Genomic DNA, 72,089 nt, shown 5'->3' on the forward strand with positions numbered 1-72,089 from the left:
ACAATATTTCATAGGATTAAATGTTATCATACACCATCATTTATTAGTTTATTACAACCGTTTCTTTAATGCTCTAAATATTATTTAAACCAGTCCCTAATACTAGGTGAACAGTATAGGGCAGAACAGGTTTCACGGCCGGCCGGCTATGCGCGCGGAGTTGGGGGGACTCAAGGCCGCGCGAGGCAGTGAACCTGTTCTGCTCTATACTGTTCACCCAGTAGTTATTATCAGTTCTGTGGCACATAGCGACAAGCGATAAAAGTATCCACTGGATGACTGCAAGAGTCCAGACAGAAAAGCTCTTCATTTGTTTGGTATGGGCCACACTGTAGGAGTTTGCAGTGAAAGGGTGATATGTAATTTTTATATTAGAGAAAGGAAAACATATGTAACTGTTTTCCAGTGAGTATCGTTATTACCAGTCAGTTCTGAGATAGTTAAATTTCGCAAAATGAGTTATGTAGGTTTAATTTAACAGTGAGATATTTGGGTGTGCATATTCAACGTAATCTTAAACCAAGTAATCAACATAAGATTTAAGGAATAAGAAATTAAAAATTGGTTTTTGTCAGTTCTGAGACGTCTCTGAACTGACATTTTTGTGGACATTATTATATAAATTCTAGAATAAAATAAATTTTTTTTTTAAATAATCGTGGCCAGTTATGTAACATTGATCTAAAGCCTGTGTGATGAATCTTGTCTCACTGTGAAAAGAGAGAGAAAGGAGATATGTCTTACCTCGTCTGTGTTGTTATTGCAATGGGGAGAGTGAAGCGATGCCAGTGACGGAAGGGACTAGTTGATACATTCTTTAGCGCAAAATAAAGTAACAAAATATCTCTCTTCGTACTGTGTAATTCCGTCACTGCGATCGTCTTTCAAGAAACTGAGTTCCGGCAGCCTGTACAATGCCAAGGTTTTGAAAGGAATCCTGAAAATTTACAACGCTCCTATAATCTCCACCCTCATTTGAAGGGACCTGGTTTTATTGCTACTGAGACAAGATAAACCTTACCAGTCAGGCGCGGCTCGTCCAAAGAGCTGAGGAGCTGCAGCACTCCCTGCTTTGACAGGAAAATAAAAATAATATTTATTTTAATTTTTAGAAGAATAGTTACAGCTTTTATTGGTAAATTGCTTTACATTTCATCTGGCCGGGAATATGTACTATTATCTTATGCATTATCTTTTTGCGCGTCGACTGTATTGGAATTGACACTGCATTCAAAGTCGTCCTGGGATCTGCAGGGTGGTCAGCTCATAGAGAGTGTCTCTTGCATGGTCAGGGGGTAGAGAGGGAAACTGCCGCTGTTTAAAACCCATATCTCGCTGCAGTGGCTTGCAGAGCCAGGCCACAAGGGATCTTTCCTCTCCTCCCACACCGCTGCTGTAATGCTGCGTCAAATGGATTGTCTATTCCCTTGAAACTTAATGACAAAATTGTTATTTTCTTTTGCATACTTATTGTTGTAGAATCTTATCGAGTTAATATAACGAAATTAATATTCTATTTTGCCTTATTATTACGTATATATCCAGCCTCCAGCAGAACCTAATATTTGCTTTAACTCAAAATGATTGCACGAGTAGAATCCTTTTGATATAGCACGTAAAATACGAAAGAGACTTCTTTTCCAGTTTTAGAAAATTGTTGACCATCAGTATATCTGAGTGTTGATTTGGTGTGACGTCTTATTACCGTAACTTAACCAGTGAAAATTTGCAAGCATGAGTGTGTGTGAATTACAGAATATTAATTTTATTTTTCTCAACTTTCCCTTGCGGAGAATATTGATGTAATGAAGTGAAATTAAAGGGTCGTCCGTTACCCGATTTAAATCTTACTTAAGCTTCATCCAGCCGAAATAGTGCATATAATATGTAAGGAAGTATAACAATGAAATTTACGCTAAGCATTTGTGGTTACGTGGATGTGAACAAAAAATCTGTATTTTGTTTTCCTTGCCTCCTCTTCGGTGGTGATGCTGCATGGACTAGGAGTAGTGAGACACATTTAGGACATTTGCCCCTAAAAAGCAAAATGCACGAATCTTCGCAGTCTCACCTGAAAAATGTTGTTTCATTGGCTATGTTACGCAAAACTAACACTGCTGTGCAATTAAGTGAAACGAACAGAACAAACATTCTCAAACATAATCAAGAAGTGAGAAAAAATCGTGAAATTATTTTAAAAATATATTGATTGTATTAAATTTTGTGGCCAATTTGAACTTCCCCTTAGGGGACATGATGATAAAACGATTCGAAGAACCCTGGTGTGTTTCGTGGGTTGCTACAGTTCGTGAGTAATCTAAACGAGCCTTCAAAAATCATTTGGAACTTGCCACTGTTTAAGGTTATTTTAAGACAATTCAGGATGAACTGGTAGATTGTAAGTTGAGTGTCTGCCGATCTGAAATTCAGACTGAAATCGATGGTATTAGTTTTTCTTAGGAATTAGCAAATGACCCCACAGACATCTCCCAACTAAGTCAGGAAGTTTTGGTTTTTCTATATGTAGTGCATTTATTTTTGTCCTATACTTATTAGTAATGGTATCAAGAAATGAAATTTGTATGTACCGAAATCTACTGCAGCTCTCCCAATCCACAAGTTCACGAGCCGCCGCTGTTACCAGGTATACACATTAACAATAATGTACAGAAATAAATGAACTAAATAAATACATCATTTAAAATATCGAAAAATATCTCATTTTGTCCCATTTTGTGAATTTTAGCCATATAATCACTGATGTAGTATTAAGTTATTTCAGTAGATAAATAAATAACGACTTCACTGTGTTTAGATAATAAATTTTTCGTGTTATGTTGCCTGATTGTGTAGTTTCGATGTTGCTTGTAGGATTCAGAGGGTGATGCAAACAACATCGAAACTAATCAGCCAAGTAACATAACACCAACATTTATAATGTTAATACAGTGAAGTCGTTTATTTATTTTATTTATTTATTTATTTATTTATTTATTTATTTATTTATTTATTTATTTATTTATTTATTTATTTATTTATTTATTTATTTATTTATTTACCTATCTATTTATTTATTTACGTATTTATTTATTTATTTATTTATTTATTTATTTATTTATTTATTTATTTATTTATTTATTCACTTGTTTACTTAATTATTTATTGAATAGTACATCAGTGAAAAATCAGTTGTACTCTATATCCAACATTTCGTGATTATCGCGATCTCCACAAATACTTGGACCTGCCTATATAATTTGTTTCCCATCATTGATATAAATTTGTTATGATGTCGGTCTATGTTTATCCTCATTCTCCAAGTTCATCCGCGATTTACTGAATTCGTACTAATTGAAGTCATTTCCATAGGTCGTGTATAAATATCTAGTACAATAAAAGCGTTCTTCTGAGGAACGTTGGCGTGTGCGTTCGATAAATGAAATTAGATTACTGGTAGATATAGAACTTTAATTTCAAAGTTGCAGTAATTATAACTGTTCATTAAACTTACTTCAGCGATTATAAAACACTTCCCCGAGACCTTCATATCGTCCACGGAATCGCCTATTAATCTCGTCAAGTGCATTAAAGGCGAACGGCAGCGTCTCAAATTCCTTATTTAATACCCACTCTGGCTGTTACAGATAAAGACTGCATGCCTCAGACATTTTAATTGACCTGCAAAAAAGGTTTCTTTGAAATAACGTAATGAAGTTAATTCGTGTGTACAACATATTGCAGATAAAATGTGAACGCATCCTTCATAATTTATCTGTCATCCAAGTTTATGCGAAAAAAAAAAATACACAGACAAGTTCAAGAACGTTCCTGCGGTCATACGTTTAATGTACTCTGTGCATGCTTAGACCGAGGATTTATATGCAGTAAAAACAGCCAAAATATGTATGCAACTATGTACCAAGAACCTTGGAAATACGCATTAAAGTAAGTACTAAAATTAGCTGACCGTGAAATGCTTTAGTGCGCTTTTAATGAGAGATTGAGGTAACTTCTAATTATAATTACTTTCAAAAAAAATTTGAGGACAAATTTCAAATAATTTCACTTGTGTTAATGCAACTGCTTTTGTCGTAGTTTAAATGAAAATAAACTATAAGTCTAGGCAAAGATTAATTTTTGGTCCTATAGAATATATCTGTTATGGTAACAGCCCGACCACCAAGTCACTCAATTGAGTGCGCAGTTGACTTAATAAGCTCAGGCCTATATGTCAACATATGTGCCGAACTTGGAGTTAGGCCACAAAGGAAAAAACACTAGAGGAGAGGGATTCGATCCGGTGCTGTGGATTGAACTTCGGCGTAGCTCAATGGTTAGAGCACTTCGTACGTAGAACCAAGGACCCGGGATCGATACCCGGTGCCGGAGTGAAGTTTTCTTCTCTGATAAACTATGTGTTTTTTTAGGTTTTCTTTCGTAAAGGAACTCTTTCTTTTAGGTAATACATGTCTCTATGCTGAAAACTAATGTTCAGTATTACAGGGTGTAACTGAGTGAAACTTAAGGAGTGAGGATGACATAATTTGAATTTTTTTTTCCCTAATTGATGCACATTTTTCATATTTCTATATATAGAAATTTCATTGCTTCAACAGCTTAAATTCGAGATTAGTTTTAAAAATATTTGGGATCCAAATTTAAAAAGTGACTATATCTCAGTCATTTTTAAAGATAAATTCAAAACCTCTTGGACATTCTACTCCTAAAAGCACATTCTTTAAAATGTCTGGGGCATAATTTTGATATTGGCTTTCAAAATGTTAAGATGAAATATACAGAGTGAGTAGTTATTGTGTACTGTAAAGTATTGTAGAGTATTGTATATTCCAATATAAACAGACTTAGTCACATAAACAAATAGTCATGACGGCTTTGTTATCGAGATATGGCAATACTGTGGGGCGCACGAGAAGCTATTCATGCACCAGTCACTCACAAGCAAACATTCTCATGGCGGCAGATAAAAAAAAAGTTATTTTTTTCTTCCCCATGTTAATAATGTTAAAACAAGTGCTTAAACAAATTTGGCCACTCGAGCGCATTTACGAGGGGCGTCCAGAAAGTAAGTTAACCTGGGGTCGTTTACAAAAAGAAAACAAAATTTCATGGAGAGTTTTATTGAAACAGGTACAGCAATAAAACTGTTGAACTATTTCTGAACATATTCCTCACCGGAATCGTGACATTTGTCATACCGTGGGATCAACAGAGAGGTGCAGATAGCTGTCATATGGTTCCGATCCCAGGCGGCAGACTTATACGGCAAGGAATACGAAAGTTGATCCTGCGGCTAACAAATGTCTCTGTTCCGATGGGGAATATGTTGGAAAATAGCTCAATAACTGCTGTATCTGTTCATTTAATCTTTCCATGGAATTTTGTTTTGTTTCTGTAAACGGCCCCAGGTAAACTTACTTTTTGGAAGGCCGTTGTAATTGCGCTCAAGTGGCCAAAATTTGTATAAGCACTTGTTTTGATATTATTAACATGGTGGAAGAAAAAAATTAACCCCATGAGAATGTTTGCTTGTGAGTGACTGAAGCATGAATAGCTCCGACCCTAGATCATATATACCCAGATAACTCGGCATAAGGCCGAGGTTTTGACGGTAACATCTTTTGTCAGGGTTACTAGTAGTATGCTGCCATCTAGTTGTTACATAAGGAGTCACGTCATAATTCCCATTTGAATTGCATTAGCGACTGTACTGCCATCTCGTGTTCGTTTACGGTGGACGGGTGGCGATCCTGGCGGTTGTTCTCTTCAAAGTGCTGCCGATTTTAACATAGAGATGAGCTGTTACATATATGATCTGGGCTCCGACGTAACACCACAGTCTACTATATACAGTCACGAAGTTTGGGATGTTTTTTTTTGCCAATGAGTTGCATTTCTCGCGATAGTTGCTAGCCGCTTGGAGCGCTGTGAGTACTAGGAACAACAGACTGTGTCACTGCCATCGTGATCTAATACAGGCCGTAAGGCAGACCATGTGACTCGCTTAACCCGATCACGAAGGGCGGCGTTTCAGCCATATAAATTAATTGGAATGCATAAAGAGTAACATATATTTCTCTAAAATGTAGTGTAATTGCATTAATAAAATTTAAAACAATGATTAGGAGATACTTCAGACATAATTCCTTGCGAGTTAAGGTGTAATATTATTTTTTGTGTGAAAATGACGTTGTTCGTATGTGTAATACCTGCCTTTATTTCGATTAAATATTGCGAAATTCTTGTACATTCATTTATGCACGATTCAATAATTTTCAGTTGCACCGCACGAATATTTAGATATGTTGAAATTATAGGTTATGTTTACTGTACTGTCCATTTCTGTCTAATTTTAGTGGTCTCCAATGCCCTGCCACTACATATGTATGTTATGTCATATTTAAAGTATAGGTTATGTTTACTATATTTAACTTATATTCCTATATTCGCATTATAATTACACATAATGTTATGTATGACACCCGTCACATTCTATTTGTCTGTATTTTAATACAATTGAGTACTGAATTATTGTATTTCTCTACTACCTAAGAGACGAAGTAACACAATCGTACGTACACTAATTTCATACGAGTTGTATGGTAAATTTTCTGTCTACATACAATTAAGGAAGCTAGATGTGCTAAATTAAAATCATAATATAAATTCGTTTTTATTGAACCTCAAAATAGCTTCCATTCTAAACTTAAAATGTTGATGCGAACAGATTATGTTAACGAGTAAAATTCTCTTCACATTAAAATAACACAGTTTTGTAATTATTTCTGCAACATATTATGCAAGAAGTAAACGGAACTTATGGACACATTGCACTAAATAAAACTTAGCAATGATACGCAATAAAGTTATAAAATAATATTTCACTGAGCTCCATACACTGAAATAGAAAGCCCGAACATACTTTACGGGCTGGTGTAGATCGAAAAGGCATTGACTGTGCCGTATTTCGCTTTGTTGTGAAAAGTTGTGTAAACTGTGAAATGTTCGTTGTTGGTTGTAATAACTGTAAATGGCTAAAATACAATAATTTGAATAATAATATGGGACAAGAAGACGTTTGTGGTAGTATAAATATTGTAAGAAAAAGAGGTCAGATTTATCCTTCTTCCGAAAGATCCAGGAATGTGAGTTTATAAAATATAATATAAATTCTAAATTATAGACATCAGCTCAAAGAATTTTGAGTGACTACAAGGGTCCTGAATACAATAAACATGTACAATATAATGTGATGTGATATATTAAAGAAAAAAGAAAGTTAAGTGTTGAAGACAAATAGAAGTTGATTAATTGAAATAGAGATGATGATGTAATATTTGAAGAGAATCCATGATAATATTTATAAGAATAGACATTACATAATCAAAAGGAATGTGAAGTTCCTTAAGATAATTCCATGTGAATTTTGTGATTGAACCTCTACTGCCAAACAGCAAACCAATGACGGACCATTGTTTAAGAGGGACGTTGTACTTTTGAGAAAGATACGGCAGACAAGGTTCATATATAGACTTCTTCTCAATATCAACCTCGGTGGCCTGATTTAGGTTTCTTTCGAAACGGATAGTAGGGTCAAGAACAAGAGCCCGTTTTAAGCGTCCGTTGATAGCAATACTTTATGAAAATAATACATAAATCTTATGTATTTCACACTTCAATAGTGAAAGGAAGGTGTTAATTTTTTCAAAAGAATACGATATCGAAAGTACAATACATTTTATCGGCTGCTAGGGAAAGAGTCTGTGATGAGGCGATAGTAGCGATCCTGGTGGTTAGCAACTATCTAGGGATGCGTATTTCAACTGTCTATGTTTGCATATTTAGTAAGTATTGAGCTTCGTGACTGTATATATACTAGACTGTGGTAACACCACCTCGCGCGTCCCATAGTGTTGCCATATCTCAATAACAAAGCCGTCACGGCTACTTGTTTATATGACAAAATCTGTTTATATTGGAATGTAGAATATTCTACAACACTTTAAACACAATTACGACTTAGTCTATATTTAACACTAAACGTGTACATATCTCTAACCACAACTAAAAATCATTTTGTGCGAGATCGTGCGTATTTGCTTGTTTTCCGCACAAAACCAATACGCGGTAAGTGTGAAATACCACATTCAGTATTCCCAACGTAACACACATAACAATTTCCCTCTTCTTACCGCTTAAGCGCGACATTCATTTTACTGCTTTAGGCTTTTAACGTATTATTTTTAGAGACGTTTAACATAGTAATAATTGTAAATTGGAAACTTACCACTGCAATTTCACCTAAATTGCAATGTTAATTATTGTTTTTAAATATTTTCAAAAATTAAGTAAAGTCTACTACTCCACGAAACTTATTGCATTCCTGATACAAGTAACATTAAGGAAGCCGTGAAAAAATCAACAAGATTCCAGATGCCGATGTTATTACTGCAATATGTTATATAAATAATATTGTTAAAATATTAAAATGAAAAATAAATCATTACATAACCTTACCGTTTGTTTTAAGTTCGCATTTATAGACTGGGGGAAAAAAAAGACAGACGTATATCACGGCCTGCTGGAGTATAGTAAACACAGAAAACATTTTAAAGCAACAATGTTGAAGATAGATATTTTTGTTTCGCAAATTTGCCGTCATTGAACAGAAACCAAGATGGAGATTTCATTGCAACTAATTAGAAATTCGTCTTTCAGGTATGTAATAAACGATCTTCGCACAAAATAATGTACGATACACGAGCGGTATATTTGTTTTCATGTTCTCGGAAATTAAAAAAGCTCAACTACGTTTCACTTTTTCAATCTTTTCCTCGATCATGAAAACGTCAACATACCGCTCTTGTAACGTATATTACTATTTTGCGTTTATCGCTAAAAAGAAAAAAGCGGTTCTGCTGCGTCTACACTGTATGACATTATAAGATGACTTGACAAGGTATTACTGAGAGAAGAATAAGGATTTACATGCGTTATTTTTCATATAAATCTTCAGCCATAGATTTGTAATGTACATAAACGTGTGCATATCCCTTTATGAGTTACAGGCGAGGCGTATTATTATATGGACGCTTTCTTGCAGATTATCCTCACGTGATGGATGCGCCTCAGACCGCGGGACAGGTGGAATCCCGTTGCCGCCACATTTGCATACGGTAGTCAATGACTAGGTGTGGCGACACTTGGATTTGTTTTCTCAGCTTTATGATCTGCAGCGAGATATCCGGGTTCGAACACTGAGGTCACTCACGTAGATTGAGCAGATGCTCATCCTCTCTGTGAAGTGCTGACCTCTCCCTCTTTCTACAAACTGCTAGCAACACCCTCTCCACCCTTTCAGGTCGCTTGAAAACCCTACCAAACGTCTTTATTTGTGGGGTGAACATTAATGGATCTTACTACCTAATTTTGTATAACCTTTAATGGTATGTAGGAGACATAGAAGTTGGTCATAGGAGCCTAACAGTTGCAATGAATTTGCTAGACAATTCACTGATTATTTTAATCAGTCTAAGATGTTAATACTGTACGATTCTTTAAGATTTAGTTAAGATTCTAGTTTGTACTTAATAAATTGTGCTCTTTCATAACAGAAGTGTCAACATTTTTGCATGGGATTGTAAATAATTATTTTTGACCTGATAGTTTTAATCATACCGGTATTATTTTGCATTAACGATGGTTAATCGTAACAACAGAAACATTTAAATGGTACCTTTATTTCAGAGTTTGAATTTTTTTAATACTGTACGCGGTACTGAGTGTTTATCCCGACAGTATTCCGAGAACGAAGTATGGTGGTTATGATGATGATGATGATGATGATGATAATAACAATAATAACACGACATATTATAAAAATATTATTCGCGTTCAATAAAATGTGTTTATATATTCCTTGTCATGGGGAGGTTTTTGAAGTTCTTCTCTCTGACATTCCATAGAAATTTTCGGGTTTCCACTTCTTAAATGAGAACTTCTTTCTCATTTCTTGGCAGTTCATAACTTGCATTTGTGAGCGGAGTCGCTGAAACCTCAAACAAGAGTTAGCGGCCAGCGGCATGTAGCGTTATCCTCGAACCAACTTCTCCTCCAAAATGCCGCTCCGCTCATACTATGGCCACCTTCATTTGCTAACATGCGTTTGTGATTCATCCACGCCGCAACTCAACGCGCCGCTTGCCGCTTGCACTGTGGCCGAAGCCTTAGTTTGAGTAGGGAGAAAATAAAAGGAGGGAGGGAACTTGTAGTCCTATCACCTTAAGGTCTCTCTGCATTTGTTGGGAGAACAGTAGAAATTCTTACTATATATTCAAGTTGACGTTACATGTAAATTTTGCAGAATTAATTAGATATCTATGACGGTGCTTCAAAAAGTAGGGTAACAACAGCTCTCATGGGCAAACTTCATTTCACAGGCAGATATACTGATACACAGTAGAAGGACACTGATAATATTACTTTTCAAAATAGTCACCACGCTTGTCCAAACACTTGTTCCAACCGTAGACCAAGGAATTGATGCCTGCATAGAAGAAATCTGCGTCTAGACTCTGAAGGAACGTCATGACGGCTTACTGAACGGCCGTATCGGTGTCGAATCGCTTACCACTCAGGTGCTTCTTCAACGATCTGAAGAAATGGAAAAAAACTGGCTATCAGGTCGGGACTGTAGGGAAGTTGGTCCAATACTTCTCACAGGAAGCGCCGTTTCGTACCGTATATCTCAACAAGTCAACGATGAATTTCTGCTGGTGAGATGCCCTTCAGACGCAAAAACCGGATCACACTAGGCATTTCCACGTGTCACCTTAGTTCCGTGTGCGCAGCCATCTTAAAAGTGATATTGCGAGGATCTGACGCAACATATGCGCCATCTAATGGCTGCGTGATAAAACTGTGATCTACTGCTGCGGTCCTGGCGGAAAATTCGAACAAGAAAGGGAATATGTCATCTGTGTTACCTTACTTTTTTAATCACCCTCGTAATTAAAATATAAAACTTATTAATGAAATAAGGTATCTTACTTCTGAGATTAAAATATCCATTTTTTTATTTTTATTCAGTTTATTGAATATAAAATTGTTGCAGGCTTGACAGCAGTTGCCAGTGTAATACAATAATTAATCTTACAGCAACAAATTTTATATTATATATATATGTATATATATATATCATAAGTTCACAGACACAACTATAGATACAGTATAGGCCTACATTTATAACATATATATAGGCCTATCAAGAGTTTTATATTTGTTAAAGAAATTAACGACTTGCGTTTCTCAAAATTATTTAAGATATGCCTACTTTTCTTTCTTTCAGTCGATAATCCGATATGCCCTTATTTTCTGGAGAAATGGAACCAAAATTGGAAGCGTCTTGATTTTACAAAAGAAAGCCATTAGAATTTTATGTAAATCAAACTATCTTTAACATTGTCGGCCACTTTTCAGACAATCACGGATTTTAACAATCATAAATTTTTTTATATATATGATCTAGTACTTTACACTCGACAAAATATCGACAGTTACTCATTAGTGGCCAATACACATGATCATGAAATTAGAAATAGTGAACAAATTAATATTCCTTATTGTAGATTACACAAGAGCAACACAAACTTTTTAATTAGTGGATGAAATTATATAATAAGGTCCCAAGTCAATGTTATAAATTCCCAATCAAAAACTTCAAAACTAGATTTTACAATTGGTTATTAAATAATCCTTTTTATTCTGTTGCTGAGTTTTTCAACACAAATTTGTATGAAATTGTATTTTAATAAATAAGTTTAATTGCAATTTATTTAGTTTTCTTTAATTTAAAAGTTTCAAATTATTTCATGTTTTCATTGTATTATTTAAATTTTACTGATTCTTTTATTAGTGTTTTTAAAAATGTATTTATATGTTTTTCAATGTATTCTGACGAAACCTAAAACTGTATATCTAATGGCCAAATAAATTGAATTGAATATGCATATACGTGTACATAAGAATGAACCGTAAGTAATATCATTCATTTCAAGGGTTATTCTTTGAGATATTTCAAACAAAAACGTTTAATACAATTTTGCTCGTTTTTGTTTCCTTCTCGAGATAAAATTGTTTTATATGGAACACTTCATAGCGTGTTTTCGATTGGAAAAGCCATTAATTTAATTCCCAATATGCTCAGTCAATTTAAAAGAGCAGTGCATTATGATAAGAATGATTGAAATAATTTTATTTTTGTCCTTTTAATGTGCATAAATGTAATCCGAACAAATGTGACATTTCATTCTTAAAAGCAATTTTAAAATGGTACATTTGTTCGGATCAAATTTCTGAACATTTAAAGGAACTAAAATTCTTTCAATCATTTATTATCAAAATGCACTGCTCTCTTAAATTGACTGAGTATATTGCGAAATAAATCAGTGGCTTTCCCAAAAACACTCTGTGAAATGTGTCATATGAAACTTTTTTTTTTGTGGAAAACAATGTGAAACGAGCAAAATTGTATTATTTTTTTTTATTTGAAATATCTGAAATAGTAATTCCTTGAAATTAATGACAGATATAAAATTATGCTGTACAGATAGTATCTTTAATTTAATTATGATATGATGTAATTATTTATCTATAAATATTCTGTTTAACCAAGATACAAGATTTTTCTTTAATAAATTCATATTCTTGAAATTTCTGAAATTTGGAATTTGATTAAAAATACAATCAAATCGTAATTTAGATATTTTTTTATAATTACACTAGTCTACAAAGAAAATTCATCAAGAAAAGTAATATGCGGATTTGGCTAAGTTTGGACTGCTGATTTCAAACCTGTAATTAGTTTTTTCTAGCACGTACAGATTTTAGATAATTAGGGGAGATGATAGACTGTCATCCATATGAAAATGATATAAATAACTTGAGAAAATTCTCTCTTTTTAAGCACTTAGAACGCTTTATGTGCACAATTGTTAAACATTTTTAATACTATTTAATTCTCATAACATCCGCAGCTACTGTGCCGTGTTACTTGATTATATTAAATTGATAGAACACTAAATTAATTAATAATTACATCCATCGCAAATTTATAAGTCAATGGTTTATGTGCACAATTGTTAAACATTTTTAATATTATTTAATTCTCATAACATCCGCAACTAGTTTGCCGTGTTACTTGATTATATTAAATTGATAGAACACTCTACATTAATTAATAATTACATCCATCATAAATTCATAAATCAATCGATCTCCTACCTAAAAGCCAAATTGGCTAGTCACTTATAATATTGAGACAAGTCATCCTGCCTAAGGTATTTCCGTGGTTTTCCTAAGGCGTTAAGACAAATGTCGGGATGAGTCCTAAGAGAAATGGGCCACGGACCTATATGCCCTTCTCCATAAATTCCCCTTTTTTCTAACAAACAACTTAATGCCCTAGTTCAGAGTCTATAAAATTACGAAATACATGTGCAAGGTCACTCATGTAGTCGCAATGCGAAAGGACAGGGAACCTTTCAATTTGCAGATTCAGAATTCACGGCGTCTCCTGGCGGTCTTCACCTGCCTTGTCATCGAACAACAGACGACAGAGCCTTCTCGACTCCTGCACTGCGAAATGACACAGTTCATTTCAATGTGCAGGTATACACCAGCCATTTCCTCCTCGTCCTATCCTGTGATCACTTTGATCACATTTCCGTCCCCTCGCGTATGTGGTACCTAAGAGGTTACGTCCATTTTCGGTTTCCCCCTTCAAAATTTTCTAGAGCTCCTTCAGTGGAGCAGCGTAACCCGGAGTGAGACTAGTGGCCAACAGGTTTGGAGCTCACTTATTTAGTTTCTTGCAGCCCCGAACCCCTTGCAAGGACGCGTTTTGCGTACTTTTAAATTTTTCCTCCCAATTCTCCTCTTTCAATTCAATTCAATTCAATTGAGAAAAGACAAAGGCAATGATAACATGGGTGGTTCACATAGGTTTTCGTACTCGAAGAGCTAGAATGTGATGACGGTTCTATACTTTATCAAAATTTAGAATTTAGATGATGATCATGATGGTGAATATCTCCCTTGGAAAAATTCACAGTCGAAACCTTTTTTAATCAGCTGGAACTGAATGATTTTATTGGAGATCTTTCTTTACCAAAATAAAAAGCACAACTTCTTGCTTCTAGACTGAAGGAAAGGAACATATTACAGGATGATGTCAGGGTTTGCCATTTCCGTATAAGGAATCAGAATTTAAAGCATTTTTTGTGGTTAATGGTCCAATGATCCAATGGTTTATTGTCATAACCTTAATACCCTATTCACAGAACTGCATCAAGAGCATATACCATCAGATTGGAGAATATTCATTGACTCCTCACAGCAAAGTTTGAAGGCTGTATTTTTCATAATGGTAATTTGAAACCTTCCATTCCAATTGCCCATCCTGTGCATCTCAAGAAAATTTATGACAACATGGAACTGCTACTAGAGACACTTTGTTACGGTCGTTACCAGTGGAATATCTGTGGAGATCTCAAAGTTTTTGGCATATTGATGGGCATGCAAGCTGACTTCATAAAGTTTAGCTGTTTCTTATGCCTTTGGGATAACCCAATACAGATAAACATTACATTAAACATGACTGGGAATTAAGGAAGATATATGAACCAGGAGATCATTCTGTTAAATACCAACCCCTTGTGACTCTCAAGAAGGTATTTCTTCCTCCTCTACATATAAAATTGGGATTAATAAAGTGCATTGTAAAGACAATGGCAAAGACAGTCACAAAGATTTCAATATCTGAAAGTCAAATTTCCTCGACTTAGCGAAGCAAAATTATAGGAAGGTATCTTTGTTTGACCTCAAATCCGAAAAATCCTTAAAGATGAAGCTTTCTTTACTATTCCGACAGACAAAGAACAAGCAGCTTGGGAAATTTCAAATGGGTTTGCAGCAATTTCTTAGGCATGAAGAAAGCTCCTGATTTCAAGAATGATATCCGCAAACTTCTACACTCATACATGGAACCTGGGTATCGTATGTCATTAAAAGTTCATTTCCTGCATTTCCTCTAGAATTCTTCCCAGAAAACCTTGGCGAAGTAAGCGATGAGCAAGGGGAACGTTTCCACCGAGATGTAAAGTCAATGGAGCAACGTTACCAAAGTTTCTGGAATCATTCCATAATGGCGGATTACTGCTGGATGTTGTACCAGGATGCTCCAGAAATCGTAAAAAGAGGAAGTCAACTACCTTTTAATCGCAGAAGGTATGCTTGTTATTATCATTTCGTCATATTTTAGGTCTTAGATTTACGGGTATCAATATATACGGCCGCAATAATATATCGTATACTGTACTGTAAAAACTGTACATGTTAGAAAAAATTAAAAAGTACTTTCGTAATCGGTAAGAAAAACTGTTCTAGAGACGCATATTTTCATTTCTGATGATTAAAAATGTTTGATTTTGTAGACCAGTGTTGTTTATTACTGTTGAGGGTAAAATGCAACTGTTCTGATTGCGAGTGTTGTTTTCTTGACTAGATCTACTTTCATCGTCGTCATCATCATCATCATCATCATCATCACCAACAACAACGATATAGGCAATTGGTGATAATGTGTTGCAGTAGTTATACAGATCATGTTCAGTTCTTATATTTGTCTTGATTAAATTTGGAGTAATAATTTTAGAATATTTCATTATATGCTAAATAGACGATTTATACAGTATAAGCCTAATTTTTCTATCTATCTATCTATCTATCTATCTATCTATCTATCTATCTATCTATCTATCTATCTATCTATCTATCTATCTATCTATCTATCTATCTATCTATCTATCTATCTATCTATCTATCTATCTATCTGTCTGTCTGTCTGTCTGTCTGTCTGTCTGTCTGTCTGTCTGTCTGTCTGTCTGTCTGTCTGTCTGTCTTCTGTCCGTCCGTCCATCCATCCATCCATCCATCCATCTATCTATCTATCTATCTATCTATCTATCTATCTATCTATCTATCTATCTATCTATCTATCTATCTATCTATCTATCTATCTATCTATCTATCTATCTATCTATCTATCTATCTATCTATCTATCTATCTATCTATCTATCTATCTATCTATCTATCTATCTATCTATCTATCTATCTATCTATCTATCTATCTATCTATCTATCTATCTATCTATCTATCTATCTATCTATCTATCTATCTATCTATCTATCTATCTATCTATCTATCTATCTATCTATCTATCTATCTATCTATCTATCTATCTATCTATCTATCTATCTATCTATCTATCTATCTATCTATCTATCTATCTATCTATCTATCTATCTATCTATCTATCTATCTATCTATCTATCTATCTATCTATCTATCTATCTATCTATCTATCTATCTATCTATCTATCTATCTATCTATCTATCTATCTATCTATCTATCTATCTATCTATCTATCTATCTATCTATCTATCTATCTATCTATCTATCTATCTATCTATCTATCTATCTATCTATCTATCTATCTATCTATCTATCTATCTATCTATCTATCTATCTATCTATCTATCTATCTATCTATCTATCTATCTATCTATCTATCTATCTATCTATCTATCTATCTATCTATCTATCTATCTATCTATCTATCTATCTATCGATCCATCCATCCATCCATCCACCCACCCACCCACCCACCCATCCATCCATCCATCCATCCGCCTGCCTGCCTGCCTGCCTGCCCATGTCTGTCCGTCCGCCATTTGTGAGCTTTTTATTGCCTATAGTTAAAATTATTTCATACAGGTGGCACCTACACGATTTTTACTTTACCGCTTTTCTACAAAACACTGAAGACCATTGGTTTAAACATAAACATTTTCTCGTGAAGTTCTATTTACCCTGGAAAGTCATCTAAACAGTTTAAATGCTTCTGTTTAAATTATTTACATATTTATTCCAGGTAGTACAAGTACCTTCTCTCATAAGAAAGACATCTTACGCAGTCTTTACGCTGTTTCTTTCGCTTCCATAAAGAAGTATTAAGATTGTCATCATGCAACATAAAACACTCCGGTCGTTGGTCTTTGCAACAAGATTCCTCAAGTCAGCTTTAAGGTTTAGCTTATTATATGTAGGTAATTGATTGCTAGAATGCCCCATAAAGATGGGAAATACCCAGTCTCGCCTAGAGTAGCTTCCAACTGATAAACAACTTACAAGAAAACAGGCTTCGAACTCGGTTCTCTCTGTGGGAGGTCTTGGCGGTGGCAGCATCATCAACTTCGCTATTGATTTGCAATCAGTCTTTGTCAATTCTGGTTGCACGTACTCAGTTCTCTCGCCTGACCCCCCGTTAACCGAAGCCGAATGTCCGTTCATATGAAAATTCTGATATTTATTCCAAACTCCTTTCAGAACCAACCAAGCGTTACGATACGGATTTTACACAAATCGTTTTCTTCTATTTATAAACAAAACACAAACACGTCGAACTAGTTCTTGCAGCTATTCCTTTTTATTTCCCTTCTACGATCTTGGGCAGCCGAACTGTTTTCATTCGATACACACTTGGCACCTAAGGGTCTTTTCTTTTAATTTCTAACGAGGATTCCAGAAGGCTTTGCATCTCAGTCCCGCGTATTATTCCAATCCCTATCACGTTCATTTACTAATTTCTAATTTAAACACATGGAGCGCGTAACTCATGTTTTTACGTCTGGGCCGCGCCCTCTATCTCCCATATCAGAAATGCCTCATAAATTGTGTACTTTAACTTGTCTAATGCAACGCTCTTCGTGTGAAAACATATGTATCTGCGGGCTACTCAGCTGGCAACTTCACCGTTCACCGTCGTCATCTGCTTTTGACCTAACCTGTCTTCGGGGGATTTTGAACCAAATAGTGGAATTCGCAAATCATGTGACCAGAGTGACACAAGGTCGTCATTTTCTTGTTAGGAATCGATCACAGGGCTGTTAAATTTGTAACTGAATTTGCTACAAATTAAATTCCATAAAAATATACGAGTAATTAAAACTCCGCTTATTATGTTACTGTAAGTATTACGATGTGGTCACAAAATCTGGACATAGGCTACTGTATACTGTAGACAAAGCATACATTATTTTCTCTTGCTTTCTTGCTCTTCTTCTGTTACTCCTCTCCTTCTGTTTCCTAATATTTTATTTCCCTTCCCTATTCTTTCTTTCCTCATTTTCTTCTCCAATTTTCCCTCTTTTCCTCAACTATTTTTTCTTTTTTCCCCGCTATTTTCCTTCTCAGATTTTTGTTTTCCCTTATTTTCTTTATCGTTTTCGAGTCCTTTTCTCTTTCTAATCTTTTTCTTTAATTTTGCTTACCTTCTTCTATTTCTTTTTTCCCCTTTTCTTCCTTAACTTGTTTTTTTCTACTTCTTCCGTTTTTCCACATCGTCTATTCATCTTCTTCCTTTTCTTCCTCGTCTTATAATTTTTCTTCTTCCGTTTTTTCCTCATCTTTAACTCATTTTCCCCTTTTCTTTCTCATCTTATTCTTTTCCTCATTCTTCCGTTTTTTCTTCATCTTCACTTAATTTTCCCCTTCTGTTCCTCATCTTATTCTTTTCCTCCTCCTTCCGTTTTTTCCTCATCTTCACTTCATTTTTATTTCTCTTCCTCATCTTATTTTTTCCTTCCGTTTTTCCCTCATTTTCACCTCATTTTTCCCTTTTCTTCCTCATCTTATTCTTTCCCTTCTTCTTCCGTTTTTTTCTCATCTTCACTTCATTTTTCCCCTTCTCTTCCCGGGGGTAAAAGGCGGTCAGAGCGTGGTGCCGACCACACCACCTCATTCTAGTGCCGAGGTCATGGAAAGCATGAGGCTCTACCTCCATGCCCCCCAAGTGTCTTCATGGGATGTTACGGGGATACCTTTACCTTTACCTTTTTCCTCATCTTATTTTTTCCTTCCTTTTTTTTCCTCATTTTCGCCGCATTTTTCCCTTTTCTTCCTCATCTTATTCTTTTCCTTCTTCTTCCGTTTTTTCCTGATTTTCACTTCATTTTTTTCCTGATCTTCACTTCATTTCTTCCCTTCTGTTCCTCATCTTATTCTTTTCCTCCTGCTTTCATTTTTTCTCATCTTCACTTTATTTTTCCTTCTCTTCCTCATCTTATTTTTTCCTTCCATTTTGTCCTCATTTTTCCCTTTTCTTCCTCCTTCTTCCGTTTTTTCCTCATCTTCACTTCATTTTTCCCTTTTCTTCTTCATCTTATTTCTTTCCTCCTTCTGTTTTCCCTCATCTTCACTTAAATTTTCTCCTTTATTCCTCATCTTTTTCTTTTCCTCTTTCTTTCGTTTTTTCCTTCATCTTTACTTCATTTTTCCTTTTCTTTCTCATCTTATTCTTTCCCTCCTTCCGCTTTTTCATTTTCTATCCTTTTTCCTCTTTTCTTCCTCATCTTATTCTTTTCCTAGATTCCTTTGTCATTCTCATCTTCTTTCCTTTTTTTCCTCATATTATTTTTTTCATCTTCTCTTTCTCCTAATCTTCTTCACTTCATTTTCTTCGTGACTTTGTTTTTTTTTTCGTCTTCCCTTCTTTTCCTTATCGTCTTCAATTCATTTGTTCCCTTTCATTCTTCATCGCCTCTCATATTTTATTGCCTTTTCCTCATTTTATTCACTTTCTGTTTTTCTTCTCTTCCTCATTTTCTTCTTTTACTTTTCCCTTCTTTTCCTCATCTTAGTCACTTCATTTTCTTACTCATTTCTTCTTCCCTTCTTTTTCTTACCTTCTTTCATTTCGTTTTTTTCATTTATTCCTCAACTTCTCTTCCCTCTTCCCAACGTTTCCTCAAATTTTAACTTCATTTTCTTCCTCACATTCTTCTCATGTTTGATTTCTTTCTCTTAATTTTCTTCACTTTATGTTTTCCCCTTTCCCTCATCTCCTTCTTTTCCTTTTCCCTTTCATTTCTTTCTTATGTTTTTGTTTTCCATTTTCTTCTTCATCATTTTCTCTTCTTTAGTTCATTTTACTTCCTTAACTTCCTTTCCTCTTTTTTCCTTCTGTTCATACTTTTCTCCTCATCTTCAATTTCATTTGTTCCCTTTTCTTCCTCAACTTCTTCTCTCCCTTTTCCTTCTCAACCTTATCTCTTTTCAGTTCTCCTTCCTCACCTTTTCTACCTTTTCTTCTTTCTCTCATCTTCCTTTCCTTTTCCTGTCTCTTCTTATCTGATTCTCTTCCTTTTCCTAATCATCTCTTTCTTTTCCCGTTCTCTTCCTTATAGTCCTAATCTTTCTTTTTCCCATTCTTTCTATTTATTTCTGTCTTTTCCTCTTCATAATTTTTCTTTTTTCCTTTTTACCTGCATTTTTCTTCCATTTTTCCTCTTCATGACTTTATTTATTCCTTCTTTCCAACTTTTCTATTCCTCTTCTCCCTCTGTTCGTCTTCCTCAACTTCTCTACCTTCTACTCATTTTCTCAGTTTCTCTTCGTCTCCCTTTTGCGCCTAGATTTTACAGCTATCTTGTCTATACTTACGGAAACTTACTACATCTACAATAAATCATTTACAAAAATACTAGCCTATAAAAGAATCAAGATAAAAGCAAATATTTATTTATTTATTTATTTATTTATTTATTTATTTATTTATTTATTTATTTATCTATATATCTATTAATTAATTAATTAAGTTATTTATTTATTCTCTTGTACTTATGATAGCCTTCTCTTCAACACCATCATAAGTACAAATACAATAATAGAAAAAATCATACTTAATATGCCTAAACAAAGTAAAGCCACACAAAAATATACACAGATTACAGTGTCACAAACTTTAAAATATAACTATGACTTGAGACTTAAACGCTTTAACAGTGTTCAAAACAGTGTGATATCTTTTTGTTTGTGTACCGTTTCATAGATGCAGTAACACCCATGTTGGACCTATGTAGGTACCGACTCCGTCAGTCAAGACAGGGGACCTTTCTGTTAGATCCATTATTAAAAGCTATTCTCCGTGGTCCAATAGATATTATTCCCTTTTCCTTACGTTCCCTGGTTATTATACTCGTAGAACCGGTACATAAGTGAAAGTCCAAAATCTTGATGTTGAGCCACGAAACTGCAAAAAACACAAACATTTTGTAAGAAATTTTGATCGCTGCAATAATTCATTATAAAAGTAAAATTAATTAGTTCACGTCTGCAGTGAATTCTTTGTGGCTTAGTGGTTTTGTAGTTAATGTAAGTGCAAACAACGCTTGCAAAGAAATTTTCCAGCTCTCAAAGTTGTTAGTTCTCCTACAGTGCACAATTTTGTTAAAAAATTTAATGACGCTTCAAATGGTATTGATTAGAGACTGCCCAACAGATTCTTTGTGACTTTGAGGCCCGCATGACGGTAGCAGGTAGCGCAGCTGCGTACAAGGTAAGTGCCACTTTGCGATAAAACGAGCGTACTGTTTAAGTACACACGCCATACGAATTACTTCATATTCCATGTTTATCGAATTTAGATAGTCACAAGATATTTTTGATCATAGTAGTCCTATACAGAAAAGAATATCCTTTAAATTAATAAACATATGCTAGTCCTACTGCTTGGACAGAACAGCAGGTATATTAACTGCGAGGTCATATTAAGACTATCGGAAATGTTACATTGTTGAATAATTTGTTTTCCAGGTACCTTGCTGCCACCGTCCAGTACACAAGCAAGTCTACTTACATCGTGTTGCCATTTACCGGTATGTACCCCGAGTTACAGCTCATGAATCCGTTTTTATATATTAAGATTGCCATCTAATGGCCATATCTGAGTAGTTTGCAAGCATGTTCACTGTGTACAGTGCAACTGGATTCAGGACTTTCTAACTCTAGTGAAAGTGCCAACCAATCCGGAATTTGCCTTTTTTTTGGGGGGGGGGGGTAACTAAATTCGTAGTTCTTATGATCATTGAAATGACGAAAACCCACAATCAGATTGACAAACAACGAGATTTGAACTCGTAACCTACAACTGTGAGTCTAGTTGCTGCCATCTGCCGTCCAGTACACAAACAAGTCTACTTACATCGTGTTGCCGTTTACCGGTATGTACCCCGAGTTACAGCTCATGAATCCGTTTTTATATATTAAGATTGCCATCTAGTGGCCATATCTGTGTAGTTTACATGCATGTTCACTGTGTACAGTGCAACTGGATTCAGACTTTCTATCTCTAGTGAAAGTGCCAACCAGTCCGGAATTTGCCTTTTTTGGGTAACTAAATTCGTAGTTCTTTTGATCGTTGAAATGACGAAAGCCCACAATGAGATTGACAAACAACGAGATTTGAACTCGGAACCTACCAACTGTAAGTCTAGTATTTTACCATTCAGCCACTTCTTTAGGCGTTTGAATCTTGCTTTGATTACTTTTCATAGATTTTTTTATTTTTATTTTATAGGAAATAGAATTTCTGTGTTTATTTCAAATAGTGCGATCATAAGGGAAGAAAAGTGTGACAGCATATGTAGCGATGTGTTACTTGACATTCCGTTATATTTACATAGTAAGTTTTATTAACCTACTTTCAGATAAGAGGGGCCTACTGATCTGTGACACCAGTCCGGATTTTAGCTCATGATGCTCTGGTCACGTCCCGTTTCGAGCTTAAAACCTCTTGGTCACCCTAACAAGTGCACAGGCTTTAATAGAACTCGGCATAAACACACTGCAGTTGACAGTTTACGCATATCAGCTGTTACCATCATTAGAATTACTACTAGACCTCGTTGCCTCGCTAAACATCTGTACAGGATCAACATTCTTGTATCACATACCTACAGTATGTACAGTGTGAACGAGATAAAGTAATGGACGAAAACATCCACAAGCATATAAATACCAAACATTTGGAAACCACGAAAAATATAGGAAAGTAAGATCGTCCTTACGTTACACTGGAAAGTCGGAAGATGGCGGGTTCGATTCGCGATAGGCTCATACAATAAGAGGGGGCCTACTGATCTGTGACACCATATAAATAAAGTTATATGTTTTGTAATTTATAGGTTCATCGAACAACTTACCGATTCAAGTAAAAGTTAATGACTAATTATAATTATAATAATCAATAATTATTGATCTGCTTTATTTATGCTTACATATCTAAACGAAATACTTTCGTTGTCTCATTATTGGGATTATTAATTTGTTGAGCAAAAGGTAACTCATTGATTTATTAACTCCATTAATTTGTGAGTCAGTTCTTTTGTTTATTGATTGATACTTGACTGATTTGTTAGTTGTTTTCAGATTATTTATTAACTTATTGGTTTACTGGTTGATAAGTGTGTAAATTGTCACTGAACAACAAGAATTTTGCTTCGACTTAAAACAATGTGTCCCTTGTGGTTTGATGTGCGCTGAATCCGAAAATGCATCTCTTTTCTTCGCATCACGTAAGGTTTTAAGATATACTACGATTTCACTTTTCGATAAGTGCTCCCCCAGGAAACATCTGGCGCGGCTTGGGGATATAAACCAAAACAAAAACTAATGCATTTTATGAGTTTATGATTTATTTCCGATTTCTTATGGTTGTTGGCATGTTCTTTTGTACTTCTAATAAATAAACAGATATTGGTCCCTTCTATTAAGTAAATTTCATAACAGTTCAAAGTGAGGTCTATGCAATGAACAAACAAGGGTGTGGTTTTCAGTATTTAAAGGAAACGTTTACCAGTTTGAGTGAAAGCAAATTAAAAGAGGGCATTTTCATCGGTCCACAAATTCACAGAGTTATGGCTAAACCTTTGTTTGAGGAAAACATTTTTGTTACAGAAAGAATGGCATGACTCGCTTTCAAAGACGTTTACTCAAATTTTCTTGGAAATTCTAGGGCAGAGAACTACATAGAACTTGTGGAAACCATGTTAAGTGCATCTGACAAAATGGAGTGTAATATGTCTCTCAAAATATACATTTTACATTCTCTTTTGGATTTCTTTCCTCCTAACTTTGGAGCGGTAAACGACGAGCATGGGGAAAAATTTCAACAAGAAATATCTGAAATGGAAAGGCGATATAAAGGAAGATCATAATCCGGCATGCTTGCAGACTGTTATTGGTTCCTTCTAAAATACAGTCCCAGGTCTAGTTATAAACAGAAGTTATCCAGAAAATTATTTTAAATGTAAGTTAAAATTTCGGGATTTTTCTCATTATACTTATTAAATATTTTATTATTGTTCTGTTTTAAACTATGTAACATCATTTTTGTATGCAGTACACATTTTTCAAGTATTATGAGGAATTTTGAATTCCTAATGTGTTGTAATTTTGTCAGTATCAGTGAAAAATTAAAAACAAATAAGTTTTGTCATAAAAATTCAATTCATTTTCCCCGGAAAATAGTACGTGATGGGGCAATTTGGATTTTAAATTCAGATTTAGGGCACACATATTAATAATATTCACCTATTTTTATTTCGGAGCAAGATAAAAAGTAACAATTTGTTTTTCAGTGTTATTTGTGCGTAAATGCATAAGTGAGTGAGCAAGTCATAAAGACACCCAGGCAGTCAGTGCATTTGTCTCGTATAGGCCTATATTTTGTGTTGGTTTAGTCTAGGATGTTTTTTACTATGTACCAACTAAGTGCAGCATTACTATCGCACTGCCTCCTGGTACGCCGTTCTCGCAACGTTGAGTACCCCGTCGTATTATATTAATTTAGTAAGGAGATCAAAGGAGGGGCTGGATTCAGTTCTTCAAGTCTCCGGCTAACATTGCAGCTCCTGGCGATTTCAGTTAAGATTACGTGGAGCACATTAAATGGGAAATTTTCTCATTTGTACGACTAGATTCATTTCGTTGTAGACTCTACTCAGAGCAAATACAACTGAGCGAAACAAATCTGAAGGCACGACCTCATCTGTAATTGAACCGATGTCGATAGGAAAGATAACGCGTGGGGATCTGATGGAGTTGGCCCATTTACCAGACCTACGTTTTTAATTCGTCTTATCTTCAGATACAACCCTTTTTCATACACGAGGTGCGTTATCCTTTAATTTTCATCGATCCTGAGATCACGCAGTTCAATATATTACAAAGTGAACTGGATGCTGTCTGTGCAACCAGTTCCAACAAAAACGAATTGAACATATTTGAAACATATACCGAAAAACAACTCCATTGTTCCTCCATTAAATACATATAAATTTCAAAATCACGGCTCTGGAAAACATCAAAGTGTTATTTTCCAAATTATACCTAATAATTTAAAAAAATATGAATTTACATAGTTTCTAATTCTGGAGACGTAAGTGAACTGTTCGATTTCTATTAGGCTAATTATACCTGAGGAGCATCGCTTCAAAAGGTGTTATGTTCCCGAATTCTAATTTTACAGGAAGCAATAAAACGTTTCTCTCCTAAAGTGTTTTGAATATGTTGAAAAATGAACTGCCACCGTGTTAATATAGACATTTATAACTAATATTGATAAAACGTGAATTATGTTTCTTATCACAATGCGGAGCAATTTGATTTTTAATTTGTTACTTAATACGTTTTGAAACAACACAAAGAATTTGATACGTTTTGATCCAACATCTTTTGTTTCTTACACAATGCTGTTTCATTTATTTATCTTTTTCACAGAGATGTAATTTATTACTTATTATAAAGTAACACGAACGGTTATCTGAGATTAAATATTCTTCGTTACCGTATTTCATATCAAAGAAATACCATAAGTTGTACTATTAACAAAATTGAGGTTACATTGTTTTTTTGAGTACCCTTTAGTCTAAAATGAATACACATAGTAATATAATTTGATCAAACGCATGAGAAAGTAGGCTACATAAAAAAAACACATAATAGAATATGAAATGATCCAATTTTGTTACTAATTATGATAGAAGACATGCTTATAAGCGCGAAATCGCATCAAACTAAATTTCGATGGAGGGGGGGACTTAACACGTTTTGAAACGACACTCCTCACATGTACGTACACATTCCACAGACTTATTATATGAAATTTTTAGTCCGGTAAACGTCTTGAATGTCTGGTAAAATGTTCATAGGTTTACTATAACCTGTTTCATAAAACTACTGCAGAAACTAAAACCTTACCAAGTCTTTCACGTTAATTCCAAGTACAAAATAAAAACCAGTGTCATAAATAATGCCTATTTTTTTCTACTCCAGCAAATTATACATATTCTTAACCAGTAGTACAGGTTGGTAAATTAGTTTACTAGACTAATTAAAAAGAAATTATAGTTGTATTTAGAGACGTTGCGATACTATCGATATAAGTATCGATACTTTACTTTCGATAGGTTACTGACTATATTGGATTCGATATTGAATTTTCGATGTTTTACTGGTGTCGATAGAAAAATAAAAAGAATGAAAACAAAAATATTTAAAGTGGCAAGATGAATCAAAATTTTATTTAACCATTATAATTATTATAGTAGGTGCCACATCCAGGGAATCGTGTAGGACCATTAAAAAGAACTATAAATAATGCCTTTGGCTTGACAGTAGCCTATATATTTTTTTTTCATTAATAAACTTTATCGTATGTAATCGTGACAACTTTGTAACTAATTCAACAGTTCGTAGCATAAATATTCGTCAAATGTGTTATATGATAGGATTTTTTTTTTCTGCGACAGTGTGTAGTTAGACTACATTTTACCCTCTTTTATCAGTGCCTAAAGTGAACCTTTAAAACACTAGTGCGTAATAAAGTAAGTAATCACTTTACGCACTGCTATTTATCTTACGCATTGCCAAAGAAAATGTAATATTCAAGGTACAAAATTCTTTCACTAAGAAATTAATGCATTACCTTGAACTTTCACTACTTAAATATTACACGTAACACAAATAAGTAACATATTTAATATTCATACAGTATCTACATTTTAGCTCTTATTATTCTGAAGTTACATGTAGTACTCATTGTGACAAGATTTACAATTCAACTGTTTCTAATCGCATTGTTGATTATATGCCCGGTTTAGACGGCCATGAAGTCGTGAACATGAACAAAACAGGCTCCCATTCTATGCATACTTCTTAATGGTTCTGAGTTTAAACGGTCATTATTTTGTGATCTTATAACCTCTCCAACTTGGAATATTTATTTAATGTAAATTTGTACTATCGTAGAAAAAACATTGTATGATACACATTTGTAAAGTTATCTTTTTGGGCTTCATCTGTTTGTGCGTCTGTTTGTAAAACTCGGCTTCGCCTCGTTCCACAAACTTTACACTCGTGCCAAAAAGAGAACCTTTACGAACTTGTATCATAAATAACTATTAATAGTCTCCCTATGGATATAAAAAATGAAACTCAAAACATAAGATTATCTAGGCCCAAATTAAAGAAGTACCTACATAATTCTCATGCTTTCTATTCTGTAAGTGAATTTATGACATTCAATAACGTTGCACGAATATTTCTGTCTTATAGTAAGTAAGTATTGTGCTGTATTAGTATATTGTGAAACTCTTCTATATATATATATATATATATATATATATATATATATATATATATATATATATATATAAGTATCCAATATTTTAGGTGATATTATGCATCAAAACAAGGAAATAATGTCTAATAAACATGGGTCCTACAACACATACTTCCTGAGATCTGAACATTTGTTCATAGGAGGTGATCAATGTGACGTCCATTAATGACAGTGCATTCCTCTGCCCTCCGGCGTAAGGAATCACGCACTCTTTGAAATTTGTTTTAATACGTTAATAAGAAAGTCCTGATAACGATCCCCAGTTAATCTATGTAGAAGCACGTATGGCCCTATTAATCTATCACTAAGAACGCCTGCCCATAATCGGTGCTGATGCCTTGTTTCTTCAATTGCATGAGGATTTTCATCAGCCTACACCTGCTGACTACCAAAATTCACAGCACCATCTCTGTTGAACCCCGCTCATATCCGCAACCAGACTTTTCTTTTCAGTATTCCTTGCGACGTATCAGTATTCCATGCCAGGGGTGTCAACTACGGTATGACTATCAGTCGTCTGCTGTATTGTAGGGCAGAAAAATGCATTGCCATGAATAGCCGTCACATTGAGCACCTCCTATGAACAAATGTTCAGATCTCAGAAAGTATCTGTCGTAGGACCCATGTTTATTAGACATTATTTTCTTGTTTTGATGCATACTATCACCTCCTAAAATATTGGATACGTTTTAACACCCCGTATAGATATTTCAACTGGACTGTGACTATAATTAAGACTTTATAGTAGCCTACTATTAAGATATTTTGACATGTACCATATTCTACAGCTGTGAAGCGATGAACAAATACCATGCAATGCAGTGGCGGTTATTCAAGTGAAGTACATGAAGGCCACCTTCACCCCTTTTTTCGTGCTTTAATAAAATATATTTTATCAATAAATTAAAATAAAATGAATCCTTCACTAAACCATATTTTGCTCTATTTTTTTAATATCTTGTTCGGCTTAATCCGCTCAGTTAACGTTCACTGCAGCATTTCACATGAACCCCTCACCAGCCAGGCCACGTGGCTAGCAGACCAGCTGAAGGTCCGAATGAGACTTTCCTTTTGGCCTTCAGTAAACACACCCGGTTGCCATGACAACGAGTTGCTTACTATGAATTACCGGTCCCTTTTGCGAGGCTATTATGAGGGTCTGTGGCGCAGGCATTCATCTCCTTTCTCTATTCTTGAAAGACAGAATCTCTCTCTCGTCCAAACATTGGATCAGGGTGGCAAACTGTAATATTTTGCAACTAAATAAGAAAACATAAAATATTCTACAAAGAAGTTAAATATTGTTTAAATTTAGCATATAACGTATATATTTTGGTATTTTTTAACGTTAGCATCTCTTGAATATTATGTTTTGTATGGATTTTGAAATAATTTGAGTACCCTGTAATAAAGAAAGTTGGCATAACATTTGAAACTACGTTGTACATTAGACCCGCGCTGACCAACGATTTCGCTTTACGTATTCTTTGTTGTGATAAGTGCAGCGAAGTGTGAAGGTGTTACTACGTGTATTAATGCGATGAAAACATGAATTCGTTAAACGATTAAGTGTGTAATCTTTTGGAGCCACCGTTCTCTCGTTGGTGTGCAGAAGATAAGCAAGATATTTTAAAATACCGCAGAACAAGTCACATTAATATAACTATGAAAAAAGTGAAAAGTGGTGGTCGGTCATACAATATTCATTTTCAAGATTCGTGGTATGCCGATTGCAACTGGTTATGTGGGAGTCACTAAAACGAGAAGTTATATTGTTGGCCTTGTCTTCTTCTGGGGAACAAGAAACCCGCTTGGAATTCAACTGGATTTTGCGATTTCAGAAATGTCAATCGCAGTCTTTACAGCCATGCAGATTCAGCTGAACACATTAAATGTATTTTGCAATTAAAGGCCCTGCAGAAGAACATGAACACCATTGCGGATGCACTAAAGGAAAGTTATAGGTTATACGTAAGTCAATTTAATGAAAACGTATGTTTAAATAGACTGGTAATGCACAACGCAATCGATACGGTATTGTTTCTAAGCAAGCAGGAGTTGGCTTTTCGCGGTCATGATGAGAGTATTTCGTCACAGAACAGGGGGAATTTCAAAGAATTATTGGCTCTCATTTCATTGGCCCTATGAAAATTAGAAATCACTATGAAAAAAATAGACCTGTTCTTTCTGGGAAATCTAAAACGATTCAAAATGAAATAATTGATTGTATTTCTGAATGCATCAATGAACTTGTAAGAGATGAAATTACTAGTGCCCCTTTCTTTTCCGTTCAAGTGTAAGTTTTCTGTTCAACAGAATACTGCTTTGATTTAATTGTAGCTACTGATTTTACTGGATAGGTAAGCTTATATCGGAAGTTGCATGTTCCGAAGTTGATTTAAAATATGAATACAGTTTACGATTATGATTGTGATTTTGAATTTTGTTATGAGTCCTATTTCTTGTGTACTCTTTTAATTTGATGTGTTGTATAAAATGTGTTAGATTTTGTCTTTTTTATGTCATGGGGACTTGTGGTTGTTTTATTATGTTGTGGTATGTATTGTGCGGAAGTTTTGCTGGGACAGTGAATTCTTCGGGATTAAGGGGACGTAGCTTCCGAAAATGTTGAAAATTTGTTTATTTTATATGCTGTGCTTTTCATAAAACTTAAGAAAATGGTGAATATATTACATTAATTCAATATGACCATCGTATAGGTTACAAAAGCATTCGCGACGTCACGGCTATATAACGATTCCAGGAAATTACCTAGAATTCTATTGACCTTCACCTAATTTATCCGGCACGAGCCGCCACTGATGCAATGTAAATGAAGACAATAGAATACAATACAATATATGAAATAGAAACATAGTGGGTCCGTTCTAACGATAAGTTTGACAGAGTGCGGATCTTCACCTAAGGTCATGCAGGATATCGTACTTACGACAAACATAGCCTATTTAAATTTCCTAGTTAGAAGGACGTCGAATCCCTGACCATAGTTCGTACGCAGCTCTTAGCAGTTCCTCGCACTACGGTCGATATTTTCCTATCTAAAATATACAAAAAAGAAACACAACCGCTGTGTGCTGCAGGAGCTTGCTCCACTTATAATATTATTCGTAGTAAATGAGTGCTCGTTAAATTCCGCTAACATCCGCTTAATTGCGATTCCGGAGATAAATTCAGAAATTTTGTGGAACATCGCTGGAAACAAGAGTGTGGCCCGAGTTTTGGGATTCCTAGAGAATTCCGCCCATACAGACTAATTTGTGTGGAAAGCGTAACAGATTTGAGGATGGGTAATTACGGGTGAGTTCCAGTCCATAAATTAAAAAAAAAGTGTTGTTTCTTATAATTATTTTATTCTTTTAGCTTTCTTAAAATAGTTAAAGTGAATTAGCGACCACCACCTCGAAATATTATAATGCACCGTTAAATTGCCAAAGTAATCAACCGGCTTAATTGTGTAAGTTGCTGGCGAGTAATTAATATTGGGCAACAGAATTTTAAAAGCGCTCTATGTAACACGCAACGCATGTTCCGCCAGACATCGCCCTGTATTGAGACTTGACCCTCGGATGTTACGATTCTTTGAAATTGCCTGCAGACTTAGTAAAGGCTTTACCAGTAACCAAAAATGTATTTAAAAATAGGCTTAAGAACTTTACTAATAGACGGTAGTATATTATACACACTATTTAAAGGTGTAATTGATGTTTTGTTATATGAAATATTGTATCAGTGAAGAAGTGTGTGTTGTGTCAGTGAAGTGTGAAGCGTGTTTTGTCTGTGAAGTGTGTTGTGTAAGTAAAGTGTGTTTGTGTCAGTAAAGTGTGTTTGTGTCAGTACAGTTTTATAGTTTATAGTGGTAGTGCAAAGTATTTAAACAATGAAATGTGTTTGAAGTGTTAGTGAAATCAGGATAGTATCAGTGAAATGTGTCGTAGTTCCAATGCATTGAGTGAGTTGACAGTGAAAGGTACTTGTGCATGTATGAACATATCATACTCGTGAGTTTTAGTTCGAACTTAGGATTAAGATACAAATTAGATTTACTTTAAATGTTATTTTAAGTGATCGTGTTTCATTTAATTTAGGATGCTCCTTGTTATTGTTATTATTATTATTATTATTATTATTATTATTATTATTATTAGGCCCTAATTATTATTAGCATTATTATTAAATTATTATTAATTATATTTGTATTAATTGTGTTAATTATTAATTGCCAATAATGAGTGTAATTACTTACCACTGCCATCGTGTATTTACCCATTTGCAGTGTGAATAAATGCATACATACATACATACATACATACATACATACATACATACATACATACATACATACATACATACATACATACAAGTTTAGATTTTAGAGGACATACAGTAATGAATGTTTATTTTTTAATTGTGTATGTACTCTGGGTATATGTATGTATTTGTCTTTTTTATGCATGTGGGCATATTATAAGAATACATGTTCATGAATTAGCTTATTCTATCATTCTATCGTGCCCCACAAAGAAATGGTTCTTTCTCCGCCTATGGTCCCAGTTTTGTACATACGAGTATTCAAAACAAGACACAGGTACGCAGTATCCGTGGAAGAAGGATGCATTTAAGTTTCCGCATTGGGAATCAAATTTGACAGAAATTTGAATTACCTTAAAAGATGCTAATACAGTTTTTTAAAAAGCGTAAAATCGAAACTACTCAATTCTAACATAGAACAAAAAATAAGAGTGCAGTATTTCTGATTTTTTTAAAGAAAAAAGTACGACTTCTAGCCTGCATGTATTTTAAAGCGACGAAAGATAATTTATCAGTTACATTGCGTTTAGTAATATTTTTATAATAATTAATGCACGGCAAACACGATCAAGTTTAAGAAAACAAAAAGAAGAACTGGGATCCTAGGATAAGAAGAAGATAGAGTATTGAAAATTATAGGTTGTGTCTTGGCGAAGGAACTCCTCTGAGAATTTGGCGAAGACAGGGCCGCCATAGAGCCGGCGGGATAGTGAGTGGCTGAGCAGGAACTTGTAAGCTCATCGAAGCCTATAATATTGTGTTTATCCCATTGTTATCACAACAATCTCATCAGTATCATCATAACATACTGCATTGCTTTGGTTAGCAAGCCTGTTCAGATTTCATAAGATTAATAATGTTTTTAAATGTATCACTAATGGTGTTTAAAACTTGTTAAAGTAACAGATTTTATACTTCACTGTGTTAACTTACAAACCTTAATGGCACTTCATCTTAGTGATTAGTTTCGGCGTGATTTTTCGCCACTTTCGAACTTCTAGTGAGGTTTTGCGCGTTCATCTGGTTTCTTCTTGCTTGGCGTCTTGTGGGGAAGGTGTAGGTCAGGCTTGGAGAATTGGGCGACAATTGTGCCGTTGCGTCACTCAGCGGATACATCACTCACCCCTTTCCTTCCATCTCCGAGTCTTTGACATGGTAGGGGAGGGGATTTGTAATCAGAGTCTGTCTTATGTGATATCGTACGGGCCACAGGTACGTCATTCAACGCTGGTGGACTGTGGAAGGGGAACCAACGCTTTCCCCATGCTTTCCACCCCTCTCTCGCCAGTTCTACATCCCTGGTGTAGGTAGTGATGGGGATGTGTTTGCGATTGGTAGTATCGTGTAGAAAAGTATGTGAGTTCTGAAATTCTGTAGATTGTTGAGAATATGTTTTACTGTGTGTCTATATACTTGATATTGTTTTAATATGATTTGTTTTCGGCTTTTGAGTTAAATGTATAAAATTTCCATATCTTTTTCTATACTGCTGTAGTTGGAGCTAATGTGTTTTGCATAGGTAGATGTATTGTGTGATCTGTTATGGTTTTTGTACAAAAAACTAATAGTAAACTATTTGTAACAATAGTAGTGCTTTGACTATTTACAATATATATATATATATATATACATACATACATACATACATACATACATACATACATACATACATACATACATACATACATACATACATACATACATACATACAATAGAGTTGATGAATTACTTATAATTATTTTAACATATATGACTTGAATGTTAATACTAGTACAGAGCGTTCGCCTACAGGTGGGGCCAAGGAAGCCGCCTGCCTGTTATAAGCGATGTTGGAAGTGATGTCATCTGAATTCACACATTTCTGGCATCTTTTAATAACATTATCATTCACATGAATTTTCCTAATCTCTCTTGTTATATTCGCCTTCAATTTATCTGATTTCATCAATTTTTTCTTTCGTCAATACTCTTCGTTTTCGCTTAGGAATTGTAGCATTTAGCGACCCTGTTGTCCTTAATTTAACAAGACGTCTAATAGTTTCTTTACCCGGAATTGGAGCACCCGGATATTTCACTTAAAATTATCTAATCCACCTCTCTACATGACTCTCGTTTTCACATATGCATCATACATAAAAACTCTCTGTTCAAGCGTGAATTTTACGTTTTGCATTGTTCACAAATTTTACACACACGCTGAATATTTAACCAACTGTGTTAAGAAACTGCACTATACGTAAAAACACTGCAACAGCTGGCTCACAACTGGTAATTTGTCGACCTTGATTGTCTACGTGTCTCAACAACTACGCGCACAAAGCGGCGTATCAGCACATGACGCTTTCTTGGCCCCAACCGTAGGTGAACGCTCTGTAGTAATAGTAATACTAATTTAATTAGAGTAGTATTTTCACTATTTACAATAATTACACTGCTGTAAAGTCTATTGACTAAATTAAGTTCATGAATTGCTTATAATTATTTTAACATATCTAATTTGAATACTAATACTTATACTAATTTTAACTAAAGTAGTATTTTCACTATTTACAATAATTACATTACTGTGAATTCTATTGACTTAATAAAGTTCATGAATTGCTTATAATTATTTTACATATCTAACTTGAATATTCATACTAATTTTAACTTATATTCTATTACAAATCTGACGTAATCATCGAATATCGAGAAATCCAAGTATAAACCCATCTTTCTCGAACATACGATGGCCTAGATAATTGTAAACATTTCTCCCTGCAGGTTTTGATAGACTTGTTTCGAAGCACTCCTCCAAATTACACAGAAATTTCCGACTCCGTCTTTTGTTTCCGAATAAACCCAAAGGCAAGATCGGCGTGTAAGTCACTTAAAATAATTTCGTGGCTATTCTGACTCAAAAGCAAATAGCCCGCGGTTCTTCTCGTAGCTATCACAGCCTTCTTTCATGGCCCTCCAATGAACCGAACTCATTTCCATATATCAACACGAGGCGCGCCAGTGTGTACCATTGAGGGACTTTTGTGTGTTTACCAAACATTGCACTATGAGTTATTGAATGACTGAGGTTATTTTCGTGTCTTATCGTATCTATCTCACGGCGATCTCCAACCTATTTCTTATCTCGCCTTTTAAATGTAAATTTTTAACTTACAAATATTATTATTTTGGTTTTGTGCACATATTTGCATATTGAATTTCCAAGCAGTGTTCTTTAAATTACATATTTCACGTTGTAACTCATCTGATGTCATCTCCTGTAGCCGCAAGCTTAGTCAGTGCATAAACTTGGCAGTTTTTGGTTGCGTCGGAGCAACAGTAAATAAAATAGTGCCCAATAAATTTCTAGCTGCTTCAGATTTGACATTCATTCATTTATAGTTTTCTGCCCGAAGGCAGGACCTTCATTGCTAATCCAGGATTTTCCAATCTTCCCTCTTTTCCGCCTTCCTCTTTTTTCTCCGCAAAACATTCATATATGTATCTTAATGTTGTCTGTCATCTGAAATCTTCTGCTTCGAACATTTCTCCCGTTTACCATTTCTTCCATTGCATCTTTCTCTTCTTAGCTAGCGACCCAGCATTTTTTTTTTCTTCCTGATCAGTTTCAATATTATTCTCTCATACGCTCCATTCTTCTCCATATCAACTCCCAATGTGAAGCAAACACTAAAGATACTATATTTTATTTATTTATTTATTTATTTATTTATTTATTTATTTATTTATTTATTTATTTATTTATTTAACCTGGTAGAGATAATGCCATCAGGCCTTCTCTTCCTCTCTACCAGGGGATTACAACTACAATATTAAGAATACAATTAAAATTTAATTACAATTAATATTCAATTTACAAATACAATAAAAATCAAAGTACTAAAAGATTAACTGATTAATAAAAGCTAGACAGTTTATTGTAAAAGTTAAGAAAAGAGAAACTTTTCTTTTATTGATTAAGTAAAAATTAAACTTACTCTACGCAGTAAGAAAATGCTTAATAAGCTTGCTTTTGAACGCTACTAAATTCCGACAGTCTCTGATGTCACTGGGTAGGGTATTCCACAAGCGCGAGAGCGAGATTGTGTATGATAATGAATACGATGATGTCTTATGTGTTGGTATGGCTAGTATGCTGCTATTTTGCGTGCTTGTGAAGAGATTATGATATGATGACAGGTAACTGAAACGGGAGGCAAGGTAGGTAAGTGTAGAAGTGTGAAGAACTTGGAAAAGGAGAACAAGAGAATGAAAATTTCTACGTTCGTTAAGCCGTAGCCAGTTTAGAGTTTGGAAGGATGGGGTAATGTGGTCAGCGCGACGGACATCGCAGACGAAGTGAACACAAGAATTATGAACATGTAATTTTTGCAACTGGTTGACATTGATGTCAGTCAGTATAAAATCACAATAATCGAAGTGGGGCATTACTAGTGTTTCCACTAGTATTTTCTTGAGTGATAGCGGAAGGAATTTTTTAATGCTGTGTAGATAATGTAGTGTGGAAAGCACTTTTTTGGTAATATGGGTTACTTGGTTATTCCAGTTTAAATGCGTATCAAAGTAAACTCCAAGGTTTTTAACACAGAAAGCAAAAGGGATATACGATATATGATATGATATGATATGATATGATATGATATGATATGATATGATATGATATGATATGATAAGATATGATATGATATATGATATGATATGATATGATATGATATGATATGATATGATATGATATGATATGATATGATACGATACGATATGATATATGATATGATATGATATATGATATGATATGATATGATATGATATGATATGATATGATATGATATGATATGATATGATATGATATGATATGATATGATATGATATGACTCTTGTCAAGAATTAATTACATTCATATAATGTCTACCTCACAAATCAAAATATGGTTAAACTATTACGATTGTTACTTGTCACTTTCATGGCAAAACGCTCTTTACACTGGTGATATAATAAAGATAGAGATATTCACTATAGCCTAAGTGCGGATATTTTAAGCATGGCTCATACTATATTAGATAACTATTTAGACCGCCTTATGCGAATGTAGAGCAGTAGTACACAACGAACAATGGAAGAAAAACATAATTTTGAACAAACATAGATTACAATTGCCAGAATATGTGATGAGACTGCTTAGTGATCGAACAACTAAAACAGTGTATCTTGCCAGACTGAACGGCAAATACAGAGTGCAAAACCAAAGGGATGATGGAGGGTATAGTGTGGATCAGGATTCTGAAATTGTTTCTGATAGAGAAACTGGAGCGAGAAACAAAGCATTGGGAAATCTTTCAGTAATGATGACGAGCCACGCAAAGCTGTTGAGACAATGTTGGTGATGAAGATGTAAAGCGACTTCACCTGGCAAGCCAGATGCCAGCATTGTATTGGATTCGCAGACGGGCGTGTGTCGTTAGACGCCTTAAAGCTGATGAGACGTGCCTTATTGGTACCGACAACAAGAATCTTGATTGCTGGATGCGCCGATCGGAAGATACGAGCAAAATAGATGGCTGTACTCTACGGAGAAGGCGCACAGCCTACAATTTTGCAGAGAGGGACGAAGGCATGCAAATGAAGTGTGTGGTGATCGGAACAGGGAAGATGCCTGATAACCCGAGAAGGACAGACAGCGGCGGATCATAAACAAACAAGAGCCAGCACGCAGTGTAACGGAAAGCCTGGTTGCGCCTCAGGGCTTCAGCCACCTAACGTTTAATTACCTCGAGATCTTCTGGAGCTCATCTCCTGTGCCTTGCATAACCGAGCAGTATCTGCGACACGCATCTCACTTTCTCCTGCTGTCTCAACACTCCAGTGATAACAGGCAGGGGAGCAGTTATCCCTAGGGATGGAGGGGACACCAGGGTTCGTTGATCACTTTGACGTTTATTGCTCTTTCTTGAGACTCCTCATCGTAGCGTGGCGCGTGCTTGAAAAAGTAAGTCTCCGTCATCGCCCTAACCTCCCCCTAGCAACGCAACCACCACCACCACCACCACCACCACCACATCTAGTCCAAAAGGGAAAAGTCTTATGAGCAAGACAAGAAAACGATGGAAGGATCAGATTTTAAATTGGTGAAGAAAGTATTTTATATCACTGACTCAGAAGAGGCTGTGGCTTGTAACATTAAGTTCGACATCATCATCATCATCATCATCATCATCATCATCATCATCATCATATGTAATCAGAAAATGAAAAATCTTGCAGGAAGATAGAGAAAACGCTAAAAGTATGCTTCAAATTCCCGAAGAAAGTATTTTATGTGACTGAGTTGAAAAAGGCCTTTGGCTTCTAACCCATGAAGATCGTCATTATTATTATTATTATTATTATTATTATTATTATTATTATTATTATTATTATTATTATTATTTTGTCACGGAGTTGGCATCTAACTCTTGAAAATTCCATCATGACTATGATGATGATCATCAACAAAATGTTATGATATGGAACCTAGATGGAATGCCAACTTTGACATGGATGAGAATTGACCGGTAATTTTTTTCTAGAGTCCTCTTATTCAAGGACAAATTTATTTTCGATATGTTTGTATTTACTAGCAATTATAAAAAAAAAACATAATAGCTTGTATTACACTACGCACCATTGAATAATCTCTTCAGTTCAGTATTCTCAAACAATTAAAAAACACAATAGCTTGCACTACATTACACAAGAATGAACAGTTCATTTATTAGCTCACGACAAAGATGAACTGCACACATGTAACGCCCGACAAATGCCCTTGAACTTCGCCGCGTACAACAGGCGCACTGTGGGAGTCAACGTATGTCCCGTGATATGAAATACGGATGACTCTGTATTTTCCAATGCAAATAATTCTGTGGCCGGGGGGAAAAAGGTCTTAAGTCAATTTTTTGTGAAAATGAGATTTTTATATATTCTGAAAGCGGAAACAATTCTCTGCCATCTGGTAAAACGGTTAAAGTCAAATAAGACTCCTGACTGGATTTATAGAGCGTTACCAAATGTCCTAAGTAGGCTACTTTTTGAATCGAGCACACACATAATAAAGGACTTAAGAATATTTAATACTTTATTCCTTACAAACCATCACATGTTACTTTCCATGCTTCCCTATTAAAAAGGTCTAACTTGTATTTTAGCCATTTTATCACATAGCCTACTGATGCCCTTTCCTTTTAAAACCTTAATCACCAGGGTAAAAAGTTCTATAATTGTTTAAGACCCATTTTGCATTCCTAATAATTTACATTTCTCATTTATTTTGACACGAAAAAGGTCTTATGTTTAAATAATCCCTTCTACTCAGTTTGGGTTCTAGTCTTAAAAGGGCTTAAGTGCGGCTATTTTTGTAAATAATGAGGAAAATTGTTAAGTGAGCAACATTACTTATTTTAGAAGGAATATAAAAAAATAATATCCAGGAAAAACCTCCTAATTAAAAAACTCTATATAATTGACACCATTCTAGTGCTCTTCTGAAAAGTATAACATTTTAATTTAAGATCTTTTTCCTCCAGGCCACAGAATTAAAGTAAGCAAACCCGTCATTGTTAAAAGGCACTAAATAATTTCTTTCCGTATTGTGATAATCGAAGAAAACTGTTCTACTAGCTTATTATTTTAAAGTTATGTTTCTGTTGTGTTTACATATCACTCACCAATATAATATTAAGCTAGAAAATATAATTAATTGATTTGTTTAATTCTCTAGTAAATAAAAAAAAACTTAATAAATCCATCAAAAAGTCCATTTCGTCAAAAGTTGACTTATTGTCGTTTAACAATGACTGATTGTATTACTATGATGTACCTAAGTACAGTATATATGGAGTGTGTACTGTGACACAGTACATGAAGGTAAGCCAACAAAGGGGAACACAGCAGGTAGAACTTAAAAATGGGAGGGATTCAATCCGGTATCGGAACTTGAATCCGCTGTGGCTTAGTGAATAAAGCACCAGCACGTAAAGCCTGAAACCCGGGTTCGAGTCCCGGTCCTGGAGAGAATTTTTCTCTGCTCTGCCGATTATTCACCATAATGATGACTGATGGAATTGAATTTCTGTGTTAAATACACCGTGTCCCTCTTAGAGGGATCGAGAAATAAATGCTCACCATTTAAAATCAGATGAAGATATCGTTGTGATTTACATCTTACAAGATGCAGAAACTGTCCAAGTTTATGCACCAATGATTTAAAAACAGTTGCATGTTCATACGCATGCTCACTAAAGTTTATCGTGGAAACAAGCCTGGCGCCATTCAGTAGAACATTCCGTCATTGGAGCATTCTTCTTCATCGAGGCAACAGTCACAGAGAATGTGTATCTGGAAATGTTGCAGAACTTTTGTTGTTGATCAACTTCTCCCAGAATCGGTTTTTCAGCAACATGGGGCTCCACCCCATTACTATGGAGTAGTGCGTGGCTTCTTGAATGCAAACTTTCCCAATAGGTTGATTGGAAGAGGAGAACCCTTGCCTGGTCACCGAGGTCAACCGACTTGACGCCCACTGACCTTCCTCTGGGGCTTTGTGACAAGTGTTGTGTACCAACGTGATACAGTTGACACTTTGGAAAAACTGAGACAACAAATTATGCTCGTAAATGCAGCTGCGCTAATCACTCCACAAATGTTATGGAACACTTGGCAGAAGGTTGAGTACCTTTTGGATGTCTTCAGGGTAGTTCGAGGCGCACACATCAAGTTGCACTGACCATTCTCCGAAACTCGGAGAGTTTTTGCATCTAGTTATACAAAAGGTTATGTCATAAAACCATTATTTATACTTTAAATTAGCACTTATTTCTCGATCCCTCTAAGCGTCACACGGTGTGTTATATCTATAATAATATCTTAACTAAAGTTTAGTAGGCCTGTAAATGTTTACATATTCATAAAAGCATGCAAAACAAAGATCTTGCAGAGGAAGGGTAATGAACAGGAATACACGCTTCGTTGGAAAACATTTCTTGGATATGATTTCTTGAAATTGATAAAGCATTCGATCCAGCTCAGCGCGACCTCAATGTCTGGGCAACTCGGTGATTAATCCAGTTTGTCTCGCGTTGGTTAGTGCCTCCACCTCCTCATTTGCATTAATGTCTTTTGAATCTCTTCCCCTCGGACAAGTTTTAAGACTCAACAGTCTAGCAAACTCTGTGACTCTGATATCAAACAAAGATAACATGAAACATTACAGAAAAACAGGAATCACAGAACATTACCCCAGTAACATGGATCTCATTTGTTTTGGTAGCGAACTAACTCCTTCATGGTTTATATACATATATAACTTCATAAAAAATAAGTGAAGTGTTAGAACACGGGTTGGGTAGGATTCAGTAATTTAGTTACGTGTAATAAAGCGAAACATAAACACTGAGAGAACCCGTTCTCTTTACAACCGTGAAATAATGATAAACCAGTTCAAAGAGGAAACCTCGCAGCCGTCACGGGAACTTCCCGGTCCATCTGTGAGGGCGGTATCATCACTCAAAAATCGCTCTCAATCTCGCGTTCTGAGCTTTAGAATCATAGGGCAGTATTATATTAGGACACAAAAGGCAAACCGACGCTGTAAAACACCTTTACATTTCCCCCGTTAAAATAACTACAGTGCATATCCCTTTCAGTTTTTCGGTAAAAAAATCTTGGCATTCACATGGATAATAATCTCAACTGGGACATGCAAATCACAGAAACCTGCAGAAAAGTATATTCTATTATCCATGTGCTAAAAAGGATAAATGTTCATCTCCCCTCTTGCTTAAAAAAGTCCCTTGTGCAGACGCTTGTTTTGATGATGGCCGATAGCAGGCCGAAACATGTAACAAGGTAACATAAAATGTAACACGTGAAAGACATATAATACGTTTTCCAAAAAAAGTATATATTTTGCTACATTTTGTAATGTGTGACAGTCTGTGATATGAACGAGACCTTAAACCTGTTAACTAATAATCACAAACCAAGAATAAAGACATTTTACGAAACCCATGCAATTTTATATTCTATCATCTGTCACTTCTCCTTATTTTTTATTCTTCCATTCTACTTTCATTGTTATGTTTTCACTCTTAATTTTTCCATTTCTTTTCTTATGTCTTTTTTTGTTCTTTATATTGTCTTCACTCATTACTTCATTTTTTTTTAATCTTTGTCCTTCTTGTCCCGTCTTTTTCCTTTGTTTTTATTCGTTAAGTTATTGGTTGCTACTTTAAAAATTGTCAAGCTTTGCTGTGCTCCCCTGACTGTGGGAGACCCTACGCTATTTGAGGGAGGTTGTGAAAGAGTCTTGAGATATCTTATAAGTATTGTCAGAAAGTTACATAAATCTGAATTTGTGAGATTTCTTTGGATACCTTTCTGATAGTGTTACTTCACATACTTAATCATAATTGAAAATCGTCTTCTTTGTTTGTTAAAATATTTCATTCTTGAGATATCTTGTAAGTATTGTCAGAAAGTTACATAAATCTGAATTTGTGAGATTTCTTTGGATACCTTTCTGGTAGTGTTACTTCACATACTTCATCATAATTGAAAATCGTCTTCTTTGTTTGTTAAAATATTTCATTCTTGAGATATCTTCGAAGTATTGTCAGAAAGTTACATAAATCCGAATTTGTAAGTTTTCTTTAAATATCTTTCTGTTAGTGTTACTTCACATACGTCATCATAGTTGGAAATCATCTTCTTTGTTTGTTAAAATATTTCGTTCTTGAGATATCTCCGAAATAAGTTATTGTCAGAAAGTTACATAAATCTGAATTTGTGAGATTTCTTTGGATACCTTTCTGATAGTGTTACTTCACATACTTAATCATAATTGAAAATCGTCTTCTTTGTTTGTTAAAATATTTCATTCTTGAGATATCTTGTAAGTATTGTCAGAAAGTTACATAAATCTGAATTTGTGAGATTTCTTTGGATACCTTTCTGGTAGTGTTACTTCACATACTTCATCATAATTGAAAATCGTCTTCTTTGTTTGTTAAAATATTTCATTCTTGAGATATCTTCGAAGTATTGTCAGAAAGTTACATAAATCCGAATTTGTAAGTTTTCTTTAAATATCTTTCTGGTAGTGTTACTTCACATACGTCATCATAGTTGGAAATCATCTTCTTTGTTTGTTAAAATATTTCGTTCTTGAGATATCTCCGAAATAAGTTATTGTCAGAAAGTTACATAAATCTGAATTTGTAAGATTTCTTTGGATACCTTTCTGGTAGTGTTACTTGACATACGTCATCATAATTGAAAATCGTCTTCTTTGTTTGTTAAAATATTTCGTTCTTGAGATATCTTTGAAGTAAGTTATTGTCAGTAAGTCACATAAATCTGAATTTGTAAGATTTCTTTGGATACCTTTCTGGTAGTGTTACTTCACATACGTCATCATAATTAGAAACCATCTCCTTTGTTTGTTAAAATATTTCGTTCTTCTCCTTTATCACTATTATCGACACACTAGACACAAAATGTTTAAAAGTTTCACGTTAAATCTTATTTCCGCAGTGTGTATGCACCTTTTACTGCTCTCGACATAAAATCAAGAATTCGTTGAATTCCTTGAGAAATATTTGTTCTAATTAGTTAACGCGAGTTCAAGGACACAATTACTGAATTATTTGAGAATCTCTTCCAAAATATCAGTCACTTCAACAGCAATGTCCGACGTTCGAGTCAAGTTTCATTTTTAAGGCTAGATTATCGTCGTTGTTGAACGCACATGCCAACTGACATTGTGGGCAGTGGGAGAGGTAAGATGTACACAAGATTCTTATAGCTCGGAGGAAACTTAATGTAAATTGAGTCCCAATGGTGAATAGCAATAAATTTCATGACAAAAGAATGTTAGAGTCGACGATATGTCGAAGTGTCTTCCATGTCTGACTAATACTCGATCCTTTAAAAACCCGTTCCAACTAATACGATCAAATTGACATATATTGCCCACTTACTTTTTATTATTATTGTAAGCGTTGATGCGTTGAGCTGGTTTATACGAAGATAAAAGATGATGAACTCACGGTCCGCATCTTTCATCGCGCACAACAGCCTGCAGCTCGCTCGTAAATGACTGGATGCTGCAGCGCTGTAAAGATCGGATCTGGAGGCCTGGCTGCGTTGCACCTGGAGAAAAGCAGGCACACTCTTCATCGTGATGATGATAATGCTCTATTGTATCAGCGCTTGTTTTAAGTGCAGCCGTCTGCAGCACGCACCGGTGTGTTGGTCATCACACTAGCAAAGATGGAAAGAATAATTGAATTCTAGCTTTAAATGGAGTAGCCGCCATCTGTTTATAAGTCAGGAATGCATGGAGGAAAACAAAAGTTCTTTTAGCACTGTAATAAATATACACATTTCAAACGAAATGTGTCGATATTTTATTGTGCCAGAGAGGATAGTAAATGGAAAACTAACCGAATTCTGAAACATTACGTGCAGTCGTGATGGTGTGAAATATTTATCACGCACTAAAATTCAAGATTCAAAATACATGTAATATTATACGTAAGAGGACAACATACTGTGCCTAACCTGTAGAAACAATCAACGCAGTCGTGTGGAAGAGGATCGGCGAGCTTAATGTGTTGTACGATGAGGTACATAATAGTTGAGAGGCTTGGGTATTTTCGAAGTCAAAAATACTACAATGCGCATGCTACGAGTCGAAAATTTTGGTTCATATGATGACGAGATATTCGTTTCGCTTTTCTAATGAAGTATTACAGTCTATGCTGAGAAGGAATTAAAATCGCAGCCTTTTATTAAGCGCTCTACAGATCTTGAAACATTTTCGCCCTCTCCCTCACTGTAGGCCTACGTACTTAAATACGGCCAGCATTCAGCTTCGACGCTATATTCTGTCACAATGCTCTTTTGTTAAATAAATATTCATTACAGATTCCCTTCCCAGAGCGAACAGTCACTGGTCATAAAATAATGTTCGGCCCGTTACTGTGCATACATACATACATGAATAATAATAATAATAATAATAATAATAATAATAATAATAATAATAATGTTTTATTTTCGCTGGCAGAGTTAAGGCCATAAGGCCTTCTCTTCCACTCAACCAGCCTTAATCAATACAATACATATTTAAATTACGAATATTTACACTACACTTAAAAGGTTCTCCAGCAATATTCTTCAGTTAAGTTAACGACTAGTAGACTACATATTTATTTAAATTTAGATAAACCTATAAGGTAAAGTAGTAACTTAATTTATGAGCTAATTTACATACATACATACATACATACATACATACATACATACATACATACATACATGAATATATACAGGGTGATTCACGAGGATTTACCGTCAGTTACGGAGCTTATTTCCGAAGACATGCTGAGCAAAAGATTTTATATAAACATTTTCTTTAATCTCAATATTTTCAGCTTATACTAATTTGAAGTTGTTTGTAAAATACCGTTTTCTTTAGTTTTAAGGATAAAAGAATATTACAAATAGAGAATGAACTATTCGAAAGTATCACTTCTTTAATTAGCTAGTATTCTGAGCTAGTATATATATATATATATATATATATATATATATATACATATAGCGCGTATGGGCGAATCCAGAAATGCATATAGAGTGTTAGTTGGGAGACCGGAGGGAAAAAGACCTTTAGGGAGGCCGAGACGTAGATGGGAGGATAATATTAAAATGGATTTGAGGGAGGTGGGGTATGATGATAGAGAGTGGATTAATCTTGCACAGGATAGGGACCGCTGGCGGGCTTATGTGAGGGCGGCAATGAACCTTCGGGTTCCTTAAAAGCCATTTGTAAGTAAGTAAGTAAGTATATATACATATACAGGTATGTGAGTTTCCATATTAAATTCCCTGTGTTTCTCCACCAGAATTCTGAGTCTGAAATAGCCATCACAACAGGATCTGCCCTAGCGGAAACTATTCTGCTCTTCACTAATTTTGTCCGAATAGTGTTTATTAAGTTTATTCTTGATTGTATAATAATAATAATAATAATAATAATAATAATAATAATAATAATAATAATAATAATAATAATAAAGGGGAAAAGTGCTCGATTCTCTTGTTCAGAGAGTACGAAGCAACTCACTTGTAGCTGTTTATTTCTGTTGAGCTGTTTCTGCCACCCGCATTGTGTGAGTCTGAATAGCGTCAACGAGTGAGAGAAAATGGCAATTACTGATTCCAAGAAGAAGGGCTGTTGAACGTGTCTCCTTACACACCCCATGACTCAGGTCAGGTATTACCTTCAACACTGAGCAAACCACAATGAAGTGCAGACATGAGACACCGTTGTAAGTAAGGGATTGAAGGATTAAGTCTGCTTGTGTGATTTTGAGGAAGTTGGGCTCGGCTGCGTCTTAATTAGTCAACTGAAAACTTAAGACCGAGAAGGAACCAGAAGTGGCGGCTCGCCGGCCGTCCGACTCTTCCTTTGTCTGGTGGGTCGGACTGCGCCGCCGGCAGATCAGGTGCGCACATGGCACAAGTTCGCTCTTTTCAGCAAGTGCCTCAACTCCAGCTAACCGTGGCGAAAGCTCGGCGACACATGCCGCAGAAAAACACTCCCTCCTCTGCGACAGTGTCTTCTTGTCGCCTCTTTTAGCGACCATGCAGTGTTAATTGTCACTATGCGTCATAGGAATGACTTACAGCTGCATCATATAGTAAGACGGACTTGGGAAATCGTGTGAGATTGTTTGGAGCAGTAAACACGTTTCATCTTCTGGACCAACTCTAGGTCTCGATAAAAAAATATTTTGTACAAGCTATAGAGTATTCGTAGCTTAAATTGCAGTACAGCAAAGAATGGAAACTATTCGTCTCTTTCCTTCTCAGCGCTATCCTTTTCTAATCTAGCGAGGTTGCCACATTTCCGTAAAATATATAGTAATTGATTAAAACACATGAATATAGTTACGTAGAGAATTTGAAGCTGCATCTGTTGGCATTAATGAAACATGTCTTACGAAGTAATTAAGGGTTAAAATGTCAATATAATGAAAATTTACCCCAAATGCAAAATGTTCGCTACAGGAAACATATCACGTCATAACTCCTATATTAAATCCGTTAGAAACTTTTCCTGTTTACTGTTGGTAAAAGAAACATTCACTCTCCACGTACGTAAGTTTAAATCTACATTTGAATGATAAGAAAATGCAGAATGTCTCTTTCTTTTTAGTCATAGATATTTTTACACGAAAACACGAAAAATTCAGCAAGCGGAAAACTTTTTTCGGTGTTGTCTATACATGGGGTCAAAGTGGAAGAAATGTCCTTCGAAGATGGAAGTTATTTTTAAAACAAACCCCAAGTCTGTAGCTCATTTAGTTCCAGATTTATGATTTAGGAAAGGGTGGATATCTGTTTTGTTTCATTTTGACGTGTCGAGATAGCTCTTGCAACTATCGTCGACTACAACATACACACATTCGAATTTTGTCTCGTGGAGATCACGGAGTTATGTACATTTCAATCTTGAGACGGTCACGTGCATTGACGATCTTAAGTAATTTTATAGCGTAATATGTCCAATTATATACAATTAAGGATAGTAATTTTATGCGTGTGTGTGTGTTAGTGCTTATACGTAGAGTTTCTTAAAGTAAAACTTGTGTAAGATAAAATAAGATATAGGCCTATAACATATCAAGAGTGTAAAATGGATTCTCAAATTAAGAAGAAACGTTTCAAAGATAAGCTTATGTAGTTGTGACGTTTCATTTAAGCCACTCTTGCGCGTATTCTTCTGCAGTTGACGTCGCAACAACGCACTCCATAAGCGCTGTACTGCAATTGAAAGTCCAAATACTCTATTATAGTGTCGTGCATTTCAAACTCTATGTTCGGTTCAAGTTTGTCGAGCGTGACAAGAACCGAAGTCTGCTTTGAAGCAGCAGATCTATCCCGCTCGTTCGAATCTGCCCCTTCAAGCTCTCTGGTCTCTTCTAGCCTCCCCTCCCATCCCTTCATGCTTTCAACTGCGTAAGGATTTTAGAACAAATCTTGTGCAGTTTATAAAATTGTAAGGACAGGTAATTTTTAGTACAAAATTATCATTAAACATCGACAGAAATATACGTGCATATAGGTAAGAATATATGAAGGGTTCAGAGCCATAGTGGGCCAAGCGCCATTTATTAAAAACAGAGAAAGCAAGAGTTAAAGTTAAGTGAATGCCATAGTTTAATGAAGATTGACATATAATTTAGTTTTAATGTGTATACTTTATATTACTTGCTATATGTTTCCATTGAATTATGATAATAACTTCATTTTAACCCTTGTTTTCTACGGTTTTAGAAAATGATGCTTGGCCCACTATGATTCTGAATCTTTCAAATGACAATTTTTACTATATATACCAATTACCAACAGAATGTAGCTATAATTACATTCTTGACATAATATTCAAATAAATCTCAGTTGCTCGGAACAATATTATGTGTGCCTATACGGACGAGGAGAGTATTATAACATGAATACTTAATATGAAATAAATTGTAGGCCTATAAGTCCATAAAAATAAATGATTTACTTATATTTTTATATATTTATTTGCTATTAATTTCCGGATCCTCGTTGTCATCCTTAATTAAGGCCGGACAATTTATTTCTCTCTCTCTCTCGTACTACACATTACAACATAATATTCAACCTTTTAATAAACAAAATATTTGATTTCATATTCTTTCTACACACAATTCGTTGTAGCTTGCAATATCTAACCTGAGAATAAATAAGATTATTTAATTTTTATAATACACATAATAATCTTACAATGCCCTACTTTTCAATAAATAGAAGAAAAAAACATTTCTTTTCATACTACACATAATTACAACTTATACTATCCATTCTGTTAATAAAATATTAATAATATCCAACATGTTAAATAAATGTTTTCATTTTCATAATATAGGGTGCGGCAGTGGGATATGACGGTTTTTATAGGCCTGTTGTGGGACACTCAGGACGAATTAAAAGAAAACACATATACTGGAAGTAATCTAGTGCAATACAATTTATTAATGTCTGATTACTTTTCAAAAACTACATTTCGTAAGGAGCCTCCACGGCAACGGATACATTTCTGCCATCTGCCATCTGCTGGCACTAATTTCGTTCCTTATGTTTTGTTTCAGCTGGCTGATAGTGCGAGGCTTGTCGCGATACACCCTACTTTTGAGATAACCCCATAGGAAGTAATCAGCGCACACTGCTCATGTTTCCAGGACGAATAATTTTATAATTTGAAGACATTGCCTGGCCGCCAAGATCTCCTGACCTGACTGCAGCTGATTACTTCCTATGGGGTTATCTCAAAAGTAGGGTGTATCGCAACAAGCCTCGCACCATCATCCAGCTGAAACAAAACATAAGGAACGAAATTAGTGCCATCGAACCTGTTTTGTTGGGACGAGTTATGCAGAACTTTCATAGCAGATTGCAGGAGTGTATTCATTGTCGTGGAGGCTACTTACGAAATGTAGTTTTTAAAAAGTAATTACACATTAATAAATTGCATTGTATTAGATTACTTCCAGTATATGTGTTTTCTTTTAATTCGTCTTGAGTGTCCCACAACAGGGCTATAAAAACCGTCATATCCCACTGCCGCACCCTATATTATACGACTACATAATTATAACATACTATCCAGCCGGTTAAATAAATAAATAATTTCATTTTCATACTATACAGTAGGTCTACATTATCGTTGTGCATGACAGACACCATGTTCGGTTCATTTTGTCGAGTATGGCGAAGTTAGATATTGCTGATGTTCGCTTTGCAGGAGAAGGCCTGTCATATTTGTTCACCAATATCATGAAAATATTTGCTCTCTTAATTTTCCATACTTCATGCTTTAATCTTGCGTCGTGCATTACAGGCTTTATGTTCTGTTCAAGTTTGTCGAGAATATATAAAACGTGATATTCAAATTACAAAAAAAATTAGCAAATTCGAGGGTAGAAGTAAAAACATAGTGTATGAAGGCAGATTTTAAAATAATCGTGAGCGATTCTTTAGTAAAAAATGGTAGAAAAGTGGTTGAAATGAGTTCGAACCATGTTAATCAGTGATATTTTCAAGTTTTTTTCTTTTTCGTGATTTCGCGAGTCGCGTTATTTCCGGGTCACTACCCAGAACATAGGAAGCTTTTTCTGTGATCGCTCCTCGTCTTGGAAGCGGGTCCAAGTCCTTCAGAGCGATGCTGATCACAGTCATCTCGTTAGCAAGCACGTGGCTAATTATGATGAACATTTTGTAGCGATTGTATCGCAGCCATGGGCGTCTATCTCGCTACTTCCGTAACACATAGCCTGTAATTTGCACAAGTTCGCCTGAATGCTGATTTTCTCCAGGCGAGGTTACGCCACTCACGGTGCTGTATTTCATCCCTGTCAGCGGGCTTCGAATTCGCACATCTGTTGGTCAACTCGTGTTCAACCGCTCGGGTCAGCCACGTGGCAGCAGGCAAATGAGATCCAAGACTCAACGTTTGCAGAAGACTTCCGATTTAAGCTAGGCGCTCACTTACCGGAAAAAATTCGTTCATTGCGGTCGGATTTTTATTATAGTATCGCTCACTTGTCCGCATTTCCGAATAAATCATCAAATAGTTTTGAAATTTACCGCTAGAGCGCATTATTTCATTGTAGTGTTCTGAACTGAACCTGGAAATAAAATGAAAAGTTTATAACTTATATAAACTATGAAGGACATAGACCTACCTGGTTAATTTAGTACTTTCCAAATCTCATCCCGTATGTTCTTTCTTCATATTACATTGCTATAATTCTAGGGTCATTCCATGCAAAAAAAAAAAAAAAAAGTACGTTTTTGAACAATGATGTCTCAAAAGTTAAAAATATTGTAACAGATTATTTTGTATGTTCTAAATATTAATTTCACACATTACATTCATGTACTTCATAGTTTGGCAGCAACCAGCATTTAAAATATTGGTTTAGCAAAGAACACGGCTTCATTCATTGAAGTTTTCTTACTATGTAAAAGAAGGTGGAAAAGTGATTTCAATGCAGTTCGAAAAAGAAGAGCCTTGTTTATAAATGCCCTGAAAATGAAAAAAAAATATATATATATAATTTTTTAAATGGTTACTCACCGTAAAATAATTTTAAAGACATATAAAAAAACAAAATGCAATTCATTTTTACAGACGAAAAAACATGTGTTTAATTCTTTAGGGTATAGTGATTCCACTGTGAAAATTTCAGAATGCTGACTTAAATATCCTGTCAGTTTTTAATAAAAATAACTCACCGGAACAAAGGAGCTCAGCAGGTAGGCTCTCCCGTCGTACAGAATGTTGCGCGATCAAGATCAGGGAGACGGACGTTTGAGATTACTCATCGTGATGAAGTCTCGCGAACGCTGCGACCTCCACATATGGCAAGCGATTTTCAACCGTCGGAACAAAAATTAATAATTTTATTAATCCAGTTATTTATAGGTTTTTTGAGATAAAGTCATAAAACTTGGGAGATGAATTAAGAATAAGATTTTCTTCACTTCGAATGAAATTCGCATGAATTTAAATTGTTGCATTCGAATATAAAACTATTTATTTTTTCAATGGGGTGTTTTTATGAGCATCCCTTATTATTCGAATTAGTCTTTAAGGTATTAATATATAGTTGTTCAGGTTTATAATGGCGTCTCTTTAGTTTCGATGACACTTCATATAGGGTTTCTAGAATATTTTAAATTATGGATAACATGTAACTGTCACCTATTTTTCAGTCATCCGTATGACTAAAGTATTAATGATATGGCGGTCATAATTGGCAGTTTAATTTATTTTCATAATGCCATTATTATACTTAAAGCGCAAAAAAATTCATGACGTCACTGGCATATCCTTAAACTTTTGTATGGAATGACCCTCTAATTTCATAATTTATAAAGCTCTTCATACTGATGGACTTTATAAAATGAGCTTCGCGTCATTCATTTCATTATACCTTCAATCTTACCACGATTGGAAATCTTGCAATCGATATATTCGCCATGACATTCTTTATTTCGATCTTGGAGCATACGGAAATCCGTTTAGAATTCTCTGACCAAAATTCTGAAACGAATTCGATCATGCGGAGAAAAACGATACAGCCAAATGGGCGATGCTCCATTTAAAATAGTGCAAAGAATAAAAATCCGAACTCGGCGATCGAATTTTTTCCGGTAAGTGATCGCCTACCTTTATTCTCTGCAATATTACTTACAAGAGCACCTTTTACAACCGCCTTGAAAGTCTGTACACATGTATAAATATTGTGAAGGAGAAGTGACTTAGCTACTAAAATCCAGCTGCTAATAAACTACTGTAAGATACAAAATCGTTATTTTAAAGTAGCGGAAAATGTTCCGTTCCAACACAGACTTTCATGGAGCTATTGTTATAGACTCACATTTACGTATAGTTAAAAATTTGCACTTTAAATAAAAGACAAAAAATATTAAAGAAGAGAATTGAAATTCATGAGAAGAATGGCAGGTTACGCAAAAGAGGACAGATATGATAAGTTATACAAAAATTACAAAAGAGGTAGACCTAAATATTTTCAGTTTAAATAAAATTATAAAAATATAATAAAGTAGAGATCAAACTGGAGAGAATATATAAACAGATTGAAAGATATTCGGATATCAGAGACGATCCTTTAATATCATCCTAAACGAAAAAGAGGTGTAAGTCGGCCACCTTCTTTTTGCAACGAAACAATTTCCAATTCCACTGTAATTTACTAACAAATGCTCGGAATATAGATTGCCGAAGAAGTTGTTTGAATGGATTCCAACGGGAAAAGGAAGAGAGGAAGACCAAAACTGACAAGAACACAAGTAATAATTAGAACAATGAGAGGAAGTGGATTGGAAGATCGGTAGTGAAAGAATAGAGAAGAATGGAGAAAGGTTATAGAATCGTGAAAATGGGTACAGAAAGAGGTTTTAAGACATTGTAAAACCTGATAATAAAATTTAACAAAAACAACAATAATGGAACGAAAACATAACATTAAAAACGTAGAACCTAAGTTATCTGAGCGTCTCTAAATCCAGAGATTATTGAATGCAGGAGAGCGGAAATCGTGAGCTAATTCGGGAGACTCGCGTATTATGAAGGACATTTGGCAGGTCTGTAATATAACTACAAACTGATCACAACTACCTAACAGCATCCATTTGTTTGCGATGTGGCTCGTCCCATGGACGCACAACATCAATTGTACAAATACCGCACTGTTTACTTCGTATACAAAACGAAATCATAGTTCCTTCGAATTTTTTTTTCAGTATTTATTTTTATTACTTGCCTCAAAATGAAAATTCTAGCTATTATTTTCTAGTTTCGGGTAGAACACATTTTGAAGCCCAATACATGAGAAACTCTCGGCACTCCGGGACTTATGTCAGCTCCAGCTAAATCCTTACAGTGTTCAATTGAAACATCTACTAATACATTCATGGCCCTTCCCTGGGCATTACAGGCCTTACCTTTGTTGTGTTATTTGATTTAATGACCTCCAGAATGGATACAAATTACCAAGTTTGTCATCACTCAGCCCTGTCCTGTTGGTTGGCTTTCATAGGTCAAGATATTCTTCTCAGCACTTTGTTTTCAAACACCCTCCAGTTGTATGATTGTACATGCGCAGAATAACAAGAAAGGCATTAGAAATGAAAATAATGAGGCCTGGCCCATAAGCAGACTGCGAGAAAGAAGGATGGCGCATGTGAACAGAAAGGGAATTCGGTGAAGAAACACTATACAGGGCGTCTGTTTTATTTTCTTACTACAAAGCTGCGCTTTCATTTTTCACAGATACGCTAGCGGCTTCTGTAATGCTGCCCTATGATAGCATCTTTTGGGCAGTCACTTATTATCAGTAATCGCTACATTCCATTAAATATACAAATAAAATATATAGCTTTATTTACAAGCGGGCTACACGAAGCGTTAAATAGTTTGTTTTTTAAATCAAAACATGTCGCTTCTTATGCTTCTTGTCTTCTATACTTCCAGTTTCTCTATATTTTAACAAGATTTTATAATATAGGTCGGTTAAGAACTTTGACATCTAGAAACGTTTCTGCAAACTTCTTTGTACCTGTCGGGTAGAGTTAGTGAGTATATGAGAAATAAACCACTTGCTACTGTATAAAAAATCGTCGATTTACAGTCAAAACACATTAAGTGAAAATTACAACTTTTGAGAAAAAGGCGTATATAATGTAGGGCTACATAATTTATATGTATTGGGTGAACAGTATAGAGCAGAACAGGTTTCACGGCCGGCCGGCTATGCGCGCGGAGGTGAGGGACTCAAGGCCGCGCGAGGCCGAGCCGTGAAAACTGTTCTGCTCTATTCTGTTCACCCAGTATAAACTTAGAATTGGAAAATTAAATAAACATAAAGAGAACCGTAACTTAGGAAGCGAGAGGTTCCCTGTTTAATATTTTCGCACTCACTATCAGAATCAACAGAATATTTAATTTCTTCCAATTAAGTCCAATTGCCTTACATTTTCTCTTTGTTATAGCCCGGGTCTTCTTACTTTATACCCATTGGGTGAAACTTAACCATTTTCCTTCTACTACTACTATATTAATGGATTATAGTGATTTTCTAGTTGTCAGTATTATCTTTTGCCAGCTTTGTTTCGAATTTCGGTACTGACAAATACTACAACTGGAAGTTACTTTCTAATTGACAGCATCGTTTGCCTTTGAAGAAGTTGCCAACGTTCATGAAACGAATACTGCTACGTATTGTGTAGTATTTATGGTATTTATAACTTGAACGTAATTAATAATTTTAATGATATTCTACTTTTAATAGATAATTCATTAATAACACTGTACAACATGAAATTTGTCCTTTTTACAGAAATGTGTGTATTCGATGTATTTTCTGATAAAAAAACGTACTGTTTCTCCAAAATGAATATTTATTTAATGTTAGTGAAATGTTGCACTACTTTCACCTTATGGGATGCAACATGTCACTGAGAGTACATTTTCTTGACAGCCACCTGAACTTCTTTCCAAAAAACCTTGGTGCTGTAAGCGATGAACACAGGGAGAGGTTTCATCAAGAAATATCTACCTTCTAAAAGCGCTTCAGTGGAAGGTTGAATGGAAGTATGCTGGCTGAATATTGCAGGTCACTCATCAAAGAGACTCCAGTTGCTGTCTACAAACGTAAAAGATCAAAAAGACATTTTAATTTGCGAATTTTGGCCAAACAAAGGTTACTTTATGTGCTTGTGTAACAAATTTGTGTAAATAAGTGAAGTGCGTGTACCATAAAAATGGTATGTGTTAGAAAATTTTGGTTTTCAGAAATGAACTCAGCACCTCTCATTTAGTTAAAATTATATACAATGTAGTTTCATCTAAAGGACAGAAACAAAGTTTTAATTTGTTGTCCAGCGGAATTAATAAGTAAACAGCATACATTTTAAATTGGTATTCAGTTTCCGGAGTTCGCAGTCTACTAAGCATTTCATGTTGTCAAACAAAATACATTTTTAGATTAGGCCTAGATCTCATGCATCATTAACTCTTTAGTCAAACCAATGAATTTCATATTGCCAGACAAAGTACAGTTTAATATTAGGTCAGTAAATAAATAAATAAGTAAATAAATATAATTTAATAAATAAAATGAGTAAATATAACTTACTGTATAAATAAATTAATCAATGAATAAATAAATAAATAAATAAATAAATATGAATAAATAAATAAAATTAATAAATTAAAAGTAAATAAATAACTAAATAAAAAATTTAATTAATTAAATACATACATAAATCGATAGAGCGATTATAAATAAATAGTAATTAGCAGAGACCGGAACTTTGGTAGAATGCCTTTTTAAATGTGTTAAACCCATCTTCATTTTGAAAGTAAATCTGTATGAATTATATCTTTGTGATTGAAACGTCACAGTTTTATGTTGCCCTTTTCTGCGATTTGTAATATAAATGCGTAATTTACAAAAAAAAAGTATTTATTTTATTATTTATCTATTATTTATTAACTTATTGTTAAAAATTGCCTACACGTATATTTTAATTTATTTCTATAACCGCTACAATGAAAGGACTTCACCGAATGAATGTTATTGTCTTTCAGTCAGTTCATATTCTCTTTGCAACAACGAGTGCTGCCGTGCAAAAATGTATAACAGTAAGCGTTTTAATTATCGCTTGTGTTTATTTGACAAGGCAACAATGAGTGCGGGTCTAACGTTATTTTTAAAGTTTACTTTTCTTTCAGTTTTCATTGTGACGTTGTTGTAGCTAGGTAAATATTTCATATCGCAACATAGTACAACCAAACACAAAAATGCCCTTTCCAAGGCTACTGGGAAAAAGATTTCTTTACTCTCAACAGTAATTGCAACATCGAGTGGAAAATCTCAATTTGCATTCGCCTTATGTAAAGCTTTTCATGTTGCCGAAATCCCTTTGTGGAAAGTGCTAGGTTGTGGGTCTAGTGCAAGGTTTTTGTAATTGCTTTTTATTACGTATTTTAGCTATTTATAATGCCTTTTTGCCTGCCTATTTTAGCTATTTATGATGCCTTTTTGCTTGCCTATTTTAATGATTCATAATGCCTAAACTTCCGGTCTCTGGTAATTAGTCTTATGTTTTAAAACATAGTATTATGATTTTACCTGATTTGGTAATAGCTGTTAACTGTTGTAAATATTAAAAAGACTGCCATAATAGTTTCTTACAAAATAATCTTACGTGAACGTACTATAGACCTACTTTATTGTCATCTCAGGCCTTGATATTTGCCAGCGTCCATAACTGAATAAAGTATTGCTTAGAGGTAAGGAAGAACCAAGTGCACTGTAGAATAATGGGACAGATATTATCTTTGTGTCCTGAAATTTTAATACAATAAAATCCTATTCAGTTGGGTCATTTGAGTGCGACTTGCTTTATGCAAGAATAAAATTTTTATTTAATATCCTACTAGAAGATGAGTGCCAACTTTGGTTCATGGATTATAGAACAGAAAACCCGTATAATTTGGTAATCTGCCGATAAGTACGTACATGTCCAGCATTGAACATTATTCCATATATAGATTTTCAGTAAAACGTTTCTAGCATGTGCATTAGCGGCCCGGTACAGAGATCCAAATATAGTAATGGCAGATTTCTTTCCATGTACGTAAGGGATCTGCTCGTTTATTTCACTAACGGCAGTAAAATATGACTGCTGTTTTGCATAAAAATAAAAGTGAAATGTCGATGGTTTGTGCTTTTTTTTATATTCAATAACGAGTGAAATAGCGATAGATTTTTTGGCAGTTATTCCTTGTAGCTAGTGGACTGTCGACACTTCACCTTCAGTATCAGAAAAAATGAGTTGTAGATAATTTTCTTTCGAATAAAGTACCAGTATTTTGAGTAAAACTAACAAAAAATGTAGACATTATTTCGACACCATTAATTAATAAAATATATACACTTTTCTTTCAGTACGCCTATTAATGATTAATCTTCTATATTCTTCTCATCCCTGTCACCCTGCAGTAAGCTACGTATGTAGGTTTGTTGTTCAGTGTAGTGAGCCTTCAGTTCGTTTTACCATCCAACAAATCCTACACAATCTTATCTTACCCGACAGGTTCGGACGATCAATGCTACGAAAGTGTCAAAATGTAATTATATACAGAACATGAAATTCGAATAGCTATTGAAAATTGTCGGAACATGGATGGAAAATTTGAATAAAAATAAAATTTATTTTGTGCAAAAAAAAGTTATCCGAGATCTGTCTTTTTGGATGAATAGTTTCTTAAGGATGTGTCATCGATCATACGTTCCTTAACAAAAATAGTTCTGTCTGTATGACCTATCATTCTTCAAAGTTTATCGGTGAAGTTATGTTACTCTCTGTATGTTGTTCTTTCAATTCCAATATGGAGTGAAATATTTATTACTTTATTCGAATATTTGAAAATAATAAAATAGCTATTAACCTGTTCCGATGCCAATAAAGATTGATATATCTGTACCTTTCTTTCAATAGGCTATTAATGAATGATAAAATATCTATTCTCTTTTTCCAATACCAATAAATATTGAACTTACTATTATATTTTATTTCAGTAGCCTTTTGGTAAACGATGAAATATTCACTCTCTTCTTTCAGTATCAGTAAGGAATAAATTTCAATTATTTTTATAATATTAAATTATATAAATTGATTGTTTTTTCGATACCAGTAAAAACTTAAATTTGCTTAACCTTCCAATTATGTTCGAAACTTTGTCACACATGTTGTGAATGGGTCAGTTTGACCCAGGATTTTAAAAATGGATATAATAGTAAAACATCTCTTTTATTTAAGCCTTGGTTAAAAAAAAAACATATAATATCCTATTTTCCAATGTGCGAACACAAAATAATTACCAATTTATTCTATGCAAATGTTGCAATAGGTCTAAAATGTTTGCATGATCTTGGAAGAGGAACACTTTGCACCTATTGCATTTTTATAGTAATTTGGTCTTTCTTCGGTCTACATTTCTTTTTGTTGCACTTTCTCCTGAACTCGTTCCTGGAACATTTTCCAAACTTAGTTTTATCTTCTGAGGCAGGCTTCTTGTCATCTTTTTTTTCTCGCATTGCTTGTGTTAATTGTAGGCCTAGTCCAATTCCTTCAGGAACAATCTTCATCTGTACAATTTATTTGGATTGTACTCGCATGAACATATAATACATAAACATTTATTCCTGCAGTATCGAGTACATTATAAAACGCACAATCAGACGATCTTTTGGTACTCCTTTTGCAACAGTATGTACTGGCACGTTTATCCGTGGTGTCAATTCCTCCCTTCGTTTTGTTGTATTGTAATATGATTTCAGGCTTTCTGTGTTCTTCTGAACATAGACTGCAGTCGTAATGCACTGTAGACAGCAAAATAACTTATTTATTCTTCTAAGACACATACGACACCATAGTTACGTCGGACTGAAATCCAAAAATGGTTGGACATCCTGGTCTCGTGCAGTTCAGCTGCATATCTTATGGTTTGTTTTTTCTCAGAGTTCTGACTAACGTTATATTCCTCTTGAGAAGTTCCTCGGCCAAAATATAATAATCTGTGGTGCTACAGCCCACGAAGGGCCAAGACCGACCAGCCGGCTGCTGGCCTCACGGCCACATGCCGAAGCAGAGGTGAACGATCATCCAACCAGAATGGAGGTATCGTGTGGTTAGTATGATGAGCCCCCCAGCCGTTATAGCTCGTTTGCGTAACCGGATTTCGCTACCTATCATAGCTCCCCAAGTGCATCACGATGCTGGGTGGGCACCGGTCCCATACATTGGCCGAAATTTCTTGAGAAAATTTCTTCCCTCATGAGGACTCGAACCAGCGTGCATTCCGTAACGCAAGTCCTAGGCAGGATGCCTTAGACCACGACGCCACGGCGTGGGACCGGCCAAAATATATCCGGTAAAAAAATTGTCCGTGGTGATGTTTCGATCAGTCTTTTCAATGCTACCAACATTTCTGCCTTGGTTTGTTTCTCGTGGTCCACTTTGTGACTTTGCTTTGCACACTTTTGCTGCGCAAACATATTATGCTGTTTTTATATCACAATTTTATACCATACTTGCTTCTGGATTTTGAAAGTGTGTACTGGCGGAAGGGACATGGCACCAACTGCTCATATACTGTGACATCTTGGTAGGGTAAGAACATTTTTGACATGTAGAAAAAAGATATAATAGCAGCCAATTTATCATGATGTCATCTAACTGGTAGAACTGATTTGTTGTCAAACCTGAGAAACCTGCTAGTAGTATGAAAAAATTGAAGTGATACTGTTGCACAAAAAACAGGTCTACTATACATACTGTCCCATAGTTCTTGAAGTGATTATCCAGCAGATCTGTACACGCCGGCTAATATCAGTGTTAGTGAGTGAGTGAGTGAGTGAGTGAGATTGTGTAAGAGTGTGAGAGTGAGTGTGTGAGAGTGTGTGTGTGTAAGAGTGAGTGTGTGAGAGTGAGAGTGAGTGTGTGTGTGTATCGGAACACAACACAGTACGTAACTCATAATTATAATCAAAATACGTGATTGGGTCTAAATGACCCAAACACAATAGATGTGTCAAAGTGAAAAATATGACGAAGTACTATATTTTTGTGGCTAAAAGTAATAGGAAATATTCCTAATGATGTTTTTTAGGATTACTCAAAGTCCTGTCACATTATCGCTGTTTTTGTAGGTTTTGTGTTAATTATAGTAAATGCAATGGGTCATTTAGACCCATTCACAACAGGAAGGTTAATTTTATTTTAATACTAGCCGTACCCGTGCGCTCCGCTGCACCCATTAGAAATAAATATAAAGTAATTACATAATTAAAATAGGACATTTGATCCAGGGAATATTCGTGTTTGATAGAAGGATAAATCGTTTAATATGTTACTTAATTTAAATTATATTTAAATAATTAAAATGGAATCATTTTGGTCCAGAGAGCACTCATTTGGTGCAATGACAATTCCTTTAACATGTTTCTTAATTTTTATTACATGCATCCATAGTTCAATGAACATTGACATCATTTACATTTAATGTGTATACTTTATTTTACTTGTTATATGTTTCCATTGAATTATGGTAATAACTTAATTTTAACTCTTGTTTTCTACGTATTCAGTAAATGGCGCTTGGCCCACTATGGTTCTGAACCCTTCAAATAACTTAAATAACTTAAATTATATTATATTTTATTATATTATATTATATTATATTATATTATATTATATTATATTATATTATATTATATTATATTATATTATATTATATTATATTACATTATATTATATTATATTACATTATATTATATTATATTATATTATATTATATTATATTATATTATATTATATTATATTATATAAAAAGTGTGTTGATAACGGATGTACCCCGATAAGTAAGTTTTCAATTTGTTATGGGGGCTCTTGAATCTCAGGAGGAACAAATTTTATTTTACAACAGGGCAACATAATCTGCTTGGCTCATTACCCAAATTTTTTGCATTGCATTTAGTGCATATGTATTTTATGTATTTTAACTCGATTCAATTGAGCATAGTTAAAATTTGGATTATAAAATAATGAAATGCTAAGCTAACATATTATTACTGCATACTAAATCAATACACTCTCGTTGTTCGTTAATTCTCTGAGATAAACATTATTTTAAGAAATACAGGAAACGAATACACAAAATAGCCTATCAAGTTTTCTCTGCATAAGAAGCTATTTTAATCTTACCTGCCTTCAATTCACTCAGAAGTTACTGTAATAACATTATAGCATTATGTCCATACAGAGAAACTACACTTTCCAATGGTGAAATAATAATTAATTATACAAATCGGTTAATTTAGCTTCCGATATTGCTTCATACAAGCACAGAAATATTTTCTGTAGGCTATGATTCATAGCTTTCGATTGTTGTTGACCAAGGCCCCTTATAGACGAAGTCATTTGTTTATTTCATTACACGGCCTTAGATGGCAGTTATTTTAATTTTACAACTCATTTATCTCATTAAATATCAGTCCTATCAAAATTTTTCAAAGAATAAAACTTATTGAAAATGATTTTTAAAGAAATGTTTGTTATGTAACATTTTTCATAAAAATCAATAATAAGCGAGATATTTCGATTTATTTAATTCAGGCCCCCTTATAACCCCCCTTTTAAATAATGTATTTTGAATGCCATATAGTCTATAATCTAAGTTACAACGAACTTAATTTATATTCAAATTTTCATCGAAATCCGTTCAGCCATTATCGCGTGAAAAGGTAACAAACATATAGACAGACAGACACAGACATACAAACAAAAATTTCAAAAAAGTTATTTTCGGTTTCAGGGTGGTTAATTATATATGTTAGGACCAATTATTTTTGGAAAATCAAAAATTACCAGAAAAATTTCGGCTACAGATTTATTATTAGAATAGATTAATAAAATACGATAACATTTATTCACTTTTTTCAGCATCAATAAAGAGTGAAAACCCTATTATTTTAGTTCTGTATTAGCAAATGATAATAGGTGTATCCTCCATTATATGTAAGATGTTCATTCTTCTGTTATTAGAGAATCAACAAAATACAGAATAATTTGGAAACATCAAAGATTTCTACATGAAATACTGCATGTACATGTGCCGAAATATAATTAATAAAAATCCAAAAGTACGCTGAAATTTGTTAACTATTTTGTTCACAATACAAAACTTAATTCTGGATAAATAATAATAATAATAATAATAATAATAATAATAATAATAATAATAATAATAATAATAATAATAAAGGCCCATCAGATATTCAAATAAAGAAAATTTCATCCAGAGAATTGGAGTCTGGAGGGGTTCCCAAAATGCTGGCTGCGTTTCTATGTTGGATGGCTATTCCTATTCGTTGCCGTAGATAATAATTGGTGCAGCGAGGTCCTCCAGTAACAGTCACCAAACTTTTACCAATTTCGGAAACCAAATCTTTTGCTTCTTTACACCACGAGCCTATTGTATCGACGGCAAAGACGATGAAGATGTGATTGTCTAAAAGATGTACGTATTTATGACGTTTACTGCGTATGGCAGATTCTGCTGCAGAGCTTGCGATTTTAGAAGTTGACGGCAAGTGGGATGGAGCTGAGGTAGGCCTATCTTAATAGGTGTATTTGTCCTCTTCTTTCAGTACCAATATATAGTGAAATATCTTCTATACATTCCTTTCAGTATTAATAAATGATAAAATATCTACGTTATTCTTAACATACCTACAAATTAAAAGTGATTTGGGGAGTACAGGTTTAGATTTGTAATAAATAAGTAAAATATCGATGATTTTTTTCAATATAACTATTAAGAAACTACATTTTCCAATACTTACTTACTTACTGGCTTTTAAGGAACCCGGAGGTTCATTGCCGCCCTCACATAAGCCCGCCATTGGTCCCTATCCTGAGCAAGATTAATCCAGTCTCTATCATCATATCCCAACTCCCTCAAATCCATTTTAATATTATCTTCCCATCTACGTCTCGGCCTTCCCAAAGGTCTTTTTACCTCCGGCCTCCCAACTAACACTCTATATGCATTTCTGGATTCGCCCATACATGCTGCATGCCCTGCCCATCTCAAACGTCTGTATTTAATGTTCCTAATTATGTCAGGTGAAGAATACAATGCGTGTATTTCTGTGTTCTGGAACTTTCTCTATTCTCCTGTAACTTCATCACCCTTAGCCCCAAATATTTTCCTAAGGACCTTATTCTCAAACACCCTTAACCTATGTTCCTCTCTCAAAGTGAGAGTCCAAGTTTCACAACCATGAAAAACAACCGCTAATATAACTGTTTTATAAATTCTAACTTTCAGATTTTTTGACAACAGACTGGATGATAAAAGCTGAACATTTTCCAATAGTTATAGGAAAGTGAAACGTCGGTATTTTTCAATAATGTTTATAATGAATGAAATGTTGATCACTTATGTCAATATCGATAGGAGTAATGAGTGATATAAAGTAGTTCTCTTTCAGTATCAGAAGAACAAAAAGTATGAACATTTTTCTTTAAATGTCAGTTGAAAAATATACTAAGGAATGAAATTCGATGCATTTTTCAGTACCTGTGAAGCGTGAAATTTCGATAACAATACAATATACGTGCGATGTAGATGTTTTTATCTAATAACAGCAATCAGCAAATTGCGTTTTCTTTCTATACCCCCATGCTGCTAGTTGGCATTCGTGTCCGTTCAGGATCATTTGCAATATTACTGCCGTGTCACGTATTAACTTCTTCATATTACAACAGCTTCCAAGAACTGCCATTCGATTCTCCATCTTATTTGTGTCAAGCAGAGTACGGTTTCTTCACGCTTGTAGCAGATTCGCTGGTTCGCCTACGGAGTTCGTGGACTCGAAACAATCGGCTAATTAACTGATGACACGTGCAGAGAATTGGCTACAAGTGGGTGGTGTACTTCAGTGTGTTGGATTACCCAGACAGCTAATGTGCTCTGCAATCAACAGGCTTCTGTAGTGACCGCAGAACATTCGACTTTGAAAGTTTTACCAACGCATGCTGCAAGGATTGTTTGGCTGTTAGCATTTTAAGTAAAAGAAAATGCGCAAGGAATTAATAAATACATAAAGAAAGAAAGAAGCTAACACAGGAAGCTACAGAGAGGAAGGTAATGAGAAAAGGAGGAAAAAGGCATGAAGTACGAAGAGATAAGAAAGATGGAGAGGGAGACATAGATAGGTGAATAGATGAGTACATAGCTGAATGAATGAATCTAGGGATAGATGGATGAATCTCTTAAAGTATAGCTCGATCAATAGATGGATGGATGACTGAACGAATAGATCGATCAATAGATGGATGGATGGGTGGATGGATGAATGGATGGATGGATGGATGGATGGATGGATGGATAGATGGATGGCTGGCTGGCTGGTTGGCTGCTGGCTGGCTGGATGGATGGATGGATGGATGGACGAATAGATCGATGAATGGATGGATGACCGATGAATAGACATATATGGATGAATGAATCTAGGGATAGATGGATGAATCTCTGAAAGTATAGCTCGATCAATAGATGGATGGATAATTGAACGAATAGATCGATCAATAGATGGATGGATGGGTGGATGGATGGATGGATGGATGGATGGCTGGCTGGTTGGCTGCTGGCTGGCTGGCTGGATGGATGGATGGATGGAGGATGGATGGATGGATGGACGAATAGATCGATGGATGGATGACCGATGAATAGACATATATAGGCCTATGGATAGACGACTGAACGAATAGATCGATGAATAGATGGATGGATGGCCAAAAGAATAGATCGATGGATAGATGGCTGAAGTAATACATCGATGAATACATGGATAGATGTCTTACCTAATAGATCGCTGGATGGATGGATGGATGGATGATTGAACGAATAGATGAAAAAAAGATTGAAGGATGACCAGACAAATAGCTGGATGGTTGGCAAAATGAATAGAACGATGACTGGATGACTGAACGAATATTTCGGTGGATAGATAGCTGAACAAATAAATCGATGTGTAAATAGATCGATGACAAGATGGATGGCTGAATGAATAGATTGATGAATAAGTGGACGGCTGAACGAATGGATCGATGAATAGATGAATGATTTGAATATATCGATGGATATATTAATGAATGTATGGATGAATAGATCTATAAATAGATAGATGGATGCCTGAGCGAATAGTTCGATGGATAGTGAATGGATGGATAAATGAATAGATCCATAAATAGATGGGTGAATTGTTGAACGAGTAGTTCGATGAATAGATAGATGGAATAGAATAGATCGAAGAATACATGGACGGATGGCTGAAAAAATGTTTCGATGGGGATGCCTGAACGAATGGATCGATGAATAGATGAATGAATGGCTTGAAGAATATATTGATTAATAGATGGATAGAATGCTGAACGAGTAGTTCGATGAATAGATGGTTGTTGTATGAACGAACAGATCGATGAATACATGGACGGATGGCTGAACGAATGTTTTTATGGCGATACCTGAAGGAATGGATAGATAAATACATAAATGAATGACTTGAAGAATGTATTGATTAATAGATGGTTGGATATATGAACGAACAGATCGATGAATACATGGACGGATGGCTGAACGAATGCTTTGATGGCGATACCTGAAGGAATAGATAGATGAATAGATGAATGGATGACTTGAAGAATATATTGATTAATAGCTGGATGGATAGCTGAACAAGCAGTTCGAAGAATAGATGGTTGGGTGTATGAACGAACAGATCGATGAATACATGGACAGATGGCTGAACGAATGTTTTGATGGGGATACCTGAAGGAATGGATAGATGAATAGATAAATGGATGGCTTGAAGAATATATTGATGAATAGATGGATTGCTGAACGAGTAGTTCGATGAATAGATGGTTGGATGTATGAATGAACAGATCGACGAATACATGGACGGATGATGGAACGAATATTTTGTTGGGGATACCTGAAGGAATAGATAGATGAATAGATAAGTGGATGACTTGAAGAATATATTGATGAAATAAATGGATGGAATGCTGAACGAGTAGTTCGATGAATAGATGGTTGAATGTATGAACGAACAGATCGATGAATATATGGACGGATGGCTGAACGAATGTTTCGATTGGGATGCCTGAACGAATGGATCGATGAATAGATGAATCGATGGCTTGAAGAATATATTGATGAATAGATGGATGGATAGCTGAACGAGTAGTTCGATGAATAGATGGTTGGATGTATGAACGAATGGATCGATGAATACATGGACGGATGACTGAACGAATGTTTCGATGGGGATGCCTGAACGAATGGATCGATGAATAGATGAATGGATGGCTTGAAGAATATATCGATGAATAGATGGATAAATTTCTGAACGAGTAGTTCGATGAATAGGTGGTTGGATGTATGAACGAACAGATCGATGAAAACATGGACGAATGGCTGAACGAATGTTTCGATGGGGATGCCTGAACGAATGGATCGATGACTAGATGAATGGATGGCTTGAAGAATATATCGATGAATAGATGGATACATTTCTGAACGAGTAGTTCGATGAATAGGTGGTTGGATGTACGAACGAACAGATCGATGAATGGCTGAACGAATGTTTCGATGGGGATGCCTGAACGAATGGATCGATGAATAGATGAATGGATGGCTTGAAGTATATATTGATGAATAGATGGATGGATTGCTGAACGAGTAGTTCGATGAATAGACGGTTGGATGTATGAACGAACAGAGCGATGAATACATGGACGGATGGCTGAACAAATGTTTCGATGGGAATGCCTGAACGAATGGATCGATGAATAGAGAATGGATAGCTTGAAGAATATATTGATGAGTAGATGGATGGATAGTTAAACGAATAGTTCCATAAATCGATGGATGACTGAGCGAATAAATCGATGGATAGTGGATGGATGGGTGAACTATTAGGTCGATGAGTAGTGGATGGATGAGCGAAAGAATGGGTCCATGAAAAGATGGATGGATCACTGAAGGAATAAATCTATAAATATATTAATGGATTGCTGAACGGATAATTCGATGAATGGATGGATGGATGGATGGTGGAAGGAACAGATCGATGAATAGTGGATGCATGAGTGAACGAATATATGAATCGATGGCTTAACTAATGGATAGACTATATGAATATACGGAAGAATTGACGGACGATTCGTTGAATAGATGAATCGATGGCTTAACTAATGGATAGACTAGATGAATATACGGAAGAATTGACGGACGATTCGTTGAATAGATGGATCGATGGCTTAACTAATGGATAGACTAGATGAATATACGGAAGAATTGACGGACGATTCGTTGAATAGATGGATCGATGGCTTAACTAATGGATAGACTAGATGAATATAGGGAAGAATTGACGGACGATTCGTTGAATACATGGATCGATGGCTTAACTAATGGATAGACTAGATGAATATACGGAAGAATTGACGGACGATTCGTTGAATAGATGGATCGATGGCTTAACTAATGGATAGACTAGATGAATATACGGAAGAATTGACGGACGATTCGTTGAATAGATGGATCGATGGCTTAACTAATAAATAGACTAGATGAATATACGGAAGAATTGACGGACGATTCGTTGAATAGATGGATCGATGGCTTAACTAATGGATAGACTAGATGAATATACGGAAGAATTGACGGACGATTCGTTGAATAGATGGATCGATGGCTTAACTAATGGATAGACTAGATGAATATACGGAAGAATTGACGGATGATTCGTTGAATAGATGGATCGATGGCTTAACTAATGGATAGACTAGATGAATATACGGAAGAATTGACGGACGATTCGTTGAATAGATGGATCGATAGCTTAACTAATGGATGAATATACGGAAGAATATACGTTGAATAGATGGATCGATGGCTTAACTAATGGATAGACTAGATGAATATACGGAAGAATTGACGGACGATTCGTTGAATAGATGGATCGATGGCTTAACTAATGGATAGACTAGATGAATATATGGAAGAATATACGTTGAATAGATGGATAGGTGGATATATTGATCGATGAATGGATGAACGCATGCTTCAATGAGTATACGAATAGATTGACACTAAAATCGATGAATAGATTAATGGCTGGGCAGATGGATCGATGACTTGGTGGATAGATAGGAAAAACAGTAAAGTTAAAGCTCTTGCTTATCCGAAACAAATTCGCACCTGCTCATTGCAGACATTTCAACCATGTAAATAAGTAAAGCTGTTCGATTTTGGAGGAAATACTTCTCGTTCTTGTCTCATTGTTGACTATTCTATCCTCCGCCTTGCAATAAATTCGATCAAGTCCGCGTGGATACGGCACGCATGCTTGGGCGCCCCTGGAGGTGCACCCCTGCGCGCTCACTTTATGCCTAATTCCAAGAGAGCGGACTCCACCCCCGACCCGCTGCCGCGTGCCTGTCTTGAGAGCCAGCGCTGCACCTGCCGTCCAGAGCGGCTGCGCGCAGCAGCGGCACAAGTCCGCGCCCAGCACAAAAACATAATTGGATTAGTCTCTTTGCTGTAACGTCTTTCTTTTCCGGGCCTAATGGTCCTATTGCTTAATAGCGATCTGGTAATGAATTGTACACTGATTACAACTTGAAGGAGATGCAATGACCTGCAAAAAACATTAATGTGTGCGTGTTCCTCTATCTTCATTTTCTCTCTTTCCCTCTTGCTTGCTTTATTTTACCTCCGCATTATATTCATTTCATTTAGTGTTCTGCCCAAAGACAGGTCTTTCACTGCAAACCCAGCTTTCTCCAATCTTTCCTTACAGCGAGTTCAGAATATGTGCGTCAGATACGTATGCAACATCCGACGATATTATCACATGTCACCAGGGTTGCCAGATAAATGAAACGCAATCGTCGTACCAACTTATGAAAAATGTCGTATTTTAGCATAAAATTGTCGTACATTCATCATTTTACTATTTTATATATAGTGCGCACAAATATATTTCACATAACACCCCAAAAAATGTTTCATAGGCCTATAAATTTATATTCATTCATTCATAGTGTTCTGTACAAGGGCATATCTTTCACTGCAAACCCAGCATCCCCAGTTATTTCTATTTCAGCATCCATTTTTTCATTCAATCAAGAATTTTAGTAATTATGGTTAATATCTACAATGGCATTCAACATTCAAATTACCATTTCTTCATCAATACTCTCATATTCGGTAAAGCATGCATGATGACGCTTGGTCGGAAACAACATTATTATATTGAAAGCCAGCAAAAACTTTATCTTTGGCCGGAGCAACGGCAGATATTTAATATCAATCAGTGCGGCAGCTGATGATTGCATCAAATTAATCCACCTGCAATCGACTCAAATCCGACACCGTTAAAATGTCAGCGCGTCTAGATTTCTTAATCCTAGCACGGTACTATTTCATTCATAAAACAATGCTTCCATTGCTGAACATATAATGAAGTAAACAGATCTCTGAACTCGTGTTACTTTGATATAACTGCACCGTACATGAAACCTGGAGCTCAAGATGACGAATTTATGATTTGCATGGCAAGTGTAGTCACCATATTGATTTTCAAAACATCTTTTATCCCTTTAAAGCATACATGTGTGTGATGAAGGATATTAGTGAATGACATACTGAATGAAGAAAAGGGGCAAATAAATTGTTATTTTTTTTAATTACAGTCCGACATTGTGAGTTCCAAAATAATTTTTTTCCCTTCAGTAAACTAGTCGTACAAAATTGCGTACGACTTTAGAGTTCGGTCGTATCTCGTACAATTAGTCAAAATAGTCGTAAGCGTACGACTATAGTCGTAGTCGTACGATGGCAACCCTGCATATCACCCTCCTTCGCAAGTCTTTCGTGGCTCCGATTTAAAGAACGTAGAACTTTACACTCTTTGTCTTTACTCTTTGGAATTCTGCACACTTCAACACCAAATTACCTTTCGTCTCGTTTCTGTTATCTATACTCTAACCACGACGTAAATACCAGATCACTTATCTGTGGCGCGTTAAGTATACCTCTTCATAGAACATCTCGTTATTCATCATCTTTTACAGTATCCACCTCGCGACAATGGAATTCCCTTTCACAAAGTATTAGGGGCTGCAAGACAATAAACACTTTTAAAAACAGCTTAAAAATAACCATCTTAGCATTTCACTCCAATCATATTGACTTAAACTATCACTGTCTACATTGTTACTCCTTCCTTTAGACATGCATCCTGATAGTGCTGTATTTTCAAAATTGTCTCATAATAATCTCTTTCTATTATCTAACATTATTTGAAATATATTAACATTCTATGTATTTTAGCTTAATTCTGCTACGTAGTTTGTATTTCAATGTTTAATTAATAGTTCATAGTATTTTGTTGTTTAATTTGTAAATAACTCTTGTATACATGTAGCTCTTATCTAAATCAAATTGTTGAATTCTTTGTAAGTTCATACATATGTATGTATACTTTTTGCTGGTTGAGTGGAAGAGAAGGCCTTGCGGCCTTAACTGTGCCAGCTGAAATAAATCATTATTATTATTTTTTTTCTTACTTCCTCTTTGTTTCCTCATATGATCCATATATCTTAATGTTGTCTATCATCTGATATCTTCTTCTACCCCGAACTCTTCTCTCGTTCACCATTCCTTCCAGTGTATCCTTCAGTAGGCAGTTTCTTCTTAGCCAGTGATCCAACCAATTCCTTTTTATCTTCCTGATCAGTTTCAGCATCATTCTTTCTTCACCCACTCTTTCCAACACAGCTTCATTTATTATTTTGTCTGTCCAATTCACACGTTCCATTCTTCTCCATATCCACATTTCAAATGCTTCTAGTCGCTTCTCTTCACTTCGTCGTTTTTTTCTTTTCTTTTAATTGGTTATTTAACGACGCTGTATCAACTACAAGGTTATTTAGCGTCGATGAGATTGGTGATAGCGAGATGGTATTTGGCGAGATGAGGTCGAGGATTCGCCATAGATTACCTGGCATTCACCTTACGGTTGGGGAAAACCTCGGAAAAACCCAAGCAGGGATCGAACCCGCGCCCGAGCGCAACTTCAGACCGGTAGGCAAGCGCCTTAACCGACTGAGCTATGCTGGTGGCTCACTTCGTCGTAATGTCCATGGTTCTGCCCCATACAATGCCACACTCCATACAAAGCACTTCACTAGTCTCTTCCTTAGTTCTTTCGTATTATATATAGGCATAAGTTATTCATATTTTTTCACTCTTCCGTCATTTCATTTTCTTCTCTTCCTTTCTCTTTTGCCGCTATTTATTTATTTGTGTTCATTCATTCATTTATTTTATTCCATAGATCTTACATGAGCAATGAAGCTTTAAGATGTGAAACAAGTCAAAATTTTACAATATTACAATACAATTTTTACAAATTTTTATAGTTTTACAATTTAGTAATTTTCTACAATTTTTACAATTTTGTGCAATTTTTTACAATATTTTGGCGAGATGTAGTGAGATGAGGTGAGGTCCGAGGATTCGCCAAAATATTACCCGGCATTTGCCTTTTGGTTGGGGAAAACCTCGGAAAAACCCAACCAGGTAATTAAATCAAAGGGGTTGATGCCAAGGATTCGCCATAGACTCGCCACAGACCATCCGGCTTCAGTCCCACAGCTGTGGAAAACCTCGGAAGAAATCAAAGACCAAAGGGCGATCCAACCCAAGCCCGAACGCAGCTCCGGATCAGCAGTCCAGCAAGTCTGCCGACTGAGCTACATCGATGGCTCTACTAAAAGTATACAATACATATCCAATCAGATTAAATCCCCGTTGGTCCACCTTGAATTTATAAATTTATAACTTCTATTG

Source organism: Periplaneta americana, chromosome 1 (genome assembly GCF_040183065.1).
Source record: "Periplaneta americana isolate PAMFEO1 chromosome 1, P.americana_PAMFEO1_priV1, whole genome shotgun sequence".
NCBI classification, from domain to species: domain Eukaryota; kingdom Metazoa; phylum Arthropoda; class Insecta; order Blattodea; family Blattidae; genus Periplaneta; species Periplaneta americana.